The sequence below is a fragment of the Budorcas taxicolor genome, chromosome 10 (assembly GCF_023091745.1).
Source record: "Budorcas taxicolor isolate Tak-1 chromosome 10, Takin1.1, whole genome shotgun sequence".
NCBI classification, from domain to species: domain Eukaryota; kingdom Metazoa; phylum Chordata; class Mammalia; order Artiodactyla; family Bovidae; genus Budorcas; species Budorcas taxicolor.
Genome location: NC_068919.1, coordinates 42,706,843 through 42,778,931, shown reverse-complemented (window position 1 = coordinate 42,778,931; position 72,089 = coordinate 42,706,843).

Here is a 72,089-nt window from a genome sequence, read left to right as displayed (position 1 = left end):
ATACATACTGAGTTTCTGGCATGATTTATGGAAGCAAAGGAAGCAGTTAGTCTCTGCAATTAGAGACTTAAAGTCACGTTGGAGGATTTCACATAAACACACACAAACACAGTCTAACAATCCAAAATATCATGTAATCTCCAAATGAATGGTATTGTAGGAAATAACTGTACAGGAAGTAACACAGGAGCTGCAGGAAGGAGAACTGCAGAGACCAGCATGGAGAGCAGAGAAAGAAAGAATGGACATGGTACCTGGTAAAGGGACAGGATTAACCTGAGCAGGGACAAAGGGAGGAGTTATTCCAGGAAGGAGGGGAGTGATGGCCAGGTATAAGAGGCAGGAAGGTAAAAAGTGGGTCCAGACGACGTGGTAGCACTTACACCTGGAAAAGTAGCGTGGGTCAGACTGAAGACATCAAGCCGTACACAATAACCGTATATCTTATTACTGGTGATATTAATCTTATCAAAGGGTCAGATTAATGTTAAGCTAGTGTCTACCAGATCTCTACATTGAAAGGTTACAAAACTTGATAAGTATTTTGTGGTAGATGCAACATGTTTTTAAGTTTAATCTGCATTAATATTTTCCCATTACTAACTCTATATAATCTACAAAACAAGTCAAATTATGATCTGTAGCATATGCCAGTTTCTATGATGTAAATACTCACCACAGAAACCACCATGGCTCGTATTAAGCTTCCAGTGTGATGCCACTGAAAGGGGAGGTGGGCAGGGATACACAGAGGCACATCATTGTATAGTATGGTTGCCAATAACCTCCAATGCATAGATAGGAGTAAAATGTGTACAGTAAGTAGGAAGTGATGAGTATTTACTACTTTTGTTTAGAATAAAATTTGAGTTTATAAAATTTAATTTTTAATAGTGGCTGTGATAACAACTGCCTCACAGAATTCCCAAAAATGTCATAGTCGGCTTTCATGACCCAGCAGGAGCGACTCCAGACACCGCTGCAGGCGCTGTTGTCTGTAACCAGGTGGCCCTTCCAGGGCGTCTTGTCACATAGTTGAGAGGGAGCAGCAAAAGCTCTCTCAGATCCTTGTGGTCTGGCATTTGTTCCAACCACAGAAAATGTGTGCTTTAATGAGAAGAGGAGTATAAATGGTTGTGTTGGTTCTTCATTCCAGGATAGGCTGCCAGGCACCTCTGCCAGGCAAGATGTTTCAGATGTGTCTCTCAGCAGAGAGGGATCTGTGTGAGATGCTGGGGCTAGGAAACAAAATCCTAATTTTATACTTACCACTTGCTTGGGGAGAAATTTTGTTTCTTTTACCTCATCCATAATGGTGGGATGATTGCTAGTGGGTATATAATACATACACAGATATGAGCAATATTGATAAAATGCCCAGCCTAGTATCTGAACAAAGTAGTGGGCACCCTTTTATATTTATCTATTGACTGATCGATTGATATAGATACAGGATATGTATATGTATGCATATGTACATAGGCATTTGTATTTGCTAAATTAGCAAACACATCTGTAATGCTAACTGAATGGCAGTACTTTACATCCGTTGAAACATATTAACTTATTTAATTGTCTTAACAATCCCAAAGGTATCTAGGTGTTACTGTTCTTATTGTTGTTACTATTATCCTTATTTTTTACAGAGGTGTCAACTAAGGCATAGGCCAGTTGTGTAACTTGCCCAGGGCCGAAAAGCTACTAGGAAGTATAGTAGCCAGGATTAACCCCAAGCTGTCTAGCACCATAATTAGTACATGTTTTCAGACACTATAAAATGTCACTTTTCTTCCTCATTCATTCAGAGAAAAGGCATGAAAAAGAAGCACAAATCACCGTGTTCCTAGGTCTATGGCTATTTTGCCAGCACATTCCACAAAGCAGACTATTGAAAGACTGCTTATGATGGTTTCAGTGGGTTTCTGAGTAGAAGGCCTGGGGGCTGTGGCCCAGGAGGGCCCTCACAGTGAAGCTGGCAGAGGAGGAAGTGGCACCCTTTGCTGGGAAAGCTCTGCTGAGCCCTCATGGCAAGTGGGGACTGGTGGCCGTGGGAGGGTTAACTCGACCAAGCTTCCTGGTCGCTCCTCCACTGACTGACCAGTTTTGCTGGCAGGTCTCTCTGCCCTGACATGACTCAATTCCATTCTGTGTGTGTGCTTACTCAGTCGTGTTCGACTCTTTGTGACCCCTTATGGGCTGTAGCCGGGCAAGCTCCTCTGTCCATGGGATTTCCCAGGCAAGAATTCTGGAGTGGGTTGCCATTCCCTTCTGCAGGGGATCTTCCCAACCCAGGGACTGAACCCCCGTCTCCTGCATTGAAGGTGGATTCTCTACCATCTGATCCATTACTCTGATACAAAGGAATCATAGGATAGCAGAACAATCAAATGACTGACTTCCTTTGTGTTCTCAAAATTAGGAAAAACAGATATCAAAAGCAGTGGTTTTCAAACTTTTTGAGGGGGAGCAACAAGATTTTTTCTGTTCTGGCCTTTGATGGTGCTCTGCCTTTGGGAACCTCTTCAGTGGCTCCTGAAAAAGCTAAAATGCAGGGGTTTCGTGGTACAGATGGAAAATTACAGTTCTGTTTTAAATGCCTCATCATATGCCTGAGGACCTGAAAAACAGAAAGGTAAAGTGATTTTCCCAAAGCCACACAGCAGGCACAAGCAGGTGGAGAATCTGCCATTTTCTAGTGCTCCCAGTTCTCTGTGACTCATATCCTGGTGTTACTGAATTTGATGCTCTCTGGGGACCAGTGTGGAACAGATAACACAGTGTCTGTGAGTCATGGGGTCCCTCACACTTCTCAACTGGTAGCCTGCTGGCCAAAGTGGGAATTCACCTGTCAATCCCAGGGCTCAAGCAGGAGCAACTAGCAATTGCTGACCATTGGCGTCAGCAATTGCTGGCGTTGATGAGAGGTTCCCACTCTGGGGAACAGATGCTGAGACAGAGTGATCATATTTTACTGTAATGGAGCTGTTTTAATGTATGCCTTGCCCATCTGTCTTCTATAAAGGTGCAGCAGGCTTCCCTCTTTATCTGGCTGGAAGGTACAGTTATTTTTATTGTCAGGCGCATAAAATACATGGAGTCACTTGAAAGAGCTTCTTTGGAATGCACAGAGAGTAGCTGCTTGGCACAAAGCAACTGTTAAATATTTTGTAAGGTTTTCATAATTCATGAAACCTGTTATTCGTGAAGCTTTTTCTTGAGACCCAATCAGGAATTCCCAATTACTCCTACGAAGAGCAGAGAAAGAAGACAGTGCTACTTTCCTTCTGGGTCTGCCTATCTGATCTATTTGTCTCATCCACTCAAATATTTACACAGGGCTCTCTCTTGATTACTAACTCGTATAGTGGTAACCAGTTTCTTGCCCCCAAATCTGAATGTTTTGGAACAAGCAGTTTAACTATCTCAGGCCTTGGTTTATCAATTCATGGCAAGGACCAGTCTAGGGGTTTTCATGAGGGTCACATTGAGTTAATGTTTATAAACCATGGTGATGTTCTCAGATGAAAGATGTTCAGTGAATATAAAAATACTCAGCTGTGATGATTCATGCATGGTCTTTGCCAATGAGATTATTTAAATGATGGAACAGTGGCTACTATTTTGATCATATAGTATCTCATTGAAGTTTCAAAGCACTTTTCTGACAATAAATCATGGCAAGTGTTATTTAATCCTCACTTTAGAGACCAACAAGTTGAAATATCATAATGTACATGCTTTACCCACAGGGCAAGAGTTGAGTTTACCTGTGGAAAAGTTATCAGTGTTGCTTCTCTTCCAGGACACTGGCCCCCAAATTCACCTACCTTGTCTCTCTTGTTGGGAATTTTGTAAAGTATTCTGAGCTTTGCATCATTCCTCAAGGAGGATGGCAGAGCCCAGAGGAAATCCACTTAGCAAGCATGTATTAAGTCCTGGAGATACAAAGATGAGAGACATAATGCATGCTCTCAAAGCCCTTACGATTCAGAGAGAGTTGGGGGAACGAGCACACATGATCAGACTTCAGGATACCTGATAAACTTTGCCATACAGCAGAAACGACCAGAACATTAAGCAACTATACTCCAGTAATTTTTTTTTAAGATAGAGCCACACATGCGAGTGGAGAGAGTCAAATGGACAGTAAAGGGAGTGTAGGGACAATATTGAAAGTGATGCTTTGTTTGTTGGTAAATGTGCTTTTTTGTTCATGAGTCTTCATGTAGGTTCCCTCAGAAGCAGATGCTGGGGCAAGGATTTGAGGTTTATAAAGAGATTTATTTGGAAGATAAAGAAAGCATCACGGGTGACAAGAAAGGGAGACAGGGAAGGGAGCAAAGCTATCATTGTGGCCAACCAGGATCATATCTGGGGAAACACACACTTCAGAGCCATTACCGGAAGGGACAAGGTTGAGCTGCTGAAGGAGACTGCTCCTGGGGGCAGTAATTCTTGCCTGTGGAGTGTGTGGCAAGGTGGGCTGCAGACACCAGAAGAAGTCTTTGAATAAAGAGGGCACAGTAACTGCTCCACTTTTCAAGAAAATCACCATTGGAATGCAAAGTACTATATTCTCTAGTGCATCCCCTTGACTCTCTGGTTTATAGACACCATTTAACTGTAGATTTCAGTCAGTAGAGAACAGTTGCTATTAAGAGCAGGGACAGCCCTGGTGGAGGACTGGTTAAGAAGGAAAGATCAAATTATAACCGATTGTTCATACTTTGACAAAAGATCCAGCAATCTCCTCTTGCCCTTCATGGCTCAGAAAAGGAGTCTCCTCCTTGGCCTTCATCCTGACCCTCCTAGGTCTCTTGCAGGACTCAGAGCTCACTACTTTCACGGTGGTTATAATATCTACTTGGACTTTTTATTTACTCATCCTTCTCCTTCAAAAGACTCGACTTCCAAAGGCAGAGTCTGAGCCCAATAGAGAATTTTTCAAGTGATGCATGTGACCTTCTTTTAAAGGAACAAAAATAAGAAATCTTTTCTATTTTATGAATTTTCCTTTAGAGTAAATGTATGGGAGAATGTGAATGTGTGCCCTGCTCCAGAGGAAGTGTAAGAACAGCTGAAAATCATCAGTCAAAGATTATGCAGTGAGCACAAAAAGAGACATCAGGAAGGGAAGGGAGGTCCACCGGATAGATATGTACTGGGGGTTAAAAATCAAGCAGCAAAAAGTATGACATCAGGGCTTCCTCGGTGGTCTGAAGGTTAAGAATCCACCTGCCAATATAGGGGACACAGGTTTGATCCCTGCTCTGGGAAGATCCCACATGTCACATGGCAACTAAGCTGGTGTGCCACAATTACTGAGTCTGTGTGCTCCACAACAAGAAAAACCACCACAATAAGAAGGCCTCGTTCAGCAATTAGAGAGTAGTTCCCACTCGCCACAACTAGACAAAGTCTGCACCCAGCAACGAAGACCCAGAACAGCCTAAACAAATAAATAAGAAATATTTACTTAAAAAAAATATAATATCATATGAAGAAAGATGGGCCCTTAAACTCAAGCCTAAGACTCATTTCTTCTTCCATTTGTACTTTTAGAAATCTGTATTTATATGTCATCTATCTAACTATGTATTTATTGATCTATCCATCCAAGATTGTGTGTTTTTATTTTTTGTTTAGTTTTTTCTTACATTTTATGTCATTGTTTTATTGATAGAAAAGGAGCTAAAACGCTCATCCCCCTCTCCCTGACCTTAGGCTGCTTTGAGCAAGTGTGTATTAACAGCATCCTTGATTGTGTGTTCTTTAATAGAGAGGTATAGAGAAGAAAAAGTAAAATTCTCCCTGTACCAAAACCCCTGCTCTCATTAAAAATAAAAGTAATCCATATAAACAATCAGCAAATCCAATGGTAGAGAATAGTACAGAATGGAAAGGACTTCTCCAGACCCACAGCAGACCCTCTCCCCCAGGAAACACCTAGCAAAGTTCTATATAATTCCTTCCAGAACATAGCATGATATGATGATAAAATGACAATAGATAATATTTATTGGGTGGCTACTATGTGTCTGGCACTATTCTAAAACCTTGATAGATACTAAATTCTTTAATCTACAAGATAAACAGTTATATTTTCATCCGCAGTTTACAGAAGAAAAAACCGAGGCACTGAAAAGTAAACTCACTTGCCCGAAGTGACATACGTGCCCAGGTAGAGGGAGAGACAAGAGGTGAACTCAAGGATTCTGAATCGAGAATCAGCCTTTTAACAGCTAATACACTCTGTTTCCAAACCACATGTGTGAATTTGTATATTTCAGTACACAAATGCTAATGTGTGTGTGCATGTGTATATGGAAATGGACAACTCTAAAACTGGTAAGAAGCATGCTTGATCTAAGCAGCTGGGCCCTTTCCCCAATGCCACATCTTTCTGGAGGCTTTATCCCTGACCTTGTCAGCACAGAATAATTTCCAAAGTACGTTTACATCATTTTTGTAACAGTCACCTGCTTCCCACCATATACATTTTATTGTGCACAATTCTATCAACAGCATTGTCTTTAATACACTTCCAGACTACAAACACTGAATACAGGCAATTTTAGTAAGTCTGCTTTGACAATTATGCAGAGCCTAAATCCCAGGTGTGCACCAATGGTTCACTTGGCAAGAGAGATGTGAGGCTCTAAATGCCTCCTTGATCCTCTCAGGAGTTATCAGGTGTTGGGTGGGGAGGGTCCAAGGCAAACAATTTGTGAAGGACATTGAAATTTTTACCATACTATTCTGTATCACAAAGACCAGATGGCCAATGGAAATAAGCTAACCAGGCAACTCAGTCAGTCACTCAGTTCCGTCACTCAGTCGTGTCCGACTCTTTGTGACCCCATGAATCGCAGCACGCCAGGCCTCCCTGTCCATCACCAACTCCCGGAGTTCACTCAGACTCACGTCCATCGAGTCAGTGATGCCATCCAGCCATCTCATCCTCTGTCGTCCCCTTCTCCTCCTGCCCTCAATCCCTCCCAGCATCAGAGTCTTTTCCAATGAGTCAACTCTTCGCATGAGGTGGCCAAAGTATTGGAGTTTCAGCTTTAGCATCATTCCTTCCAAAGAAATCCCAGGGTTGATCTCCTTCAGAATGGACTGGTTGGATCTCCTTGCAGTCCAAAGGAATCTCAAGAGTCTTCTCCAACACCACAGTTCAAAAGCATCAATTCTTTGGCGCTCAGCCTTCTTCACAGTCCAACTCTCACATCCATACATGACCACAGGAAAAACCATAGCCTTGACTAGACGGACCTTAGTCGTCAAAGTAATGTCTCTGCTTTTGAACATGCTATCTAGGTTGGTCATAACTTTTCTTCCAAGGAGTAAGCATCTTTTAATTTCATGGCTGCAATCAATAGTGAAGACCAATCATATCAAGAGCACTGTGTTAGGTGCCAGAGATATCAGCTATATGGGTTCTGTCCTAAGAGTTAACTGCCTAGTTCACAAGCCATGGCCGTAGCCAGTGGTTTCCCAGGTGCATTCTGAGTGTCCCAGGTTTGGTGCAGTTGCCTTCCAGGGGAATGGGAGGCTGGAAGAAGAGATGGCTCAGCTCGTCCTCGATTTCTACTCTATCCCTCCAGAGCAACTCCTCTCTTCTCTGTTTTGTGTGCTGGGCATCAGCATACCATTTTATATTTACAAAAGCTTTCAGTACTAAAAATAACTTGAAAATCATTTCCCTGAGGTATTTGGTTTAAAGTAAAAGAAAATTTAATTCACTTTTGGTCAATCCTGTTTTTATCTTTAGGTAGTCAAATAGCTTGAATGAACTTATCTTTTTATATCTAAATGCTTTTTTCTGATTATGTATTTATATATCCTTACTGTTTAAAATGTTTAAAAATATGGAGAGGTTGTAGTCCTCATTCCCCAGGGTAATTACTTGTTTACATTGTGCTGTATCTCCATATAGCTTTTATCCTATGCAGATCACATTTTTAGCTTACATTTTTATACAATGAGAAGCACTTACAAGGATATGTAGGTCATCTTATGGGTACCATGCTAATGTCCCCATATTGTTCTAATCTGAGTACACGTGCTGCTAAAATAATGTAGGTTAAATTTTATATTATGTATTGCATTTTCAATTTCTATTATATTTTAATTTTGCTCACAGCAGGATATTTTTTGGTCTGAGTCCTCCAGGCCAAATCTAATTTGTTCTAGTTGCTGGAGAAATTTCTGGCATAGGAAGTATTTTCAGTCTAGGGGGACATGTAGCATTCTCTTTCCAAATCCCCAAAGGGGTGCACTTGTGCAAATTTGTCAAATCCATGGTTTTATGACGATGCTGAGATGCAAATCCATGTGACTGAATTTTAAATTCATGCTCCATTTCCTAGAGCCCTTTCTGAAAATGTAGAGGGGAAAAACAGGCATTCTCATTATGGTGCTACTACCCCTGAAACATAGTGCTGTAGGATTTTATAACAGCAATATGATGGACAGACACCTGAACAGCAAAGCTAACTGAAACACGTCAACCTGTTTGAAAGGCTAATTTGGATTGTTCATCAGCTTGTTATTTGACTCCTGTCCCTCCTTTGTGGATTTATGCGTTCACAGAAATATAGCCACACATAAAATATGCAACTAAGATTATATTGTTTGCGTGTCATTCATAACCTAAAATTTTCTAGGTTAAGACCAGATTATTTTCTGACATTTAGAAAAAAGACGTTTTATGTAAGATTCCAGTTTTGATTTGGTGAGTGGTCTTGGATAAATAGTATGTGGTGTATTTAAGTCACTTTCAAAATTCTGCTAAAGAATAAATCTAAGAAACAGCTAAATTAAGAATGTCATCTTTTCAGTTTATATTTTCACAGATGATTCACTTAAATGACCTTTAATCTTGGCACATTTAAAGCGATTACTACAATTAAAAGTATTCATTCTATACACTACATTTTCAATTGTGCATTGAGTTCTCAATACTGTTCAGAGAAAGGTCTATGTAAATAAGTAGGCTTAAACCAGATGTGGCCAAAAATATGATTTGTCCAAAGATGAACTCTTACACTGTATAAATATCTCTTCTGCTCTTAACAAATTTGTCTTGGTGAATTGAAGAAAAGTAGGGAAACAGAACTTTAGGGGTGAAATAAGACCTGATCATTTTAGAATATGTATTAAACTCACCACATGCCACTTCCAATGCCAAGATTCCACTGAGAAAGGTGAGTAGACTGTGGGTCTCTATCTTAGACTGGCTCATGTCTGAGCAGAATTTCACGGTCTTCCATAGAACAGATATAAGACTTAGAGCCCAAGATGTATTCCAGGGAGAAGATAAGGAATAGATGGGACCAAGACTGAAATCTGTGTCTACAAAGTACACAGAGCAACTCAATGAATTTGGCAGCCCTGGGAGACTAATCTATCATATCACAGCATCTCTTTAGTGGAAATTTATCATTTTCAAAACACTTGGCCACTGCAAGTCTCTTTTGTTTCTTCTTCGTTTGGTTGAGGTTAAGACCTACTTTTGGCTAGGGTTTTTGCACTTAAGTTTCTTAACCTGCCCACCTCTTATCAACAAATCAATGCTTTTCTGCCATGAATTTAAATAAGAATGATGCCAGTCTCTGTTTTTAAGGCTGTATATTCTGTATTGGAAGATAAAAGACATAAATCTGTAAATTTTTCCTGAAGATTCAAGTGCCTTGTGTGTCATATTCTCTGAGACGTATCACACTATGGTTGTTGAAAGAATATGAAGATAACACTTCTTTCAATCATGTACTCTGATTCCCTGGTGACTCAGACAGTAAAGAATCCACCTGCAATGTGGGAGACCTGGATTTGATTCCTGGGTTGGGAAGATCCCCTGCAGGAGGAAATAGCAACCCACTCCAGTATTCTTGCCTGGAGAAACCCCATGGACAGAGGAGTCTGGCAGCTACAGTCCATGAGGTCGCAAAGAAAATTTGGACACAACTGAGCGACTAAACACAGCACAGCACATTCTCTTTGGGAGACAAAAGACATAAATATATAAAAGTTTCCTGAAGACTCAAGTGCCTTGCGTTTCATATTCTCTGAGACATATCACACTATGGTTGTTGAAAGAATGTGGAGGTAACATTTCTTTCAAATTATATACTCTGATCTTATTTTAGCTCTTTATATTTAACTGTACCAAAAATACTTACTTTACTAAAAATTATACATAATGAAAATATTGACTCTTAGTCCTACTTTAATACATTTATGTATGTCCTTCCATAATATCAATTTTAAAAAAACCTTATGGAACCCTAGCTTACATATACAAAATGCCCCTATACTAATGTACAGTTTCACCAATAGTCTGCGTAACCACCTCCACAGTCAAGATACAGAACACTTTCATCACCTCAGAAAGTTCGTCAAATCCCTGTGAGCTAACACGCTCCTCAACACCAACCCCAGGCAGCCATTTACCTGCCATCTGTAATAATGATAATTATTACTACAATTAGATGTATCTTTTTAGGCATCATGAAATGCATATTCTTTTGTGTTTATCTTTTTTGATCAGCATAATTTTTGAGATTTATCCACACTGTTGCACGGATGAATAGTTCATTCCTTCTAAATGCTGAGTTTAAGTCCATTATATGACTCTATCACACTTTGTATATTCCTTTACCAAGATGGACATTGGGTTGTTTCTAGCTCTTGCCTATTAATGAAAAGGCTGCTGTAAACATTCATGTACAAATATTTGTGTACATATATATTTTCACTTACACTGAGTCAAATGCCTAAGAGTGGAATTGTTGGGTTATAGAGTAATATGTGATTGACTTTATTATAAACTGCCGGACTTTTCCAAAATGGTTGCACCATTTTTTCTTTCCATCAGTTGTGTATAACAGCACTAGTTGCTCCATATTTTTTCTAATTTAAGCCATTCCAGTGGGTGTATAGTAGTGTTTCATAATGGCATATAATTTGTATTTCCCTGATGACTAAAGAAAGCTGAGCACCAAGGAATTGATGCTTTTGAACGGTGGTATTGGAGAAGACTCTAGAGAGTCCCTTGGATTGCAAGGAGATCAAACCAGTTAATCCTAAAGTAAATCAGTCCTGAATATTCATTGGAAAAACTATGCTGAAACTGAAGCTCCAAAACTTTGGCTACCTGATGCAAAGAACTGACTCATTGGAAAAGACCCTGATGCTGGGAAAGATTTAAGACAGGAGGAGAAGGGGACGACAGAGGATGAGATGGTTGGATGATATCATTGACTCGATGGACATGAGTTTGAGCAAGCTCCGGGAGTTGCTAATGGACAGGAAGCCTGGTGTGCTGCAGTCCATGGGGTTGCAAAGAGTCGGACACAACTGAGTGACTGAATTGATGACTAATGAGGCTGAATATTTTTGCATGTATTTATTGGCTAGTCATGTATCTCTTCAATAATGTATTTGTTCAAATCTCTTGCCCATTTTAAAAATAGATTGTTTGTCCTTTTGTTATTTAGTTATAGAAATTCTTTATGTATCTGGAGAAAAATTCTTTGACAGATACACATATTGTGGGTTTTTTTTCCCATCTCGTGGTTTACTCATTTATTTTCTTAATGCTTAATTCATTACTTAATTCATTCATACTTAATTCATTTTCTTAAAGAGCAGAAGTGTTTGACAATAACATTCCATAGGACATAATGGGCACCTATGTTTACAAACAAGCTTTGGTAACAAGTGTAGGGAGTATCTCTTATGATACTGTGCTACGGCAAATGATGTTGCCTCTTTCACAATTATTCATAATCTATCTGTGGCAAAGAGTCCCAGTTTATCAAGCCCCAACTCACCAGCAATATATCACCCCAAATTTGTGCTACCAGGAGTTTCTCTCTCAACAACCCCTTCACTCTTTTCTTTCCTTTCTCTCTGATACATCTCAATGGAAAGTCTTCTTCATAAAAAAGGATGAGTAGGCAGTGAGTACAAGCACCTTTTCATTGCAATGCAAGGGTCACCATGACCTCCTTGTTGCATTGGAAAAGTAACTTAAAAGCTTGGCTTTGTTCTAGATTTCAGGAAGAGAAATCTCTGATACACTGACTCAGAAAACACAAACTTCCTGTTGACTCTCAAAACTGGAACTCAGTGACTTCATCCTTTCTTCTAAGAAAACTAGTGGCCTGTGTTTTATTCTTTTCTTTCAGTAAGTATTTGTTAAAATGCACTATATCCCCAGCACTGGTACTAGAAAAGCCTGAAATGTCTAGAGTAGTGTGTATCATGTCTTTTAGTTTATTGTTAATGAAACAGTGAGCATCTTACGAACAGAAATGTTATTCATTCTTCTGTGCTCAGTATTGGCATATGAGTACTTACTAAATGTAGTTAATGTCTGAATGATTGTATGTATGTGTGCATGAGCAAAGTGTCAGAGAGAGTTGCCTTGCTTGAGTTTTCTATGTTTTCTATGATGGAAGTTTTTTAATGATGGGAGAGTAATAACCAAATAGCTGCAGCCACTCCAGGAAAATGATAATCCAGATCTCTACCAACATCCCAGTGAGGAAGTCAACACTAATACTAATAACTAATACTCTGAGTAAGGCTTGTATCATTTTGATTCCTAGTAGTTAAAATCTCCCAAGTGGAAGATAATGTACCAGACCTTGGACATGAAGAGGGTCACAAGAAAATCATTTCTTCTTAGATTAAATCTGAAGTAAATTCAATAATGAAATGAACATTGACGACCACTATAACAAATAGTACTGAGTATACTTTATGAAACAGTTTCATGTAGAGTTTCCCACTGGATCTTTCCAATATCTCTGAGAGATAGCCACGAGTAGTATTGATATACCTACCCCCACCATATACTGCTGGAAATGAGGTTCAGCAGCAAATTGGAGGGGCTGGGCTCCAGTACTCTTCTTTACTGCCCTTCTAGGATAACCCCCTAGAGTGCCATGATGGTAGTCTCTGTTTCCCATGATTTTTAAATATCATTCCTTTGTTGTGTGCCAAGAAACGAGATAAATTATCCTTACTACAGTGTATGTTTATGGCAGGTACACGGTGCATAGTAGTAAAGAACACTCAATTGTTAAGCAAAGTTTTGATACCGAGTTCCATGAGGATGAGACCCACAGAAGTCATGACTCTGTGAACCCTCAAATTCCTTTTTCTCTACAAACTCTATTTCCTAAGGTGTTAACAGGAACTTGCTGAGATGACTGTTTTCTCTTCAGTTCAGTCACTCAGTCATGTGTGACTCTTTGCAACCCCATGGACTGCAGCAGGGCAGGCTTCCCTGTCCCAGAGCTTGCTCAGATTCATGTCCATCGAGGCAGTGATGCCATCCAACCATCTCATCCTCTGTCATTCCCTTCTCTTCCTGCCTTCAATCTTTCCCAGCATCAGGGTCTTTTCCAATGAGTCATCAGGTGGCCAAAGTACTGGAGTTTTAGCTTCAGCATTAGCCCTTCCAATGAATATTCAGGCTTGATTTCCTTTAGGATTGAGTGGTTTGATCTCCTTGCTGTCCTAAAATTGTCTTTATGTTATACCTGTCCAGGAGGAATTCCTTAATTTAGACACATCTATTCAGGAATCTTATTGCCTTGGCGTGTTAGCTGTGGACAGGAGCTTGGGAGGAAGGATCTTTGAGCTACTCACCACGCCAGTTCAGTCCTCCAAGGAGCAACGTGAGGCAGCACTATGAGTGAGCTATCACATCAGAATATACCGAGAACTGCTCACATTTGGAAAACAGTCTTCAATTGCAAGCACAGCCATCAGTGAAACAGCTGTAGCTTGACATTAATCTTGTAGCAGGATTACATTTCAGGCCACTGCTTTGCAGAAGATGAAGTGCGTTTGCCTCTGCTTCAGTGACAATGGTGTGACTGTATGCTTTGTAATTGGGTCCTAAGGAAGGAAAACTCAACTTTGTTCAGGATCAGGACTGGGTGATTGAACAACATTTGAGTTTCTGTTATTCCCACCAATAGCTGAGAGCTGTGACTGAGAAAAATTCAATTAATCCTTCTTTCTCAAACAGCTATATTTCTACATTCTTATTGGCCTCTATAATAGCTCATGAAGGGTAAATAGCTCTCTTTATTAATGCTTCATTAAGAATTTTTATATCTATGTGAAAAGTGGTGCATTCTTTGCACAGAATGAAGTACTTGGAGCCTTGATTCCAGCTGGTCTGGATTGGAAAACTCATTACTGTTCTTAGCCTGACTGCCAGGAAACTCCTCAGGGGAGAAATATAGCCTTGTATATATGGAAACATTCAAACTGGATTGGTCAACTTTTATAAATAAACCATTGGAAAATGTCATTTAGAGGGAGAAGTATATCAATTGCAGATTGTTTTCTTAATTGTCCCTGTTATTTCCCAGTTTCAAATTTTAGGTATTTTTCATAACAAAATAATTAAAAGTAGGAAACAAAGCTCATCATTCAGTCTTTTAAAACAACATCTTTCTGTAATGACTAAGGGAATTATAAATTACTTTACAATTTGGAGGTAAAATTACAAGATCCTTTATAGTCAGGCAATTGATAGTCATCTTGACCAAGTTCTAGACTCAAGTCTCCAACTCTTGACTCAAAAATTGGCAAAACCAGGTTAGAATAGACAAGCAATTGTTTCCAGTGGAGAGGATTAAAACACAATTATGAATACATTCATCTTCCTTGGCCCAGGGACTCTATCCCATAATACCATTTGCATAACGGGTTACTTTGTTCCCTTTTAAATGTTAAATTTGGAACATTTTATTCCAAGAGCCATCAAAAAATAAACAAGCGGAGTTCTAAGCCCACAGATTTTCATATGTATCTGAGGCTAAAAATCAGTCCACTTTGCCTGTATTTAGGGAAGGATAAGCACTTTCTCATTTGTTTACACACCCAAGATGATGTGGCTCTAAAGAGCTGTAAATATAGACAAATGGAAGTTAGCATCTCACTTCATCTACCACACACTCAACAAGACACACCCCCCCCCCCCCCCCCCCAACACACACACACCCTCTGTTCCTTTCTGAAGGAACCTGGAGATGCCGTTTTGTTTGTTCATTGGCTTCTGACTGTCCAGCTCCCTCCCTGTCTCTAATGTCTTCTACTCCTGAGCTGTACACCTCAATCAATGCATGCCTGCACTCTTTCCTCCCCTGGGTCCCCAGTGCAAATGAACCTGACCTATGTCTAATTGCCTGGATGGCAAAGTGGTAACTTAAAAACCAGTCACTGCACACTGAGGATCTATTATTCAACTCAAGTGGAACACATTTAGGTTTTTAAGAGAGTGTCTTGGGATACACAGGCTCCCCAGGTGACAGGTCGCAAAGAGTCGGATATGACTAAGCAACTGAGCATGCATCCTGGGGATATATAATAGCTGAGTTCAGTCTTTAGTGGAGGGAATTCAAGGTACAAGGTTGACCAGCAGATAGATCTTTGGCAGGGGGAGAAAATTCTATGTTCTCCCATACACCATGTAGAGGTACTTTCTCCTGTCCCCAGTTCAGCCCTGCACAGGGCTCAGTTCAGAGAGGAAGTTAAAAAGCACTGCAGCCAACCTGTCCTGACGTTTGGGAGTAGTGATCAGTGCAACAATTGTCCAGAGGATTAGAAAGTGCCCCCTCCCAGCCTGCCATCCCTCTGAGTTACTATAGAAACTACTCTGCAGCATCTCAGCCTCCTAGAGCTTAAAGTTCTGCTTTTCTAAAGCTTCTCACGTTCTATTTGTATTAGTACTGGCTTTTTTGGGGGTGGGAGATTCAAACTTTGTTGGCAAGGCTCTAGGTAAAGAGATTTTATGCTTTTTAATGGTAAAAATTCAGCCTCCCTGATGGGTTTTCCCCAACACAGCTATTCACATAGCCAGTGGATGGGTCTCCTTGGAAACAGCAGCAGCTCAGTTTCTGCATCTCCTGATGACAATCTCTGTGTACCCTTGGCTGCCTATTCCCAGCAGTTGACCCTCTGACTAGAGCAGGACACTGAGGACCACGAGTGATAGGCATCAAATTTGTGATTAAACTGGTGGGAGGTAGGCCTAGGTGACAGTGGAGTTTCTGCCAAACCAAGGTACTGTCCAGGGAGCATGGGTAGCTCCGTACAAGGTTGCAACAAAGGAGGGCACCAGTTGTTCTCAAAGTAAGGGCCCAACAGTAGGCTGAGCCCAACAGTGAGAACTTTGACAATAAATGTTGAAGTTCAGGCGGTTAGGCAGGGCTGTATCACCATACAGAGGACACAGGCCCTGCCACTGGGCAAAGAGACTTGTTAGCAATGGGCAGCCCTGAGTGATAGAAAGGGGACTAAGGGATGTTCCAGAACCAGCACTCAGATACAGGGAGTACAGCTGTATCTGAGTAATCTGTACTGGGATACTCAGTACTCAGCTGTACAGATACAGCTAAGATCTGGGTTTGGGGAATACAGGTGCAGTGGAGTGCCTGGGCATTGGGAGTAAGGGGCAGAGTTTTGTTATCAGAACTGGACCATTGAAGGAAGAGGCTGAATGAGGGAGAATGTGTGGTGTGGGTCTATTTCTATCTTATAGCACAATCGAAGAAAAGAGGCACAACAAGCCTCTAGAATAAGGGTGGAGGCAACACCATGGTTGAACCAGAGGATCAGGAACTCAGAGTATGTGTGAATATTCTGCCATTGGTTGGTTGATGGGAGAGAAAACAGGTTAAAAAAACAGCAATATCCACAGTTGCCTTCTTTATCTGTCTTGTGTCTTCTATTTACCCCTCTTTCTCCTTATTACCAGTCTTAATAACTGCTTTTACTAATATGTTAAAGATCTTTGAGAGGGATTACTTTTAAAGGACATGTTAGGGTAGGGGAAAGCTTGGAGAATTATTCCTTTCTCTCTGTGCAACTACACCGTGTTTCGGAGTCTGCTGCCCAGTATTGGCTGCATCCAGGATTCAACAAGCAGGCAGAGACACGTGCGGGAGGCAATCCAAAAGCCCATAGATGATAAAAGGGACCTTATATCACGTATTGAGCCCTTTCCCTGTTCCAGGTACAACAGATCTGGACACCTTGTGAAAATGCAGAGTCCCAAGCTCCCAGATTCAGAGTGCTCTGCATGCTCTGATTTAATAGGGTCCTGTAGGGACACTTTAGGGAAGTCTAGCATAGACTCCCCTACCCCAACCCACCACTACTATCACTGTGCCTGTCTGGGTGGGATTGATATTGGACATTCCTCATTTTGAGAGGGTGCAGGGAGAAAGCCTCCCCATCAAACTTCAGATAGCCGCTTTTCCTACACACACCAATGTCCAGTGCGGGGAAGGAGAAGGGGCTCCAGGTGCCCAGTGGCCAGTGCTCTGAGGTCAAACCCAGGAGACACTGAGGCAGCAGGAGAGGAACTTTCTCAGGGCAGCTACAGTTGTCTCACCACTGAGCCCTGAGCCTTATTTTTCTTTCATTCTAATCACATGAGCAGAGCTAAGTGGGTTCCAGAAATGAGGAACAAAGGAGGGAACCTACAGCCTGTTCTTTCTCCCCGTTGCTCTCCTCCACAGCTACTAGAACCCACCAATTTGTTCTGCTTCCTGAAGACTAGTTTTTTATATCCATCCTGAAAAAAAAAATGGATTCATGAGACCCATCATCAGAAGGAGGCTGTGACTGCTTAGTATGAGCCAGCTTTAAGTACAAGCAGTTGTTGAGGCAGAAAATTCCCCAGTGGCGGGCTTGATGGATGATATGACATTGTCTCCTGGGGAGATGGTGATTTGCTGCAGCATTGTGGCAACTTAAAATAAATGATCACTCTGCACAAGGGCTGACAAGCTTCATGTCTATGCTTCTCATCACAATTCTAGTAGTGGAGCTTCCCAGCCTCTAGGTTAACCCCTTTCACTTCGGACCAAACATCTGGAGCAGGAACATGGGTGGGATCATAAGATAATTTTTCTTTGGATAAGCAACTTTCATCTAAGGATCTCCAAGTACTTTAAAATAGTAATTAAATTGCCACAACACCTTCACATGGATAATTATTATCCATCTACCATCCCTAGCTCTGTGCCAACACTTAAAGATGAGAAACTTGAAGGACAGCCTGGCTAGACTTCAATGGCTGAGCTTATCATAGAGGTAAACCCCAAATTCAATGTCCCTCATTTCTAGTCTAGCACTGCTGCTGCTGCTGTTGAGTCGCTTCAGTCGTGTCCGACTCTGTGCAACCCCACAGATGGCAGCCCACCAGGCTCCCCCGTCCCTGGGATTCTCCAGGCAAGAACACTGGAGTGGGTTGCCATTTCCTTCTCCAATGCAGGAAAGTGAAAAGTGCAAGCGAAGTCACTCAGTCGTGTCTGACTCTTCGTGACCCCATGGACTGCAGTCCACCAGGCTCCTCTGCCCATGGGACTACAGAGGGCTAAAAAAGATGATCATATGATGCTTATGCATATACACACAGTGAAGTACTATTAGTAGAAAAGAAGAATAAAATATGTATATTGAATTTACAACTTAATTAAACTACTATATCAATCCTACCTTTTAACCAATTTTCCCTCTCAAGAAACTTAGCTCCATTCTGTTTCAGTTTTTCTATCTTTAATGAGATTCCCTAATCACCTACATTGGGCTTTCCTGGTGGCTCAGATGGTAAAGAATCCACCTGCAATGAGGGAGACCTGGGTTCAATCCCTGGGTTGGGAAGATCCCCTGGAAGAGGGCATGGCGACCCACTCCAGTATTCCTGCCTGGAGAATCCCCATGGACAGAGAACCCTGGTGGGCTACAGCTCATGGGGTTGCAAAGAGTTGGACAAGACTGACCAATTGAGCATACACACAATTGTTTATGTTACTTCATCATAAGTGCTGACGACTTGTCAGGTGGAATGTTCTACAGCCTCCAAAAAGGATTCGTGTTTCTCTGTGAGACAGCATCACCTCATAATTTGAAATAGATTATCCTAATATGGGACTTAACTTTAAAGAATTTTTATCATCAAAGCTGTTATTCACTTTATCAGAATGTCCTTCCTCTTCATTTTAGTTCATGGCCACTGGCTTGTATGATACTATCTTATCTGAGCCAGTCGCAATTCTTCTTTTTTTTGGAAAACTGGTACTAAAACCACCACCAAGGTTAGAAACAAGAAACTATCGTTAAGACCCCAAATTGTTGGTGGTCCCAAAATTGATCTCAGCCTCTACTCTGACGAACATCAGTTTCTCATTTAATATGTGGAATTAGAAGTAGCTACCTGGGGATAGGTTAGAAAGTAGTAGGGCTTCTTAGAGGAACTTGGGACAGAGTTGCAGACGAATAAAGCAGCTAACAGCTAAATTAGCAGTCTTTGCCAAGCAGTCCTCTAGGTTCACTCTGAGCTGTGGGCCACGGAGACCAAGATAAAGAGAAGGGCCTTACACGACTTCAAGATGAGCCCAACAGAGAAGCGCACACACGGAAAGGTCAGAGAGAATGTTGCCACCACAAAGGCTATGGGAAAATGAGGAACGTAGCCAAGCTGGATCCTTCAGGTGTTAGTCATGGAGTTTACTTCCTAAGAGAAAGGCAGATTTGCAAGTTCCGAATGAGGTACCAAATGCCAAGCATATGTGATGGAACTGTGAATACATGATATAATATGTTTATGTATTGAGCTTTCTTTTAAGATTTACAAAGAAAATAATGTATACTGTTTGTAGTATGTCAATGGTAAAACATTTCTACAGAGATCTCCTTTATGAGGCAAGTGAGAAACGTCTACAAATGGCTAGAGTGAAAATCTAGAAATGAAAAATTCTTGGGATTTTTTAAAAAAAATCATGAATAATATTCTAGGACAAAATAGAGAAATAAGTTCCTGAGGTGGGCGAGGAGGGAGAATGTAAGTAATGAGACCACTGAGAATTAAGGAGAGGCAGCCATATAAGAAAGGCATGAACACTCGCGTAACGCTGAGCAGTTTAGGATGTGGTATGTTATTTAAGGCTCTAAACAGCTGGATGTGTTAGGAGCACAGAGAAAACAAATGACCTGACTCATGTTGGCAAGTGGGTGATTTGGGCCCTGGAATCAGCAAAATAAGTCCAAGTCCTGGGTCTGCTTCTCTCTCGCTGTGTGACCAGCTCAATTCCCTGCTTCTCAAAGCCTCAGCTTTCTCCCAGGACTGCTGGGAGAATTAAATAGGATGCTGCACAAAACATGCTCAGTGTGGAGCCTGGTACATCACAGAATGCACACAATAAAATGTTGGTGCGCATCACAGGTCACAGCAGCCTTCCCTATATGGCAGCAAGACTGATAAAAACGAAACAACATGCAGTGTCTCTGAACTGATACATGAAAGTGAATCACTCTTTTCCATCGAGGCCTCTCTGGGCGCTATGCCTGACTCCAGCGTTGCTCTATTTTCACAAAATAATTTTAGACTATCTCCATTGTGAAGGCCCTTAAGGATTACTTAAACTATACATATGTGTGTGTTTTTATTGGTAGCCAATCTTGGCCACCAAAAACAATTTCCTTTAAAATTACTTTTTGCCTTCAGAAATCTGTCATTTAGAGCTAAACCTAATGAAGAAGAAACATAATCAAGAGGGGATAAGAGGAGATGGCTTTGTGTGTGTGCCTTGTAAGCCCAAATTGCCCAAAGGCAATTCTAAATAAGGATTTGAATAAACATCTTGAATAATGTGGACAATGATGTTAAATACATGACTTCCAGAACTCATTACCTGCAGGATGTTCCTCATCTAAGCTTGACTTTTAAAATATTTTTTTAAACATCAAAGTCTCTCTCATAGTCATACTTGCGCTGTTGGCCTCTATTCACTTTTCGGAATAGTGAGTATTGGGAAGGAAAGGAAGAGGGAAAGGCCAAAGGCAGAAAGGAAAGGATGGGAAGAGAGAGAAACACCAAAAGTGAAAGGGCAAGTTGAGGCAGAGAAAATCAAACCAGCTTAGAAACATCATAGAGAAATCTACCTTGTAGACAACAGACCTTAATTATAGTTTGCTTTTAAAGACATAACTCATACTGCTATTTGTTTTGTGGAAGGGGGGAGAGGGCTTATAATGGGCTGCAATAAACTTTCTAGGCCAGCCTCAATCATTCTTTTCTTCTACTCTGGGAAAATATGCTTTAGTACAATACCTCAACCTTTCAAAAAACTTAACCTTTTAGGAGAACATTTAATTTGCTTTTGCCCTCGTATTTTGGATGCTCATTTACCACCTGCTCCTTTCTTTGCTCTTGTCTCCTCAAGGCCCCCGGAGAAGCATGGGCTTGAAGAGGAGGAGTTGTGGGAAAGGAAGGAAGCACGCAGAGTCCTCTTATGTGAATAAAGTGATTAACAGAAAGTATAAAAGAGGCTTCTTCCCCTGTTCACAAAGCAGATTTTCTTCAGAAACTGGCAGAGCTCCCAGACAATTTGCTCTGGGGACAGCCTCTGGCTAAACTGCTGGCAGTGTGGGCCCTGGGGCCTCCAGATGGGTTTGGGGGGCCCTGGGGAGGGAGCACTACCGAGAGGGGAGGAGGGAAGGACTCAGTGCAGCACCGGCAGGGCCAGCGTGGTCATGCACAGAGCAGGCTAGGTGCTCTCCCAACCACCTTGTTGCCCAGGCCTCTGGGCCACTGACACAGCTGTGGACGGGCTGAGGGGCTGGCGAGGGGAGAAGCGGGCTCCAAGGTCCAGGATGGAGGAACCTGAGTGGTCACAGTGCAGGGAAGGAGTAATGAAGGTTGGGGCAGTTCCCACGAGCTGGCCGGGGGCTCAGGCTATTTCGAGCTGCACAGAATAGCTTGAAGGGCAAGGCAACCCTGTCCTCTAGCACCAAGCTAATTGTGTGCTCCTGACGCCCTGCCTGGTCCAGGGATCTGAGCAAGCCACGGGGTAGGTTTGGGGAATGATCCAGAGGCAAAGATTGCTGCCACATTCCCTGGGCCCTGCGTTCAGCACTGTCACCACAGCAATGCCCAGGCTGCCCCTTGCAGCTTCTGCTGGATAGTGTTTTCAACGAACACTCACTCTGGAGTACTTCTAATGAACTGGAAATGAGCAGGCACTCCATGAACTGTGATGCGGGTTGGTGGGGAAAGGAGGGGGGAAGGGGACCAAGGCCCTTGGGTTCTGAGGCTACTGCCAACTTCCTGGCTAACTTTTAGCTCAGATTAGGGTTCCTGATAGTGAGACTTTAAAAAGCGGCTTTCCCCTGTGGTAGAACTTGGGAAAGGTCTATGGCCATGAATTATTCAGGGCCAGGCACTGATTTAGTCCCCAGTGTCTTCCAGATACTCTCATGGGGATTCTTGGCTGGCTTGGAAATCAACAGAAAGCGTATGGGACACAGTTGCCTCTCTGCTGCCTTAAATGCCCACCAGCCAGGATGCCTTGAGGCTGTTAATAAAGCTGGGAACCGGTGGGCAAGTTGAGCAGGCTAGACTGCTGCTTTTGTCTTTCTCTGCTCCTTCCCCTAATGGAATAGCCTCTGTGTCTGTGTGTACACAACTCATCCCTGATCATTCAAAAAATTCAGAAAATACAGAAAAATGTAAAGAACACCATCAACTGGAAACAAGCATGGCTGGCCTGATAGCACACATTCCTCATGATTCTTTATACTATATTTTGATGGGAGATGATAGGATGCATATATTTTTATAACCAAATTTTTTTACCCTACAATTTAACACAAATATTATCCTTCCACATTCATAAGTATAGAACTATATTATTATTTTTAACAGCTGTTTAATAACCCAGGGTAAAAATGTGCTGTCATCTATTTAATCAATTGCCTGTAGTTAGATGATTTCAGTTATCACCAGATTATTGCTGATGGAAACAAGGGTCTTTATATAAACATTACTGAATCCTTATCAGGTCATTCTCTTAAGATGAATTCTGCAGTGTAGAACTGTTGGGTCAAATCTGCTTATCTTTTTAAAGGCACTGATGCATCCTTTCAAAATTTTCCTATCACAAGCAAAGCTCTACTAATATTCCATCCTTCCAAAAATCAGTGAAGCCACCCATTTTCCTCCCCTTCCTCTGCCCTGGACATTATGAATCTTTGTCATCTTTTTTTAGTCTGATGGTTTTAAATGATAGGTCTTATTTGCTGTTTGAACTCAGTGTTCAGTGTTTCCTCTTCTCCTCTGTCATCTCTTGGAGTTCTTTCTCTATTAGCATCCCCTTCATCATTGATGAGCATCAGCGGAGCACTTCCAGTGTGTGGGCACTGACTGTGCTGAACATCAGTGCTTCGGGAGCAGCATCATCTCAAGTGCTCTGGGGGTGGAGGGACGGCTTGGAGGAATGACAGCTTCGGGGAGGAGGAGATAGTTACGTTAGATTTGATGAAATGGTGACAGCAGGATGGGTGGGAAAAGGTCGTCTGATGCAGAGGAAAGAGTATAAGCAAAGTCACTGAGGCCTGTGTTCCAGGGTGACCGGGAAGCGGGATGGCCAGGCTGATGTGAGCTCTCTGTGCTGCACAGTGGAGTTTAGATTAGTCTATAGCAATGACAGAGCTTAAGGAAAGGTTTTAGAGGAGAGCAGTGATCAAATGCATGTTTACAAAGTTCATTTTGGCAGTGGTGTGAAGGAGGAAAGGAAGTGGGAGAGAGCAACTGAAGCAGGAAGACCAATAAAAAGACTGCTGAAATGGTCTGTGTGAAGACGCTGCGAGCTGGAAAGAGGTCAGGCCAGCCAGGCAGGAAGCAGAGGAATGGTGACATACAATTTCCAAGAGTGGTAACTGAGTTGGAGAAGCAGGGGAGAAGTTCAGGAAGAACTGGAACAGAAGAGAAGGTATGAGCTTTTGCAAAAAATAAAAGGAAGAAAAGATGGATTCCATTTTGAATATGCTATGCTTAAGTGACCATTTGACTTTGGATAGATACAGCCAAAGGGAAAGTGTAAATATAGATTTGGGACCCTGGAGAGCTGTTGTGGCCATGGATACAGGCAAGGGGATTAGGGGCACACAGAATCCACACACTGATTGCCAGGAGCCCTTCCCTAAGGGGTCCCTACACCCCCACACAGGCTAGACACACAGATGAGTGCTTTCTCCTTGTCCTTAGCTTGTGAGCCCCTTTTCTTTCTCTCAGAGGTGTCCAGCTCATTACTAGGAAAGAGTAGATCAAATGTAGCCAATTCATATAAAAACTGGAAAAAAAAATAAGCTTTTTCTCTTACATTACAAACAGTAAGCCTTTGTTTAAAAGGTATTTGTTAACACAAAGAAATGACTTCTTAGTGGTGTGGCAACTGGGTGGGAGAGTTCTGGGGGACCAAAGCCTTTCTGAGCTCTGCCAGGTCATGTCGACAAACCACCATCCAAGCCTGCCCTGTGTTGGGGGCTCTGCTCTGCTGTTAGAGATCCAAAATTCAAAGCACTGCCAGCCTCTGAAGAAAGCATTTACAACTTTAGTTTGCCTTAAGACAGAGCTTTGCAGCCAGAGACCTACTTCCAGGAGCCAGGTTTAAGCCCCAGGACCTGAAGAGGAACAGGGGGTGCATCCTGGTGCCATCAGCTGGGTGTCTTCTCAGTTATGGTTTGAACAGCTCAATTAAAAGGACAGGGAGTGGCTGTCTAAATTTAAGTAGAAACACAGTAAAACAGTAAAATCTGGGTCATTTTAGCCTACTTTGTTCTCTTCAGCATCCTTTGTGTTTTTTTTTTTTAATCGGAGATAGTTGCTTTACAATGTTGTGTTAGTTTCTGTTGTACAGCAAAGTGAATCAGCTATATGTATACACATATCCCCTCTTTGTCACCACAGAGCAGTTAGTAGATTTCCCTGTGCTATACAGTAGGTTCTCACCGTCAGCATTTTAATATATATTTATCTAGAAAAACTAAAATTGCCTCAGAGAGTCTTCAGGGATGGAGATGTATATCAGCTCTCAGCTTCATTTTTCAGCAGCTGACATTCTAGCTTGTCTTCAGACCCAGAAAACCTTACTCTGACTTGACTAGAAATCACTCTTTTTCACCTTTAATCCTGTCTGTTTTTCTCCCTGGCTCCCTTCAAGCCCTCTTTGTTGCATCAAATCAGGGACGCCTACTGCATCTGGAAAAGCAGCTCTGGCTGTGCCCAGGGAATCAGGCAGGGACTGCCAACCAGTGGACATCATTCCATGCACGTCAGGAAATGAGTCTGCAGTGGACGCACCCCACTCACCAAAACTGATGAATGAGCAAACAGTGCCTCTATTATTTTCAGTAGTAAGGACTTAACTAGAAAGGATGTATCTAAAAAACAATATTTTGCTCCATGATTTGTATTACTTCATGGCTTTCCCTGTTATAAATATATGGATGTCATTAACTGCAAGTCAAAAAATGAAAGGTTTCTTAAATAAATTAGGCATCTGAGGTGTAGGGGAATGACACAGAGAACATATCCCATGCACTTATGCAGGGAAGCAACAATGCAGAACATAGGAATAAATGGCTCCCATCCAGTGCTGAACCTACACAAGATAAACCGTAAAGAATCTGCCTGAAATGTGGGAGACCCAGGCTAAATCCCTGGGTCGGGAAGATCCCCTGGAGAAGGAAATGACAATCTGCTCCAGTATTCTTGCCTGGAGAACTCCATGGACAGGGGAGCCTGGCAGGCTACAGTCCATGGGATCGCAGAGTTGGACACGACTGAACGCTAACGCTTTCTTTCACTAAACACCTCAAAGGAGGGGGCAAGGCAAGAGGGAACAGGACATGGAGAGATTCCAATCTGTTTTTCAGTCCATAACACAATTCTAAGTCCAAATGGTTAGAGTTCCCAGGCAGAGGAAATGATTTCTAACTACGAAGGAGGAAGAGGGAAACTCCCTGGGGCACCAGTTTCTTTATGACAGGCCACCCTGAGAAGCGGGCAAGGCTCCTTTAAGTGTTCATGGCAAAAATCCCTGCAGTGTCAAAGATCAAAAGAGCTTTGTAATGTAAGGCAACACTTTTGAGACTGTTGACACTTGCAATAGAAATTAACTTCAAAACAGCTTGCTTCTCTGCTCACTGTATGGGCTTCCAAGTTCAAGGCATTGAAGGTGAGTGACTCACACCTATCTGGGTAAACACAGCATCTTCCATGGCTTCCATGCTGCTTTACCTTCATAAACCTTCTTTCTCTGTTAACTGAATACACAATTACCCAGGCCCTTCAGTGTTCACATAAACAAAAACCACTCCAGAAGTAGCTGAGTAGCACAGATCTCGCTTCCTTCAAAGCTTTTCTCTATACAGACACACTCCATTATAGTACTTTCACCCGTGCGTGCTAAGTCGCTTCAGTCATGTCTGACTCTTTGCGACCTTGTGGACTGTAGCCTACCAGGTTCTTCTGTCCATGGGATTCTCCAGGCAAGAATTCTGGAGTAGGTTGCCAATCCCTACTCCAGGATGTCTTCCCAACCCAAGGTCTAACCCTTGTCTCTTATATCTCCTGCACTGGTAGGCAGGTTCTTTACCACTAGTGCCACCTGGGAAGACTGTTTATTTCTTTAACATTTCCACATTATTTCCCCAAATGTGTAACTGCCGTAACCCTTTAAAGGGCAACCCCAGCAACATTTGGGCAGATTTTAAAAGACACAGTTGTGAATGTGAGCTGCTTGCTTCTTTCTCACCGTTGCACACTTGGTGCTTTCACATGTCATTAATCTTGAAACAGCAGCAGCAGAACCAGAGTGGCTGTTTTCTGCTGGGATCTGTGTGTTCTCCACTGGGGTGACAGTGAGCCCTGCCAAGTTCTTCTGAGACACAGCACACTCTGGTCAACATTCAGGACTACCAAGCCATTATTATAATAATATATCAGAAGATTTTCAATTTAACAAGCTCAGTTCAGATACAAGAATCAAGTAAAATCAACTAGGAAAAATAAATAAATAAATCCCTCCCTATCTATTTGTCCTAAATGGGAAAGCTGATGGCCAAAGAAAAGTCGGGGTTCTAGAAGAAGAGTTTCTACAGAAAACCCAAAGGGCCAAATACCGGGGAAAAATATACAGACTCTGGGATGCTGCCCTGATTCCTTCTGCACCCCAGGCCTTGTTTTCCCGGATTTTTGTTGTTTCTTCTGCTGTCCCTGTGTGTACACAGCTGTGCAACAGTGATCACAAGTGATGACAAGCACAGCCCCCAGAGCCAAGCTGCCCAGGCCCAGGACCAGGCTTCTTTTCTGTGTGACCTTGGGCCATTAACTAGTTTCTCTGTGCCTTATTTCTTCATCTGTAAAATGGGCTGCTTTGAGGATTAAATGAGAGAACACAGTGGCTGTCTTTTGCACAATGTCTGATATTAGACATAATCTGTTCCCTCTGCTCCACCGTTAGTCTTTGTTAGGCTATGACAAGAACATGGATGGATCTTTCTAAATATGAAATAAGAGCAACTTTGGAACCAAATTCCAGTGTCTGCCTGTGGGGACTGGGGCAGATTTAGAGCAGTAGCACTATGCTAAAAAATGCTTTATGCATAAATCCTCTCATGTAATCCATAAGATACCTATAGAAGATTTACATTAGCTATTCTTCAACTAAACATTCCTCCCAAGACCCTTGCTCTTGTGTAACTCCTCCCATATTGACTCTGGACTTGGTCACATGCTTACTCTGGCCAATGGGACCAAGAAATGTAGATTAGTAGAAATTTGGTAAATGCTTATACACTAAATCTTGTACCTTTAGAACGCTGCCACCTCCATGTCACAAAGTCTAGCCTCCTTAAGGATCCAAGAGCACAGGGAGAAAGAGGCCGTGTTGATCCCCATGGCTTGCTGGTTTTCCAGCTGAAGGTAGTTAACCTGAACAAGCCCAGGAAACACCAACAATTACAAGAGCCAGTCAATTTCTCACAAATTCACGAGAAGCAATAAATTATTGTTGTCACCAAGTTTTAGGGTTATCTGTTACTCTGCAAAGAATAACTAAAACAGAAATTAGTGAGTACAGTGATTCCATAACAGAAACTTAAAAACATGAGGCACTGGCTTTGGGACTAGATAGTTGGCAGAGGCTGAAAGGGCAGTTAGGAATTTCTTTTTGGAGGCTGAAAATGGGCCACCTGAGTTGCTGAAACAATCTTCAAAACTATAATCTATAGTCATTTGTAAGGCAAAAAACACATATCTAATAAATTTGTGGGTCTGAGCTAAAGAAATTTTCAGGCATAATGCTAGAAGTGCCAATAGATTTTTTTTTTTAACTTTTGCTTAAAAAGGTATGCAAAGAGAGAAGGAGGAGTTAAAGAAGGAACCAGTGAGTTTAAAACCAGAATTTAGAGGAAATTGGGAGGACCTGGAACTTGCTGGGTTTAGAAATAAAACTGTTCCTTATTTCCATCCTCTCCAGATGGCAAAGGATTCTCAACATAAGAAATGGTCTCAGAGTAGAGATTACTCGAGATTGTGGCTGTAAGACCCTTTATCATGACCTTTAAAAGATCTTCTCAACTAGACAAAAGTACTTCTAAGAGAAATAGATGCCCAATCTCAAAATAGCTCTGAGTAATCTGGAGCCAGGCTGCCCAGTGCAGTAGCCACTAACCACACATGACCATTGCGTGCACACTTGAAGCGCAGCTAATCCAAACTGAGAGGTACTTTAAGTGTAAAATATACACTAGATTTCAAAAAATAGTAGGAAAAAAGCAAAATACCTTATTAATAATTTATTATATTGATTACCACATTGAAGTGGTAATATTTTGGATATATTCAGTTAAACAAAATGTATTACTAAAATTACTTCCATTTGTTTCATTATTAAAGTGTGGCTCTAAGAACTTTAAAAAATACGTATTTGGTTCATATTGGTAGCTTACATTATATTTCTATTAGACAGCACTAGTGTATGCAAAGGCCTGTCTCAAGAAGAATCTTAGGTATAGATTTTATTTAATGAAATGAACAATAATGAGGTACATAGAAAATCCATAGTGTTTTTAAAGGAACCCTGTCAGATGCAAGTAAATATCTAAAATGGTAGGAGACTTCTAGACCACCCAACTTCCTACAGTCAGTATGCGGGCTGAGAAAGCTACTTAGCTGCAATTATAGGCCATTTGTATTTAAAAAGAAACGACATCTCAGAAGATGGAGCCAAGAACCAGAGGATTTAATCCAGAGAAAGCTTGCCTGCTTGAGTTGGAAAACCTGATAATATGTACCCAGACAGATTTCAGAATTGCTATTCTATGGAACAGTTACTGCTATCATCTCCTATTGTGTTATTTTTGAATGGGAATATCTATTGGGGTTACCATGCCCCCGTTTCAACACTTTATGTCTGGTGTATGGTTCAGTTTACAGGCAGAATTTAGAGGAGATACATAGGACTTGTTAGGCCGGAATACTAACCTTAATCTCTGATTGCAGAGGAGCTATCCACGAGAAACCCTACTTATATCTGTACCAAATTCAGATGACAAGATCATGGCCTTTGAGTCTAATGGGGTCACTGGATGAGATCTCAGGGGTCTTAGGAGGGCAGTGTATTTTTCCTATGGGAGGAATTTAAATAATTGTGACCATTGACCATACACTATTTAAAAATTTCTAATTAAGAGGTAGAGTTTATTCCTCCCAGCCTTTGAATCTGGGCTGGTGTTTTCACTTGTTTTGTCCAGTTGAATGCGGTGAAGTGGTGTTGTGCAATATCCCCAAACCTAGACCTTAAGAGGCCTTACAGCTTCTGTTCTTGTCTTCTTGGTACTTTGAGAATACCACACACTTATAAAGCTCAAAAGGGAAGGCCACCTCAGCCGTTCCATCCCTTGCTATTTTAGGCCCCAGATGTGAGGGTGTCACCATCTTAAGTCTGCATCTGACTGCAATCAAATGAATAGATCCAGGAAAAACCATAGTAAGAACAACTCAGCTGGACAAAGAATTAATAAATAATAGTAAAAAAAACCCTGATAAACCATGAATCATTGTTCTTTTCAGCCATTACTGTGAGGTGATTTGTTCTACAGCAACAGATAACTAATATCTATCCACAGTCTAACAAGGAATAGAGTGGAGCAGGTGGCACAGGCTTTCTGGCAGAGGTGTCCCTTGGATTCTACTGTGGTTGTGATGCTGTTACTACCATGTTCTTCAACACATGGGCCTCTCCAAAGTGCTGCTCACAACATGACAGCTGATTTCCCCCAGAGTTCGCGGACCAGGAGAGGAAGAAAGTAGTCAAAATGAAAACCACGATATATTTTATCATCACTTCTGTACGCTATTGGTAACACAGACCAACCCTGATGGAATGTGGGCAGGGGCCACTAGTGCCGGGAGCCAGTGTGAGGAATCCCGCCCGTAACAAGGTCATGAGGAAGGAAGCTGACATATGCAAGGCGTGCTCAGACTTCAGGGGCCCCTCTGGAAATTCCTAAGCATGTATCCCAACAAAAATCTGCCGGGTTTTGTGCTCTGCTTTTCCACTCTTCTGACATTCTCTGGAAAAAGTCAATTCAGGGCTTTAGTCTTCTGCATTTGAAAGAGTGTTTCAATCCAAAACCCCTCTGATGGCTTTCTAGCCTGCCTGCAGGACTCATAAAGCTGCGCATGTGATTGTTTGAGGCCTCCTGACTGCAGGAAGCACAGGAAGCTTGAAACATCCTGGGAATGTAGGGGCTTCCGAGGAGTCAAAATCTTTAGAATAGGACTGATTAAACGTTTCATTTGTTGAGTCAATGCTTGCTGCCAAATTTTCATATCCTTTATTTTTAGATTAGTTGGTATATAGAAAAACAAGCAGTAGACCTGGTATTAGCAACATTAGATCTTTGAGTTAAGTACCTTCTTTGTTATAACCCACTGCGCCTTTGTTCTATAGAGATGTAACTTTAGCGCTTTAAGGAGACGCAGATTAAAGAAAAACACTTCAGGGGAAACAAAATTAACATTCATTAAGAAAGAGAGCCAAAAAGTGTTAACAAGCCTCTTGGCCAGAAGATAATGTAAATCACCTGAGACCTTTTATATACAAAATGATATACAGAAAGAGTCTGGGTTGCGAACGCTACATAATTTTGTGTTACCCATTGATCTCCGTGTTTTATCAAAAGTATAAAAGGCCTTCTGAACAATAAAAGATGGGACCAGTTTCTCGGACTAGTCTCTCGGCCTGGTTTCTTGGGAATCTGGCTCCCCTCGTGTCTCTCTCTCTTTTCTCCCTTTTCCTCCCTCTGCTCTTTACTTTAATTTCAGGCTGAATTTCCACCTGGGGCGCGGAGGCCCACCAAGTCTACTCATTTGCCCTGGCTATTAAGGCCCGCGCGAAAGGGAGCCTAAGGCGAGGCACCCTTAGATATTCAAGCGAGCGCCGGTGGCCCAACGTAGATGGTGCAAATTCCTTGTCTGGAATTTTATTGGTCTTCCGCGTAACCCAAGTTATTCAGCCCTCTTCCTCCACTTAATCTTCCTACTACACTATAGTTTCTTAATCTAATCTTATATCAATCAATAAACAAGTCTTTCCATGCCAACGCCTTCCACCCTTTGAATTCCCTGGATCCACCGGGGCTGGACCCTGGCACACTAGGGTGCTAATATCAGGGGACAGGGATCATCAGGGGCCACCCAGGAGGCTGACTACAACATAAACTAGGAAACAGGTAAATGTACTTCATATCCTAATCTTCATTTCAAGAGTCTCCAAGAGGCTAGTTTTCCCATATCCTCTATTTCTCCTCTGACCTATTTATCATGAGTTTTACCCATTTCACTTTACTATTCAACTTGTCCCTTACCTGTTATCCCCCTCTCCAATCTCATCAAGCCACAGAACATGGCATTTCAGGTCTTCAAGATTCAGTTCAGTCAGTTCAGTTTAGTGGCTCAGTCGTGTCTGACTCTTTGCGACCCCATGAATCGCAGCATGCCAGGCCTCCCTGTCCATCATCGAAATTCATGTCCATCAAGTCGGTGATGCCATGCAGCCACCTCATCCTCTGTCGTCCCCTTCTCCTTCTGCCCCCAATCCCTCCCAGCATCAGGGTCTTTTCCAATGAGTCAACTCTTCTCATGAGGTGGCCAAAGAATTGGAGTTTCAGCTTTAGCATCAGTTCTTCCAATGAACACCCAGGACTGATCTCCTTTAGAATGAACTGGTTGGATCTCCTTGCAGTCCAAGGGACTCTCGAGAGTCTTCTCCAACACCGCAGTTCAAAAGCATCAATTCTTTGGCACTCAGCTTTCTTCACAGTCCAACTCTCACATCCATACATGACCACTGGAAAAACCATAGCCTTGACCAGACGGACCTTTGTTGGCAAAGTAATGTCTCTGCTTTTTAATGTGCTATCTAGGTTGGTCATAACTTTCCTTCCAAGATTGGCTGAAGGCAATTGAGGCAGTTAGCTGACTCAGCGGGGTCCTCAGGTAGAGGCCTCAGTGATGGGAAGAGAGACCTCCAACATTAAGACTCCCAAAATTTTTGCAGATGAGAACTATAAATGATTTCAGCTCAGTGAAAAGCAGGCCAGCATGGAACTGTGAGGAAACAAGTCCCTGTGTTTGCTGCTGATGACAATGTAAGGCTTCTGAGGAAAGCAATCTTTTCAGCGATTTGTTATAAATACTTGTCATATTATTTCATTCACTACTGTCCTCTTTGGAAAACATAACCTCCAAATACAACAATAACAATGACAAATAGAAAAAGTGATTTTGAACCATCTCAAATCCTCAATAACAAGAAATTGCCCTGTGAAACAGGACAGAAAACTATATTAGCATAGGTGTTAAACCTGTCATTTCACTGACACTGACCTGTGTCTATGGAATAAAACTATGCTAGAAACACAAAGTAGGGCATATGTAAGTAAAGACACATTGCTAAGATCAAGGTCTGGAAAATCAAAGGTGATACAAATAGATTACAGTTGATTAGGATCTTGGCCGTTAAACCTTTTCATGTGAAGACTATTTCCTCAGGAAGTCATTCATCTTTGAGATGAGTAGGAAACTATTAAATCTTAATAAAAGCTGGTTTCCATTAACCCAAGCAACACCCTCTGAGTCTTGGTTTCCTTGTTCATCCAATAGGTGTCACATACTTAAGTCTCAGAAGACTAGATGAGATCAACAATCTGAGTCCATCCTGTCCACTGGGAAGGGGTTTTGAATCCAGGTGGAGGCAGTGCGGAATAAATGAAGCAACCTGGGCTTTGCATTCTGCCTTATGTTTGTGTTACACCCCCACCATACTTACTAACTTAACTCTTTTTGACCCTCAGTTTCTTCAACTGAAAATGGGCCTTTTTACCTTGCCTGGTTCTGTTGTCTTTCCCTTCTTCAAGGGATCTTCTGGACACAGGAATTGAAACTGGGTCTCCTGAATTGCAAGCAGATTCTTTACCACCAGAGAAGCTCAGCATATGTCAGAGGTTAGTAGACTACTCAGCACATAGTAGGTGCTCAATTAATATTAGCTGCCTTCCTTTTTGTTACCTCAAATCCGCAACCCTTTCAATCTCTCCTAATAAAATGAAATACAAAGGAAACCCTTTGAAACTGGAAACAAGCAAGTTAAGGCCAAATCTCAAAAAACGTGATCTTTTACTAGTTCATTACCAAGTCACACAATAAAAATAGTTTGTAAGTCTAAGGGGATGAGGTCTCGCTGTCCTGCTCTAGTTAACCAAAGGGCCATCAAACAGTTTCTGTGCAGAGGCCTGAAACTACACAGCTTTCTGATTTGAGCCCTTCCCTGGCATCCTTAGTCTTGGGAGACAGAACAGTTTGCCTACAGGTTGAAAACAAACAGAAAGCGTTCAAGATGTGAGAGTATTCTCCAGAAATGAGCCTGTGGCATGACTTGTGAATTGTGGAGCCCGCGGGTAAACAGACTAGAGACTGCAATCTCTTCCTCAGAGGAATTTCCAACGGTACTAACAGTGGTAGCTGGTGAAACAGAAACCATCCCTATCGGACAACTCTTCCAGCTTCCAGGTAGGTTCTGGGGAATATATTAGTTGAAAGTCAAGGAAAGGGAAAGAAGAGGTTATAGACTCTCTCAGACTCCTCTTAAGGCTGGAGTCTGTCTCCAAAAACACCAGCACAGTGGAAGTAAAATGCTTCCTTTGGAATTAAAGTCAGCCCCAAATAGCAAAGAAAGAACAGGATGCATGACCCTTGTTTGTAAACAAAGACCAAGATAAATGTCGGCTGCCAGACCTCAAAGGAAGGGATGAGAGGCCACTTGCAGAAGCCACAGGCAGCAGAACGAGCCCTTTGGTCTCCCTGGTGGTCTCTGGCAGACCTTTCCAGAGGCATCACGGAAGAGCAGGGAAGCCAAGGGAGCCAGAAGGCCAGCTGCCCAGCACCCTCTTCACAGGTCTGTTTTTCTATCTTCTCTTAGTTAATGTTTAAGTGTTTATAAACTTGATCATCACTCACATCACAGCTGTGGTTGAATGTTTTAGAGTCTGGCACTCAGATGTAAATCTCCCAACAACAGGTAAATGGCTAAGCCTCAGTTTCCTTGTCTATATCATGGGGATCCCAGCATTCCCCACTTTGTAGGTGGTTGTAAAGAATAAATGAGATCATGTATGTAAAATGTTTAGCAGAGTGGCTGGCACACAGCCAGTGCTCACACATGGCAGGTGCTATTATTACTTTTGTTCTGTTGTTGCTGATTCTGCCCTTGACTTTGTCATGACCGACTCAGACATTTTCCAGGGTGAGGAATCAGGCATTATTGATGTCAGCCACAAAAAGTGGCAGCTGCAGGGGAGAAGTGAAGAGGAAGGGAGTGTGCCAGTGACAATGCAGCCTCCACATCTATCAGCCCAGTTCCCCAGTCTGTCTCGGCCAGCTTAGAAGTTAGCTTCTCAGGACAGAAGAGGCAGCAGGGCTGGTCTTCAAGGAGATTCAGTCATGCTTGCTGAGGGCTCAGGGGCCATTCATGGACTTCCCTAGTGGCTCAGATGGTAAAGAGTCTGCCCACAATGCGGGAGGCCTGGGTTCAATCCCTGGAGAAGGGAATGGCAACCCACTCCAGTATTCTTGCCTGGAGAATTCCATGGACAAGTGACCCTGGTGGGCTACATACAGTCCATGGGGTCACAAAGAGTCGGACGCAACTGAATGACTAACACACACACACACATGGGCCATTCACACATGATATACAATGAAGAAGGTCCCCTGGGAGACATCTGGAAAAGATTCCCCCACTGGGGCAGCAGTTCTGTCCATCCCCCTCCCCACCTCTCTCATTCCCACAGGGTTTGGGGGAGAAAACAGTACAGAGATGGCATCGCCCCCACTTTGGGGCCAAACATCCTGTCAAGAACCAGCACCTCACTCTCAGCCAAGGAACTCGAGACCCACAACAGGACCCAAATCAGACAGCAGAGCTCTGCTAGTCCTCGGCCTCGGAGCCCCGGATTTTACAGAAGCTGGGAGGTACTGTTTGGTTTCAACAAGTTGTCGTGTCCAACTGGAAGACAAGATATGCTTTTCTAGCAGATCAGTACACAAGTAGTTTTGATAACCAGGCCACCTTAGAAGCTGTGTTCCAGTAATTGTACTAAATCTTTGGAGTTCTCCTTTTTTTGATAACACAAATAAGAGGAAAGTAAAATAAAGGTTTCTGACTTTTGTCTTAGGTGTTACCAACAAAAAGACAACTCCATGAAGATTACTGAGGACTTCCTGTCTCATGGTAGACTCTGCCTGCAATGCAGGAGACATGGGTTCAATGCTTGGATCAGGAAGATCCTCTGGAGCAGGAAATGGCAACTCAACTCACTCCAATGATCCTGCCAGGATAATCCCATGGACAGAGGAGCCTGGTGGGCTACAGTCCATGGGGTCTCAAAGAATCAGACATGACTGAATGACTGAGTACACACACACACACACACACACACACACACACACACACACACAAGATTACTGAAGAGGAAATGCAGCATGATATATATATATGTGTATGTGTGTGGGTATAGTCCAGGGCCTAGGACAATGCCCAGAATACAGAGGTGCTGAATAATGTTTACATAATAAGTATTTACTGAAGTTCATTTAAAAATAGCCCTGCATCTGAACTTTCCTTGTGATCTACTGCTGAATACTCCACACTCCCAAGGCAGCAGGCCAGGTTCAATTCCTGGTCAGAGAACTAGATCCCATGTGCTGTAACTAAGAATTTACATGCTGCAACAAAGCTGGACAATCCTAAGTGCTGTAACTTAAGATCCAGCACAGACAAATAAAATAAATAAATACTTAAAAAAAAAGCCCAGCACTGATCTGTAACTCCATGTATCAGAAGAGTGCCTTCTCTCTCTCACACACACACATACAAACATACACATAAAATGGCAAACAACAGGCAACCTCAATATGGTCATTTAAAAAAATAACATAATAACACAATTCACAAATATTTTCTCTGAGAATCGATTCTCTGGTTGCTGACTCTCACTTTGTTTCTTTAAAAAAGATAGACCTGAAAATTCTCATAGAACTCCATTTTGTTCTTTTCCATATTCCCTTTATTCCTTCATTCTATCATGCACACCTCATATTTCATCTTTATAACATTTGGGATCTGGTTATGACAAACTCTGTAACAGCTCATTATATTCCCTCTATGGTCTCTTGTCTAGTTTTACCAAGTTATATCCCTTATACAGAAGTACGTGACCCCAAAATATATAAAAGTCTTTTTTTGCAACCCAAAGAGTGAGGGTGTAACTGATATGAATGTAACTGACACTTATTTAACATTGATGTCTCCAAATAACTTCCTTTTTAAAAAATGTATGGCAGTGTTTTACAAGAAGTCCATTGATGGGCTCTTGAAAAATTTAGAACAAAACAGTGCATCAGAGGGGGCCTGTCTTCTGGTCAGATCATCATCTGTGCTTTTGTGAGTGTTCTTAACAAAATCAACTGTTTGGAGTATGGGACACTTATGTATGCAAACACACACACTACAAGGGAAAATCCAGAGAACGCAGAGACTCTAATTCATCAAGGCATGAATTTCTTCCTGGTACAGCTTCCTTCCTGCAACGGCTATTGTATCGGACAACCCAAGCCAACCCCTCCCCAAAAAAGAAATCAATTCTCTCATTAGTCTGGGATGATTGATGGACAGAAATCATATTATTTAAATCCTTTGTTGATTCTATGCCCAATATATTGATAGTTAACATGAAATTTGCCTTCAAATTATGCTTTACAAAAAAACAAAAAGTAAGAACAACCATTTGTTTCCTACCTGCTGCTGTGGCCACCAGAAACCAGGCTGCTGCTCTCCAAATGGGGCAGGCTTCAGGATTTAATCTTCAGCTCACTCCCCTGGAACCAGAATCGTCGGAAGAAAACTTTCAATTGCTATGAGCAAGCAGATCATTTACTTCCAGCCAATTCTTCCTAATTCCCATGGCTTGCTGAGTGCCAGAGTAGGGTGCTTAAGAAAGGATGTCTGGGGATAAAGGGGTAGAGTTTGGGGGAAAAGAGAAGAGAGAGTTCCCAGGGCAAGAATTCACTCACCCAATACCCTTCCTTCAAGCAGAGGGAAGCCTTCTTTTTCCGTTTTAATTTCTCATGGAAGAGCTGCTACTGCATTACTCATAAGTAATTACTACATTGCTCCTTTACAAACAGCAGACATACTCTTTGGGCAAACCTCCAGATTTCTGAAGCATGCCTGTACCTGTCCATAAGGATAATGCTGTGCCTGGGAAAATTGAGAGGACAGCAAGCCCGCCCAAAGGGAGGACCAAGTCTAGACTATTAATCAAGTTCCTGAGATAAAATATGCCACAAAAGAAGATCAGAGATTTCTGTGAGCCCCTCCATCCACAGGGCATCCACCTCACTCATGGAATCACCTGGTTAGGACTCCAAGTTTTCCAAGTAGACCAGCAGCTATACCTAGTCAAGCTTCAGCTTGTTTGCCCAAGGAGGAAAGGAAGAGCAAGAATTACTATTACAGAAGGAATGTGGTTTTCTTACTTACTATGAGCCGTCAGTGTAGGAAAGTCAAAGATGATCAATGTGCAATTACAGCTCCTCTAAGTTTTATATCTGAAATACAGTGTTTAAGAAGACATTTCAGTGGTAAGCATGTGTTATAGAGGCTTCATATTCAATTCATTTCTAGTTCCCAAGAAGAAGAGGTAACACGGTAGAGAGGTTTCTACAGCAAAGGGGTAGAAATAGGGAAATCTTGGGTCTACTGTTTACTATTGTGACTTCCTCTGGTTTCCAAATAAGTAATAGAATACTGCACTGCAAGATCTGCACAGTAATATAACATCATCTCTCACTTGTACATCTGTCTGCCTTGTTCTTACATCAACATTTTAGTTCTCCTCTGGGGAATCATCCCTTCCTCTCACTTTTTTTGGGTGGGGTTATACCACACTTAGGCTTCTTCAGAAATGTGACTGTGGGAAAGCTGAGCTAGTTAGAGTCAGATTGATGGGGAGATTGATCCAGAGAGGAGTTCACGCCAGCAGAAGTCACTGACGGGACTTGCTGTGAAGAGGAGTTCTCGTCTTGCTGTGGCTGCTAATCTGGTGAAATAGAACCTCTGGCTTCTGGTGGCCATCCTAGGGAGAGAGGAACTACATGGAGGCAAAGCCATTGCAGAGGAAAGGAGAGCTTAGAGAGAGCAAGAGACCAACGCTTAAGCGTGTCATTTGATGAAGCCTTAGATTCAGCCGTGACTGAAACTATTAATATCATTTCCTTTGGATTTCTTGAAAATTTCCTTTGGTTCCTTAAGCCTGTTTTGCCTAGGTTTCTGATGCTTTCCACTGAAAGAAATTCCAACTAATATGAGTCCTTTTCAGGTGTCCTCTACCACCTAACACCACTTTTAAAAAACATTTCTCTTCAATGTTTATATCCACAATAAGCTGGGTGGCATGGGGATGCATATGATCAAGGAATCTGTTTCCTGCTGATGTACTCTTGGAAATATTTGCTATTTTAAAGGCTAAGCATACAGAGCAGAGAGAGAGAGAAGTAAGACAAATTCTGATGAAAGATTTTTAAATTCTTTACTCTTCTCTCCCAATATAGCTCTTTACAAGAAATTAAATTCAAACAATGCACAAAGGTGAAATGCACAAAGTGAAAATCTCCCATAATTTTACCTTCCAGAAATAACCATGGCTGGTGTGCCATTCAAAATGTGATCCGTAGACCAATGCTTTGGCCTGGAGCTGGTTACAAATGCAAAACCTCAGGCCTCAATCAGCTCTCACATTTTTAATGAGGCCCCTCAGAAATCTGTATGGATATCAAAGGCTGAAAAGCCTTGGCTTAATATATAGTTCTCTAGATATTTTTTTTCTTCTAGTTGCCAGCATTTTTCAGCACATTTAATTTTTTTTTTTAATTTTTACTGATTTTGTAAAGAAAAGACATATATGAATACAGTGAATCAGGGAGAATGAAATCAAAATCCTCTACAAATGCAAGTAATTCATTTACTGGGATCATATGCAAATTTTAAAGGTGTTAAAAACCCATACATACCCTGCGTGTGTGCTAAGTTGCTTTAGTCATGATTCCACTCTGCAATCCCATTGACTGTAGAGCCCGCTAGGCTCCTCTGTCCATGGGATTATCCAGGCAGATACTGGAGTGGGTTGCCATTTCCTCCTCCAAGGGATCTTCCCAATCCAGGCATCAGACTTCTGTCTCCTGCCTCCACAGGTGGGTTCCTTACCACTAGCACCACCTGGGAGCGGGGATGCACACCCTAGGACACAACATATAGTAGCAAACAGTCCCACGACAGGACACCCAAGAGCTGTGGTTCTCCACCATCTGGAGGTCACACTGCCAGCCCCACATCCAGAGTTCCCAATTCAGTAGTATGGCTGGGTGCTGGGCGGTGGGAAGGGCAGGGGTGAGGCCTAAGACTCAGCATTCTAACAAGTTCCTGGGCAATGCTGATGCTACATTTCACCAGTGCTTCAGAAATAAAAATGGTTTTATACTATACATATATACATACTATATATACTACTCTGAACCTTGCTTTTTTTTCACTTAATACTGTATCTTACAACCTTTCCATGTCATCCACATAGCATTACAACATTCCTCTTAAGGGCTGCAAGTTCAGAGATTTTTGCCTAATATAATAATATATGTCAAATGAAAAAGAAGGGAATCACCCGTGTCTTCAAAAGAAGGACAAGCAACCCCAACACCGGAGTTATCACTTTCAACATTAAATATGCAGCCTGTGTTTGAGTCTATAGATAAGCAAAGGTCTGAATGGACCAGGAAAGTGATCAGCATTGTGCAAGTGCCACTAAAGACACATGAAAATCTATTAACAAACTTCTATATTTAAAGCCAAGAGTCAAGTCAAAGCCTTTCTGTGAGGACTTGGGGAAAGAGTTGTATCCTCAACTGACATGGAATGCTCTCAAATTTCTCAGCTCAAACTTCTGAGGAGTAAGGTATGGTATGACTTACTAGACTGGCTTTGTCCAATCTTCATCTCATGCCAAGTCCACTCTGAAAATAAACTTCTCATATAAGGGAGCTGTGATGCAAAGGAAAGATATCCTCCACCTTCTCAAAGCTGGTGGTTGGTGAGAGGCCGTCTAAGACCCACAGTCTCAGGCTTCTTAAAATCCAACCATCCACAGATGCTATGAACTTGGTTAAACACTTGGCAAGATTAGGCGAGACATCATGTGAGCTGTAATCACACTGTGTTCTTCTGGGGACCTTCCAGGGCGTAATCTAAATCCTCTGTTCATTTCTCTTTGAGGACAAAAGTATCACGGGACAAACACAGACCCAAGAAGCTTCTCACACAGGAAGCTGCTAATGCAGCCTTTCATTGCTCTGACTGGTGTCAACCCAAACCCTACCATGTTGGCTACATTCCTAAAGAGTTTCACAACTGCTTTGCCAAGTGGCAGATACTGCATTTGGGCAGAAAGGGGAAGACTATGTCACTGTGAGATCTTGGTATCCACCGTCCATCCCACTTGCCTTCTTTGACACAGAGGTTGGAAAGCTGAAAGCTATGTTCTACAGGCTCCCTGTGGCCAGGGTATGGTTGGCAAATCAGTCCTGCCAATAGATACACGTGTGGGAGATTTGGAAGATGGACATAAGGGTGGGACTGTTTTTCCTGCTGCTTCTACTCTGCTGTTGGCAGACAGGAGCTATTCTTCAGCAGTGTCCCAGGGTCCAGGGTCCAGGCTCCAGCTGTGTGACTGCTGAGGGGCTATTCTGGTGGTGGTGGTGGAGCTTTCTGGGTTGTTTCATTGCAGCTAAGGTGATGTGTTCAGTCTAGTCCATGAACTTCTAGTCACATCCTGCTCCTGAGTAGCAATAGGAGGTAGAGGGTGCTTCCCCTGGCAGGTCAGATAGTCATTTGCTCTGGGGGTCAGCCGGGAGTCCTGGCCTGGCAGCCCCTTTTCCAACCTTCCCAACAATTTTGAGATCTTCACACAGGCATCTTGTCTGTTGAGTATATGCTGGTTGCTGTTTCTCTGACGAGGGCCAAAAATCTAGTTTGTCTTCTTTCTGAGGTCACTCTCCATAAATTTCTCAGGCAACTCAGGTGTCAGGACTTCTCAGATTTCAGTCACAGTCCTGAAGAGGTCAGGTATCCCTCTCCAACAATTCTGAAGGTACTGAAATCCTGGATTAAATTTCTTTCTGCTTCAGAAAGTGGATTGCGTTTCCCATGACTGAACCCTGACTCAGATCCTAATTTAAACACGAGTCCTGAGTTTTTCTAGAGAGTTTCTAAAACTTCTCAGACCCTCAATGAAGTAGGGCTAATGCTATTATTTTCATTTCCTTCTTTTGCTAAACTATCATTTTGGCATTTGATATTGAAGATAAAATTTTTAAATGAAAATGTTTGCTCTTTTCGTATTTTAACAAAGATTTATTAGATGTCCTCTATGTTCAAGGCACGATACTAGACACTCAAGCACTAAGACAACACGGCACTCTTCATCAGGAATTGATTTTTGGCTTGCTCTATCCATGTGGTCTGGGGTAAATTACTTAATCTTTCCAAGTCTCAGTTTTATCATCAGGATGAACAGAGATACTAAGAATTACCTCTAGAATTGTTCTAAAAGTTACATGAAACACAGACATATCCAAAACAATATGGAGTACATTAAAGGTGTTCAATGAATCTCAATTCCCTTCATTTTTCCTAAAACCTATAAAAATGAAATATTTATTAAAAAATAAATTTTGAGTAATCTTCAAACAGTATTTGCCTATCATTTTCAAATCAAATTTTGTCTTCTCCCTGATTCAAATCCTCTAAAAGTTTCTCATGGTACTTAAAGAAAAATTCAAATTCCTTGCAAGCCTAGAAGGTCTTAACTCTTCCAGATGTACAAGCTGGATTTAGAAAAGGCAAAGAAATCAGAGATCAAATTGCCAACATCACTGAATCATAGAAAAAGCAAGGGAATTCCAGAAAAACATCTACTTCTGCTTCGCTAACTGCACTAAAGCCTTTGACTGTGTGGATCACAACAAACTGGAAAATTTTTAATGAAATAGGAATACCAGACCACCTTACCTGTTTCCTGAGAAACCTGTATGCAGGTCAAGAATGAACAGTTAGAACTGGATATGGAACAAAAGGCTGGTTCAAAATTGGGAAACGAGTACATCAAGGCTGTATTTTGTCACCCTGCTTATTTAATTTCTATGCAGAGTACATTGTGTAAAATACCAGGCTGGATGAATCACAAGCTGGAATCAAGATTGCCAGGAGAAATATCAACAGCTTCAGATATGCAGATGATACCAGTCAAATGGCAGAAAGTGAAGAGGAACTAAAGAGCCTCTTGATGAGGGTAAAAGAGGAGAGTGAAAAAGCTGGCTTAAAACTCAACATTCAAGAAAAACTAAGATCATGGCATCTGGTCCCATCACTTCATGGCAAATATATGGGGGAAAAGTGGAAACAGTGGCAGATTTATTTTCTTGGACACCAAAACCACTGTAGAAGATGACTACAGCCATGAAATTAAAAGATGCATGCTCCTAGGAAGAAAAGCTATGATAAACTTAGCATATTAAAAAGCAGAGACATCACTTTGCCCACAAAGGTCCATATAGTCAAAGTTATGGTTTTTCTAGTAGTCATGTACACATGTGAGAGTTGGACCATAAGGAAGGCTGAGTGCCCAAGAATTGATGCTTTCTAACTGTGGTGCTGGAGAAGACTCTTGAGAGTCCCTTGGACAGCAAGGAGAACAAACCAGTAGATCCTAAAGGAAATCAACCCTGACTATTCACTGGAAAGACTGATGCTGAAACTGAAGCTCCAATACTTTGGCCACCTGATGCGAAGAGCCTACTTATGGAAAAGACCCTGATGCTAAGAAAGACTGAGGGAAGGAGGAGAAGGGGACGACAGAGGACAAGATGGTTGGATGCACCACAGACTCAATGGACATAAGTTTGAACAAATTCTAGGAGATGGTGAAGGACAGGAAAGCCTGGCGTGCTGCAGTCCATGGGGTCACAAAGAGATGGACACAGCTGAGAGACTGAGCAACACATTCCTGTTATAGTTGTATTGAGCCCATTTCTGTTCTTTAGACAGATTCTCCCACTTAGTAAGAATTTTTGTGGCATTTCTGAATTTTACTATTCCCAGGGATTCTCAATGAGCAGAGATGGAATAAAAACTACAATTCTGACTCCCTGAGGAAAAAAAAACAGGGTATGGAAAAACTGGCAGAGTCCTTCCAATCTGCTCTGTGGCAGTTCAAACTTTGTTCTAGAGACATGAACTGAGGAGCCCCTCCATGGGCCCTAGAGGGAGTATGTGGCCTAAAAGGCCAAATGTGGGTGTGAGTTTCTTCAGTCCCCATTACACCATGTGCTCAGGCTGGCTCCAGAAAAAGGGCCTGCGTCCTGTCGTCATGCCATGACAAAAGCCCCAATCAACACTTCAGGTGGATAGTAAACAGCTCTAAGGAACACGTGGATCTGAGCCCAAAGTAGGCAAAATCATATAATTCTATTGGAGGCAGCATCTCTTTTATGTCAAAGAAAGCACTAATTAAATTCAGATGGCCATCCCTGGCTAGATATGTTTTTCCTTTCTATACTGAAATGATCCCCATTCTACAGTCTCTGAAACTTCCAACTTCTTTGACAAATGGCAAGAGTTGACATTCCCATCACCATACTGCTTGCCTTCTGGTATACCCAGGGAAAAGCACAATTATAAGCTTGATTTGAACAAACAAATTAAAACATAATACAAATTGGAGCCAGTTCCTGGGAAAATAAAAGAGCCTGTTCTCCGTATGCCCTAATCTCTGTTACTGATTTACTGGCTCAATGGCCCACTCCAGAAAGCATCTGGAGAAGCCCCCATGCCAGAAAGCACTCTAACGCTTTTCAGTTTTCAATCAAGTGACTTGGAATCTTCCTTTGACAAAACACACTTACTGTAAGCTGGCCACTTATCCCAACCTAGGATACAACTTATCTGCAGCATAAGGGCTATAATAAAATCCAGCTTGAGTGACAGAGAAAACATGATCTAAGGGAGCTCAACCTGGAATTTAGATGTTATTAACTCATGTAAAGTATCTGAGTCTTTTATATTTTATACTTTTGCAAACAGTAGGTACCTAGTGTTTTCCCTCTTACCTTTTAAGTGCTGTGCCTATAGGAATGCAATCTGCAGAGTACTGCTTTTATTAAATGGTCTTTGCATGAACCCAGGTGACACTTCCTGAAACGTGAGATTTGGGCTTTAATGGATAACCCCCAATCCCAAATATTCACTCTGTACTTCTAGTCTTAAACATGTAGTTTCACAGGAATTACCTTGGAAAACTATGCTTTCAGTATATTGGTTGGAGATCCATTTCCTGAAGGTTATGATGTTCACATTCAGTGGGATAAAGTGAACTACTTCTGCTCACCTGCACTGTGACTCATCACTTAGACTACTCTTACAACTCCTCCTACATAATATCTGGCACCCTCTAGGCACTGTTTTGAGCACTTAGCATGTATCATCTCAGTTAAGTCTCACAATATCACTATGCAGTAGATATTATTATTCCAATTTAACCATAAGGCATAGAAAGTTCCAGTAGCTCATTCAGGAGGGTACAGTTACATGTGGTGGAATCCAGGTTTGAACACAGGTAGGACACCAGGTTATCCCCAACTGACGTAATCACTATTTTTAAACATGATGCCATTTTACCCTCAAGCACCAATAGACCCATGAAAGTTATACACATGGAAGTAGATCATTACAGTCCTGGATTTTTAAACCAATGTTTGCTTCCTAGCAAACATTTCCTACACAGCAGGAATGCAGATACACAATAGATAGAAGCTAAAAGAATACTGGATTGGATACCTCCCTCTTCATATCCTTTCCCAATTTTATTAGTCTTTGTTCTTTGCCTGGCCATGTATTTTGTTCCCCATAAGTCTCATTTTCAGGGGCATCTTCAGTTCAGTTCAGTCAGTTTAGTCACTCAGTCGTGTCCGACTCTTTGCGACCCCATGAATCGCAGCACGCCAGGCCTCCCTGTCCATCACCATCTCCCGGAGTTCACTCAGACTCACGTCCATCGAGCCAGTGATGCCATCCAGCCATGTCATCCTCGGTCATCTCCTTCTTCTCCTGCCCCCAATTCCTCCCAGCATCAGAGTCTTTTCCAATGAGTCAACTCTTCGCATGAGGTGGCCAAAGTACTGGAGTTTCAGCTTTAGCATCATTCCTTCCAAAGAAATCCCAGGGCTGATCTCCTTCAGAATGGACTGGTTGGATCTCCTTGCAGTCCAAGGGACTCTCAAGAGTCTTCTCCAACACTACAGTTCAAAAGCATCAATTCTTCGGTGCTCAGCCTTCTTCACAGTCCAACTCTCACATCCATACATGACCACTCAATTGTTTCATGAATACACACATATTTGTCAACCTTGTATCCAGGTGCTGGGCTTAGAAAATATGGCTAGATTTCAAAACATTACTATTATTTCATTTTCCTGTTATTTTCCCCCTACTTGTCACTTCTTCCTTTATAGTTTCTTGGCTCTATGTTTTATGTCCATTACGCTAACTGAGCCCTGATCATATGGGCAGTGTTAACAGCCTACTCCCTGCACTCCACTCCCTCCAAACATCCTGCCTCCCGCTACTGGACTCCTCTCTGTTATATCACTCCTCCCACTCAAGTAGAGACAATTCATTGTTGATCCTATCAAAATCTGAACTCCTTTGCCTGACTTGCAAAGCCTCCATAATCTCACCCCACCCTATCCATTCAATTTTGTTTCCCACAACGTTCTATACATACCCACTGAACCAATCAGGCTATTATCTTAACTGTAGAGGCAGCAACCTACATGCCTCTACAATGACTATTTTTCCCACCTCATATGACCTCCCCAATGCTTTAAGTCACCAGCTAGCTAAATTTTACATATCATTCAAAGGTCCAGCTCAAATCACAATCAGGAATTAAACATTCTCCACTGCTGCAGCACATCCTGATCACTTCTCTTCTTTTTTTCTTACCTCCTATTACATTTACAAATTAACAGTAATTTAAATAACAATGATTATGGGCTCTAACCTAGATAGTATATTCAAAAGCAGAGACATTACTTTGCCCACTAAGGTCCGTCTAGTCAAGGCTATTGTTTTTCCTGTGGTCATATATGGATGTGAGAGTTGGACTGTGAAGAAGGCTGAGCGCCGAAGGATTGATGCTTTTGAAGTGTGGTGTTGGAGAAGACTCTTGAGAGTCCCTTGGACTGCAAGGAGATCCAACCAGTCCGTTCTGAAGGAGATCAGCCCTGGGATTTCTTTGGAAGGAATGATGCTAAAGCTGAAGCTCCAGTACTTTGGCCACCTCATGCAAAGAGTTGACTCACTGGAAAAGACTCTGATGCTGGGAGAGATTGGGGGCAGGAGGAGAAGGGGATGACCCAGGATGAGATGGCTGGATGGCATCACTGACTCGATGGACGTGAGTCTGAGTGAACTCCGGGAGATGGTGATGGACAGGGAGGCCTGGCGTGCTGCGATTCATGGGGTTGCAAAGAGTCGGACACGACTGAGCGACTGAACTGAACTGAACTGAACTGGGCTAACCTCTGTTGAGCACTATGTACCAGGTACTATTGGGATAAGTAGTTTTATTATAAGTAGCTTTTCTAATTTTATAGATGAAGAAACACAAGCACAGGGAAGGTAGTACAATCCAGCTTCACACCTGATGGTTTGTTAATCACTTCGTTTGTGTCATACTGCTCTGCCTAAACTAGCTTTCCACTTCACTGAGAGCAGAGACTAAGTTTCATATTTATTCCGTGTCTTCCACACAATTAGTGGAGTCTGCATACATTGTGAGTCATCAGGACTCTTGGTTGGTTGGTTGGTTGTACATACTGATGTCACACATCTTTTGTATGGCAAAACCAATACAGTATTGTAAAGTAAAATAAAATAAAAATAAAAGTAAATTAAAAAAAAAAATTCCTTCCCTGTAAGAGTGGCACCACTGTTTGTAAGGTACAAATAAATACTAAACAAACCCTTCAGAGAACAGCAATGAGTGGTTTGGGACAATTCATAGTCTACATAAGGCCTTAGAGTGATTCTGTCAAACTTACCCTTAGTGCCTCTATCCTTTATATACTTAGAAACACGTTAATGATGGGAAACCATAGGTGAGTTGTCAGCAATCAATGACAAAATGAATTAGAATGTTTTGAGGGTTGCAGGGAAGGTTATTAATTATATCCTGGTCAAGAACTGGACCTTCTGTTTTTATTAAAAATCAGGAGGCAGCAAGATTTCCCCAAGTAACCAAATACTTGCACCACAATATGATGGATTTTCCCCAAATTCTTCTAGCACTTTTTTTTTCCTTTAACAGCTATAACTGGTATAGACATAACTTCAGCAAAGATAAACAGCACAACAAAGACAGGAAAAGATTATGACTTAGACTGAAGCTTTAATACTTTAAAATCATAATTAGTTCTGATATTCAGCATAGGCGTAATTTCCAGTTTCTCATTTCTACACCCACTCCATGAAGAGCACCACATGGAAGAATTCCTGAGATTCCTCTCCCTCTTACTTCAAATCAAAGCTTCAACAGAAGCCAAAACAAAAGAAAAAAAATTTATTTCAAAGTTCTTATATTGACTCAAGTGCAATTCATGAATTCCTGAGCAAACTCTCATAATCAAGAAACAGATTTTTAAAAACAACTTATCAAATAAGAAAACTTATCTTACCAAAGTCATCCTAGTTAAGTTTACATTGACTACTGCTTACTCTCCCTGATGCCAGCACTTTTAACTTAAAAAAAAGAAAAAAAAATAGATAAGAAGAAAGAAAATCATTCATGTATCTTGTCTCTCTATGTAATTTCTTAACACCTCAGCTTATCAGGATTTCCTTCATCTTCTTCCATTTTCCTATCAGGATTTCTTTCAGATTCCTTTATCAGGATCTGAAGCCAGATATATGGCCATATAATAATTCCAGTTTTAGAGATAAGCTGCCGAAAAGCATTCTCTTGGAGGAGTCAGTTTTCAAACTAAAATTACTCACAGAAAACAGGATTTCTCATTAAACGACAACATTTTATATATTTCTCCCTAATTACAAAAAAAAAAAAACACCAGCTCACAGCGGATAACTTGGAACATATTCCTCCTCCCTCTTTTATCAGTCTTTATCTAATTTCAGTTTTTAGACCCAAGTAAATCATTTTTCAACAGTAGGTATTAGGTTTTGCATACAGCTTTTGAATCACATTTTTTTTAATTAATTAATTTATTTATTTTTAATTTTAACTTTATTTTACTTTACAATACTGCATTGGTTTCGACAAACATTGACCTGAATCCACCACGGGTGTACATGCGATCCCAACATGAACCCCCCTCCCACCTCCCTCCCCACAACATCCCTCTGGGTCATCCCCATGCACCAGCCCCAAGCATGCTGTATCCTGCATCAGACATAGACTGGTGATTCGATTCTTACATGATAGCATACATGTTTCAATGCCATTCTCCCAAATCATCCCACCCTCTCCCTCTCCCTCTGAGTCCCAAAGTCCGCTATACACATCTGTGTCTTTTTTGCTGTCTTGCATACAGGGTCATCATTGCCATCTTTCTAAATTCCATATATATGTGTTAGTATACTGTACTGATGTTTTTCTTTCTGGCTTACTTCACTCTGTATAATCGGCTCCAGTTTCATCCATCTCAACAGAACTGATTCAAATGTATTCTTTTTAACTGAATCACATTTAAAACTATTATTTTTTATATTTTGAATAGTCTCCAGTGCTCTCTGCAAGTCATTTTGTGTGTGTGTTTCCTTATACAAATTCATCTGTTGATCAATTGGAAAGGAAATTCAGATACTTTTTTTTTTTTCAAGAAAAGGCCATGCAAGATATATTTACAGCCTCCTTGTAAATCTGAAAATCAATTTCTACAGCCTTTGAACATAAACGTCATGTTGGGTGAATATGGAATTCTTGAGACACAACCTTGCCTTCTGGAACAGTCCCCAGGGTTGAGAAAGTCTAAGCCCAGCTTGATGTTTATTTCATTGGTAACCTGTTCACATCTATCTAAATGCCTGAAAGATTCTTTCTTTAACTTGGAAACTCAAGTATTGATATTTTAAAAGATATGCCTCTATATGGGTCTGGTCATTTTAATTTTGTCTCAAATCTTCTCCAGCTCAGAATAGTTTTCTTCTGACATGTGCTTGACTGCTGTTTCCAGTATTTTGTTCCATTTCTTCATTGGGAATAAATGTAATTCTCAGATTAGATCCGTGTTTGCTCTCTTCTCTCTCAACATTTTCATCTTGGTCCTTTCCCTTATTTTGTCTTCTACTTTACTGATGTGATTTCTGCTATGTCTTCTCTGCATTGATACTCTTTCATAGAGGTGTTCAATTCTATTATACTTTTAGCATATTTGCCCTCATTTCTCATTTCAGCCTTTGAAAATCTTACTTCATCCCAATCTGTTTTCTCCAGATGGCCCCTGACTCTGATCTGATTGTGGCTAGGCCTTCCCACATCTTTTTGAGACAACCAAAAATATGTCTGCTAAAATGTGTCTCTCCTTCCTGGAGAAGTTTATTTTCAGTGATATAATCTCACGTCAAGTTTTAACAGAAAGGCTTCCTTTCCTTTATCTTGCAGTATTCTTTGCTTAGGCCCCTTTGGGCACTTTTCTGTCTCTCTGCAAAAGAGAACAGTGTGTTCCAGCCTGGCACTTGCTAGTGGATAGTCCTGATGAAGTCTTTTTCGTCCCTCAGTTTCCTCTTGGGCACAAGTAAAGCGGATCTGAAGGGCACACTGACACACAGAAGTGCCTACCTCCTTTTTCAGGATCTGACAGATATTTAGCTCTTGTGGACTGGAGAAGGAAATGGCGACCCACTCCAGTGGGTTGCCTGGAGAATCCTATGGACATCTCTGGGCATTAGACTGGGGCTCTTGCTCTAAGTAGTAGACACTAGTAGGAGACACTAGTGGGAGACGACAGAGTCTGCTGTCCTCTTTTAAAGGGTAGCACATAAGATCACATGACCTCCAAGCCTGCACTGCCCTCCCCCTTCTTCTCATCTCTCTCCAATTTAAAAAAATTGTTACTTTAAAAAAAATTATTTATTTGGAGGCAGCTTGCAAAATCTGTGTTGCAATGTGCAGATTTGGTTGCCCCACCACATGTGGAATCTTAGTTCTCTGACCAGGAATTAAATTTGCGTCCCCTGTGTCAGAAGGTAGATTCTTAACTACTGAGCCACCATGAAAGTTCTTATAGTACTTTTTATTATATTTTAATTTAAATTCATTTATTTTTAATTGGAGGATAATTGCTTTAAAATATCCTACAGTACTTTTTATTACACAACTAGCCCTTCCAGGACACAACCCACCTCTATTTGTCTCTGTCTACATCCTGCCTGGCTGTGGACTGGGAGCCATAGTCTTTTAAATGATGGGAGGAGAAATTGATGGGTTGGGTGGGAGGTTTGACTCTGGACGTACCTCTGGCTGGCTCAGAAGGCAGCTTCTTCCCAGCTGGAATGTTTGCTTTTCTGGCCGGTGTATCTCCACGTTCCTGAAGTAGTTGGGAGCAAATGATGGGGGCTAGGGGTACTTGCTTCCCATTCTCCTTCAGCACCAGCTGGGCTTCTCTGGTTCCGTTTGTGAGCCATGCATCTTGTAATCTTGAGAATATGCTTCTCAACCCATCCCATTGACAATTACAGTAGTAGACATTCCCTATGGATTTAAGCACATGGTCTTTCTCCATCTTAAATTTACATTTATTTTCCTTCTTTTTTTCACTCTTTCTGTGCAGTTTCATGGGTATTTTAGGATGAAACATCTCAAATATTACCTGTCTCCTCCTATGATGACCAAACAAGTTTGTAAATAAAAGAATTGTAATATTGCTAGCTAAAATGTACAGGTAATCCATAATAGCATATCCTCATTAGGTTTTGAATGCAACACAAGGGAAACATAGAGAGATTTTCCCATCACTTATAGATTCAAAGGACAGAAATAGGGATGTACTGTATTGCACAGCAAACTCTACTCAATACTCTGTAACGATCTCTATGGGAAAAGAATCTAAAAAGGAGTGGATAAATGTATATGTATAATGATTTACTTTGCTATACAGCAGAAACTAACACAACATTGTAAATCAACTGTATTTCAATAAAAATTTTTAAATTAAGTTAAAATAAATTTAAAAAGACAAAGGAGAGATAAATCAGTAATGACTTCACTTTCACTTTTCACTTTCATGCATTGGAGAAGGAAATGGAAACCCACTCCAGTGTTCTTGCCTAGAGAATCCCAGGGACGGGGGAGCCTGGTGGGCTGCAGTCTATGGGGTCGCACAGAGTCAGACACGACTGACGCGACTTAGCAGTAGCAGCAGCAGCAGCACCATAATGGCTCATACTTTAGGTAGAGAGACAGTGAAAGCTACAAGATGCAAAGTGATCACAACTTTTCCAGACCTGGGGGTAAGAACATTCTCTGAAGTTGAGAGTATTAACAATTTAAAATGGGTGAAATCAGTCCCCTGCAAAAGTTACTCCTGAGATTACAGTGTTTCCCAAATCTACAAAAAGGAGAACAGCTTGTTCATTCAATTGAAACAAGAAAATTGAAGTGTTTCTCAGTACCCAAAAAAGAGCCAGTTTGATCCATATACATTCTTAGGATTTGAATGTTGTTAATGCCACTCAATGTATAACCAAGGAAAGTGCATATTCTCTTGATGGAGGAAATAATGAAAAATAGTTTGTTTAGACTCTAGGAAAGGGGGAAGCAGAAAACAGGAATACGTCGGTGAGTTTTTAGCCCTGCATAAAAGACAGAGCATGTTCTGGATTGAACCAGGCAGAATTGTTCTGGCTAGCTTAACAAGCATTGCCATTCTTTAGGCAAGTACATCCTCATACTGGAAAAGGAGATGATCAGAACTGATGACTCTATTACTAAAATCATCTAGATCCTTTATTCTGAGCCGGTCAGCAAGTTCGCACTTTCCATATGAGGCTTTCTCTCAGTTGAGGGAAAAAATCTGGGCAGGAAGAATGTGGCTTTAATGCTGAATAGAAAACAGACCTAAATTCTGGAGTTCAGTGTTAACATCTTGACTCCAGCCACAGTTATTTGATATGGAGAAATGACCTAAGCTGTGAGAAAAATATTCCACGTGAATTTTTTTTGGCCTGTTTTTCCTACATTCAAATGCCTTCTGTGATCCCCCATTGCCTTCAAACTCAATTCCAAATTTTGAGTATTACTCAAAAGATGCTTCTCAAACTTATCCTCCATACTTTATAGTCTGGCCCATCCTGATGCCTTCCCAAACATCTGCATTCATTCCTTCTTTCCTACCTTTGGTCACACTTTCTCTTCCTTGGAATACCCTCTCTTCTTCTCCACTAACCAAAATCTCATTGGTTCCAGGGTAAGTTTAAGTCCACCTTTCTCCATAAAAACTTCTCCAGCTACACTAGACCCACTAGTTTCTGTATTTCAGATAAACTGCCTAGAATTCTGAGGCTTAACTCTTCCTTTCTAGTCTTAAGTTGTCATTGTAGATTCCTACTGACTTCATTATTACTGCATTCTCTTCTCTGTTATCTGCTGAATAAAACTGTATTACATAGTGTTTAACTATTTGTGTATGTAAAGAATCTGCCTGCAATGCAGGAGACCCAGGTTTGACCCCTGGGAAGACCCTCTAGAGAAGGGAATGGCAACCTACTTCAGTATTCTTGCCTGGAGAACCCCATGAACAGAGCAGCCTGACAGGTTACAGTCCATGGAGTTGCAAAGAGTTGGACATGACTGAGCAACTAACACCACCACACTACTAGTCTCTCGAATTTCTAAGGGCAGGGATGTTTCTGAACTCCCTTCTGAACTATCCTTACTGTGCTAATCTTAGTGCTGCCAACTAACAAGCACCCAAGAGTTTTCTTTAATTAAATGAAATTTAAATCAGTCCACATTGTTAAAATCCAGACCTGGGTGTGATCTCTGTGTGTCTCTTTGCAGTGAAGTGGGTGGTATTCTCCATCTTTCCTGAGGCAGAGCACATGGCGCAGTGATTCAGAGTATGGGTTCTGGGTTCAGGGAATCCCTGGATTCAAATCTCTGCTTTTTCCCCTCCACATTCTTATGACAAGCTTATTTGATTCTCTAAGCCAGGATATTCTCATCTCTAAAATGGGTAGTTCACAGGGCTTTGATTAAGATTAAATGAGATCATGTCAATGACATGTTTAGCACAGCACCCCACACATGGCAGAACAGTTCCAAGGGATGCTTTCATCTGTGTCACTCCTTGAGAACTCTGGCATAGTTCTAGGATAAGAGAAATTTTATTGTCTAAAATCTGAAGGCTTACTGAGATAAAAGAAAAAAGTAATGAAAGCATCAAAATTAGCCATCAGACTAGGCCTATCAGTCCTTGGTAATAAGTGGGAGACAAAGATGCTATCACTTCACAGGTATGTGGCTAGAAGAGACAGAATAAGGGGAGAGACTAGTGCTCTAGGAAGGCAGAAAATTCCCTGAGATGTAGCCCAAAGCCCATGGGGACATCAGTCTAGAACCAGCCAAGGAAGTGGTTGAAGAGACTCCAGACAGTGTCTTCAAATGGAATGGATACTGGTTCCAACCTGTTCAAGTTTCCTCAACCAAAGGGTGTGTCAAACAGGAAAAACAAGACTCCTTCTGGAAATGGGAAGCGCCGTGCTCACTTACTGGCCCGACCACTCTAGATGGTCAGAAGCTGTAATCACTGGAGTTGACCTGTCAGGTTCAGAGTCAGCTGGGGAAGCAGAGGAGCAGCAGTGGCAGTAGCTGCTTAGGGCTGGAGTTGGAAACTGCAGCAGACACTGACCACTGGCTGGGTAAAGATCACCTTCACTGGAAATGAAAGGGGGTGTGAAGACAAACCAAAGTAAAACTGGGAGGTAGGTGGCTGAGAGCCACATACAAGCATGATTTAAGGCCCAGTCCTGATTGTCCTTAATGGTATGGCCCCAGAAAGCTGTGGTTGTGGATAATTATCCCAGAGTTGGGGAGCATAAGCACAGGACTGGCAGGGTGTGATCCCAGGCCCTAGCTTTTTCCCAGTGCCTCCACTGTTGGTCTTGGTGCCCTTATTTGGATGGCCTCCAAAATGACTTAACTCATTATACTTAATTTGAAAATTATTTCCCAAATTGCTCAAGGGTATCAACTCATAAGTGTTCTAGGGGTAGCCGTTAGGTCTTATCACATGTAGGGGCAAATATTCTCCCTACAGAAGCATACAGTACGTTTTTCTTAATGAATTTGGTAACAGACTTAAAACACAATCTGGGGATTAACTTGCTAAAGTGGTTAAACAAAGATTCTTGGCACCTGAGTGCTTGAGTACTAAGGACATTTCAAAGATTCACACGACTCCAGTCAAACCAAAAACCTGGGTGAGGGGAACTGGGCTGCTCTGAATTCTCGGCGGGGCTGTTTCAGCTGTGAGTCTATCTTCAAGTGAGCTGAGGACAAGACTCAGGAACTGAAAAGGAAGATCCCTGATTTTCATCCTAGAACAAGTATTTCTCTCAGAGCTAAAACCATTCCTTCAGCAGTCAAGCAAAGGAAAGGGGTCCACAGAACACCCAGATATTCTGAAATTTCACAAGCACCTTGGTGTAGTTCTTCAACCTACATTACTCTGGACCCTGGGAGGCCCTTTGGATCTCGTAAACTGTGTCCTTCTCTTATAGGAAATGTTCTTATATTAGTTCCTGGGTAATTTCCACTTCTGCTACTGCTACTGCTAAGTCGCTTCAGTTCTGTCCGACTCTGTGTGACCCCATAGACAGCAGCCCACCAGGCTTCCCCATCCCTGGGATTCTCCAGGCAAGGACACTGGAGTGGGTTGCCATTTCCTTCTCCAAATCTACTTAAAAAAAAAAACAAAACTCTTACTATTCGAATGTGGATCTCCCAGAGCAACTTTCTCAGGTTCTTATCATTTATCCACCATTTTCCATCACTGTTATTCTCTTTGCTGCTGTTGTTTCACTTACTGTGAGGTTTCTACAACTTTATCTTTTGAATCTTCTTTTTAACACAAATATTTTAAAATTTCAGTTTATCATACCTTCATTTTCCAAGAGTTCTGAATGCTTTTTTAAAAATTAATGAGCATTTTATACTGATAATATAATTTTGTTAGGAATACATAACAATAATAAAATGTGTATGCCTTTAATAACAGAGCTTCAAGATATATCAAAAAAAAAATGGACAGAATTAAGGAGAACATGGCTGTACAATTATATCAAGAGATTTTAGCATCCATCAGTATGCAATTCAGAGAAAAATGAGATAAAACATCTGCATAGACACAAAAGATATGAACAACACTATCAATCACCACCTAATTGACATTTATGAAACACAGCATCAACCAACTGCAGACTATGTATTCTCTTTAAGTGTACAGAGTACCTTCACAAAGATAGGCCATATGCTGGACAATAAAACAGGTTAATATGCTTTTATTTCATGTATTTTGTGGCCACAGTAGAATTAAATAAAAAATCAATAACAATATAATATCTAGGAAAACCCCAGATACCTAGAAGTTAAACACCCTCCTAAATAATTCATGTGTCAAAGACAAAATCATAAAGGCAATTAGGAAATATTTTGAGTGGGATGAAAATGAATTCAGCTAAAAGAGCTTTAAAACGTGTATATTATAAAAGGAGAAAAAGTGTATAAATCAGAGAATGTAACAGATAAGGACAGAAATTCGTGGAAGAGAAAACAGATAAAACAGGAAATTATCAAAGCTAAAATTTGGTTTTTAAAAAGAGCAACAAAACTGACAAAGCCCAAGCCAGATTGACTGAGAGAAAGAGGATGCAAGTCACTAAAATGATGGTAAAGAGGGGGCTTATCACCACAGATCCTACAGGCATTTATGGATAAAGAATAATATGAAAAACTTAATGCCAACAAATTCAACTATTTAGATTAAGTGAAAATTCTTGAAAAATATAATTTACCAAAATTGATACAATTAGAAACAGAATATCTGAATAGTCCTTTATCTATACAAAAATTGTATTTCTTACAAAAATCTTTCATAAAAAAAAACTCCAGGTGCAGATTATCTTAGTGGTGAATTCAACAAACATTCATAGAAGAAATAATACCAATCTTACACAAACATCTTCAGAATATAGAGAAGACAACATTGCCCAGATTATTTTATGAAGCCAGAATAACCCTAACACAAAAAACAGACCCAAAAGTCACAGCAAAAAAATTAAAGACAACTATCTCTCATGTACATAGATAAAATTTCTTAATATTAGCAAATTAAATCCATAAATATTTTAAAAGAATACTACATCATGATCAAGCAGTTTTTATTCCAAAAATCAAGATTGGTTTAACATTTAAAAAATGAATGTAATTTACCATGATTATGATATTAACAAAATAAAGGAGAAAAACCATTTCAATGTATGAAAAAGTGTGCAAAATTCAACACCTATTGATGATTATAGAAATAAAAAAGGAAACTGACTACAACCTGGGAGGCAGGGAATATCCTCAAACTAATAAAAATCATCTTAAAAAAATAAATAACTCTACAGTAACATCATGGTGGTAAAAAACTGAATTATTCCCCCCTAAGGCTTCCTGATGTTCAAGCTGGTTTTAGAAAAGGCAGAGGAACCAGGGATCAAATTGCCAACATCCACTGGATCATGGAAAAAGCAAGAGAGTTCCAAAAGAACATCTATTTCTGCTTTATTGACTATGCCAAGGCCTTTGACTGTGTGGATCACAATAAACTGTGGGAAATTCTGAGAGAGATGGGAATACCAGACCACCTGACCTGCCTCTTGAGAAATCTGTATGCAGGTCAGGAAGCAACAGTTAGAACTGGCCTTGGAACAACAGACTAGTTCCAAATTGGGAAAGGAGTGCATCAAGGCTGTATATTGTCACCCTGTTTATTTAACTTCTATGCAGAGTACATCATGAGAAACGCTGGACTGGAAGAAACACAAGCTGGAATCAAGATTGCCAGGAGAAATATCAATAACCTCAGATATGCAGATGACACCACCCTTATGGCAGAAAGCGAAGAGGAACTAAAAAGCCTCTTGATGAAAGTGAAAGAGGAGAGTGAAAAAGTTGGCTTAAAGCTCAACATTCAGAAAATGAAGATCATGGCATCCGGTCCCATCACTTCATAGGAAATTGATGGAGAAACAGTGGAAACAGTGTCAGACTTTATTTTTTTGGGCTCCAAAATCACTGTAGATGGTGACTGCAGCCATGAAATTAAAAGACGCTTACTCCTTGGAAGAAAAGTTATGACCAACCTAGACAGTATATTCAAAAGCAGAGACATTACTTTGCCGACTAAGGTCCGTCTAGTCAAGGCTATGGTTTTTCCTGTGGTCATGTATGGACGTGAGAGCTGGACTGTGAAGAAGGCTGAGCGCCAAAGAATTGATGCTTTTGAAGTGTGGTGTTGGAGAAGACTCTTTGAGAGTCCCTTGGACTGCAAGGAGATCCAACCAGTCCATTCTGAAGGAGATCAGCCCTGGGATTTCCTTGGAAGAAATGATGCTAAAGCTGAAGCTCCAGTACTTTGGCTACCTCATGCGAAGAGCTGACTCACTGGGAGAGACTCTGATGCTGGGAGGGATTGGGGGCAGGAGGAGAAGGGGACAACCCAGCATGAGATGGCTGGATGGCATCACTGACTCGATGGACGTGAGTCTGAGTGAACTCCGGGAGATGGTGATGGACAGGGAGGCCTGGCGTGCTGCGATTCATGGGGTCGCAAAGAGTCGGACACGACTGAGTGACTGAACTGAACTGAAGATTTGGGAACAAAGCAAGAATACACCACTTTTATTCAACATTGTACTGGAGGTTCTAGAAATAAGGCCAAAACCAAAAAAGGGGAAAAAAAGAAAAAAACTACAAAAAAAACAAGTAGCACTGTCCTAATTTTCAGATGATATGATGGTTTACATAGGATATCTATAAAATGCCTATTAGAAATTGTAACTGAATGTAGCAAAATCACAGGATACAATGTTGACACACAAACTTTTTTATCTACTGATAGCTAATTTTTATATATTATATACTTATAGCTAACGATTTAAATATAAACTTTCAAAAAGTTGAATTTTTAATAGTGCCAAAAAAATAAAATAGGAGTAAATCTAAGAAAATATTTCTAAGACCTTTGCACTAATAACTATAAATCACTGCTGACAATACTTAAAGATAACTCTAATAGAAAGATAAATAATATTCATGGACTGGAGGATTGAACATGTTTATTATGATAGCAATTATCCCCATATTAATTCAAGGAAATCCCTACCAAAATCCCAGCAAATTATTTTGCAGAAATTGACAAATCCGTTATAAAATGTACATGGAATTACAAAGAACTTGGAATAATCAAAGTACTTTTTTAAAAAGGAAGAATAAAGTTGGAATATTTAGATTGCTTAATTTTAAGAATTACTACAAAATTACAATAAGAGTTTTATACTGATGAAAAGATAGACACATAAATCAATAAATGGAATAGAAAATTCAGAAATAAACCTGTACATATATGATCAAATAATTCTTGACACAAGTGCCAAAATGATTCACAGGGAAAGAAAAATCTTTTCAACAAATACTGCCAGATCAACTGGGTATAGACATAAAAAAAAAAAGAAAAAAGAATATCCATCCTCGTCTCACACCACACACAAATGCTAACACAAAATACTGGATCACAGACCTAAATGTAAGACCTTAAAGTATAAACATTATCAAAAACATATAGGAGAAAACCTTTGTGATCTTGTAATAGGCAAAGGCTTCTTAATACTCATAAAGCATAAATTACAAAAGAAAGAAATCGATAGACTGAACTCTTTCAAATTTAAAAGTTTCTGCTCTTCAAAAGAAGCAGTTAGATTTGCAAATACAAGAAAATATTTACAACCGATATAAAAGGTCTGTATCCAAAGTATATAAAAAATTCTTATAACTTAATATCAAGACAGCCTACTTTTAAAAGTGGATGAAAGATGTGAACAGGCATTTCACTAAATATGACATTCAAATAGCCAGTAAGCACATGGAAAGGTATTCAACATCATTATTCATCAGGAAAATGAAAATTAAAACTGCAGTGAAGTTTTGCATACCCATTAGAATGACTAAAATTTAAAAGCCTGACCATATCTAGTGGTGGAGGGGATATAGAGCAACTGGAACTCTCACACACTGTTGACAGAATATACAAGAACAACCACTTTGGAAAACAGTTTGAAAACACTTTCCAAACAACCAGCCATTCCACTTTTAGATATTTACCAAAGTGAAATGAAAACAAGTGTCTATGCAAAGGCTTAAACACGTTCACTGCAACATTTTTGGTAACTGCCCAGAATTAGAATCAACCCAAAGTCCATCAACGTGTGAATGGGTAAACAAGTTATAGATATCCATATTATTGAAAATTACCCAGCAATCAAAAGGAACAAACTGTTGATAAATGCAGTATCATCGATCTAAAATGATCATGCTGGAAGAAAACAGACAAAGAAAGAGCATCTGTGTGACTCCATTTACTTAGAATTCTAGAAAGTGCAACTTACAGTTTCAGTAAAAAAAAAAAAATCATGGTTACCTGGAGATATGGGTAAAGAGAAGAACAGAATTACAAGGGTCTGAGGAAACTTTTAGGACTGACAGAAATATACATTTTCTTGACTGTCACAATAATTTCATGGGTGCTACAAATTTCAAAGTCAAACTGTACGTTTTAAATATGGAGTTTATTTTCCATAATAATGAAATAAATTTATAATGTGGCAAAAATAAAACCAGAAACAACCATTCTAGTGGGTCAAAAAATTAAAATAGTATTTTTTTCTTTTTCACCAAATGATGTGTTAATTTTCTAAGAATGTTAATTACACTTTTCTTCCTATTTTCCAACTGTTCCTTACATTGTTTCCCATCTTTCAGTTTCTTTTTCTTTTTCTTTTGGTTTCTTTTTAAAAATTGTCATTCTTTTAATTGTTTTAATTTCTGGTGGAATGGTAATTTTGGTTGATTGGAAGCTTTGTGTGTGTAGCAAAAGATGACCTTAATTGCAAGTAGATTTCCTCATTTAATGATCTAGCAGGGATCCAGTGTTTTGTTGGTGGAATCCTAAATTTCAGTTTTTGCAGGCCAGTTCTGGGCTTACCTATCTCCCTAGAGAGGAATCCTCTGGCCTCCTGCTCCATGTTTTGACCCTGGCTGCCAGCATTCTGATATCAAGTTGGATGAGGTGGTAAGATCCTCCTGCAGCTCTTCCTTCTTGTTTACAGACTGCCCCGCCCACCCCCCCGCTTCCATCTCACTACCACCCCAGGTTCTGTCTGAAGCTCCCAAGTTCTGAGCCACTCAGACCACACCCCTTGAGGTAGCGTAGGATCCCTGCCTTTGGCTATGATGGGGAAGGTCAGCTGCGTTGGCTAAGGGATGGGGTAGTTTTTGCTAACCTCCTCACAGCTCTATCCCCATCCCTGTCTTCAGAAAAACCTGTCTAATTCTCCAGCCTTTCTCTAGCACAAATAAGCTGGCTTTAAACACACATTCTGCTTTCTCTGTTCCAAGCTAGATACCACTTCCTCTTTTTTCTATCTTCCAAAAATGTATCTTCTCTGCTGTTGTTCTTCTTCTGTTCTCATTGTGCTGGGTTTTCACATACTTTATTCCTTCACTGTCATTAAAGTTGAGGTTTGGTTGGAGCAGAGATAAATATTAATAGTAAAACTGCTCTCTGATGAAACCTCAAGGAAAAAATGATTTTAATATTGAAGTACAAGAGGTTATTGTGGACAGTGAATTAATATACCCTCTCCAAAGGCCATCCATGTGTCTGGTGGAGAGCGAGGAGTTAGAAGCCCAGAAGCCTGTCTGTGTGCAGCAAGCTCACTGGGACTTCTCACTGATACCAATTTAAGACCATTGTTAAGAATTTCTGGCACTGTCAACACCACTTTCTGTTTCAATGTTTCCCTAGAGCCTCCAAGAATTTTTCCTGTGGATTCATTTGGGGCATTTATTTTTATTACTTGGGGAAGGGGTCATATATTTTTCATGTGGAAACAGCAAGGCTTTTAGAGGCAGAAGAAATACTTTCAGTCAGTTGCTGTTAGTCTCTCCGTCATGTCCAGCTCTTTGCGACTCCTGGACTGTAGCCCACCAGGCGCTTCTATCCATGGGATTCAGGCAAGAATGCTGAAGTGGGTTGCCATTTCCTTCTTCAGGGTATCTTTCCAACTGAGGGATCAAACCCCAGGTCTCCTGCATTCTTTACCATCTAAGCCACCAAGGAAGCCCAGGGTAGTATTCTTTACTAACCAGCTAACAGAATGGAACTGAGAAAATTTCTATCAGTTCAGTTCAGTCACTTAGTCGTGTCTGACCCCTTGCAACCCTCTGGACTGCAACACATCAGGCTTTCCTGTCCATCACCAACTCCCAGAGCCTGCTCAAATTCATGTCCATTGAGTCAGTAATGCCATCCAACCATCTCATCCTCTGTCATCTCCTTCTCTTCCTGCCTTCAATCTTTCCCAGCATCAGGGTCTTTTCCAATGAGTCAGCTCTTCCCATCAGGTGGCCAAAGTATTGGAGTTTCAGCTTCAGCATTAGTCCTTCCAATGAATATTCAGGACTGATTTCCTTTAGGATTGACTGATTTAATTTCCTTGCAGTCCAAGGGACTCTCAAGAGTCTTCTCCAACACCAGTTAGAAAGCATCAATTCTTCAGGACTCAGCTTTCTTTATAGTCCGACTTTCAGATCTATGACTACTGGAAAAACCATAGATTTGACTAGATGGATCTTTGTTGGCAAAGGAATGTCTCTGCTTCTTAATATGCTGTCTAGGTTGGTGATAGCTTTTCTTCCAAGGAGCAAGTGTCTTTTAATTTCATGGCTGCATTCACCATCTACAGTGATTTTAGAGCCCCCCAAAATAAAGTCTGTCACTGTTTACATTGTTTCCCCATCTATTTACCATGAAGTGATGGGACTGGATGCCATGATCTTAATTTTCTGAATGCTGAGTTTTAAGTCAACTTTTTCACTCTCTTCTTTCACTTTCATCAAGAGGTTCTTTAGTTCCTCTTCACTTTCTGCCATAAGGGTGGTATCATCTTCATATCTGAGGTTATTGATATTTCTCCTGGCAATCTTGATTCCAGCTTGTGCTTCATCTAGCCTGGCATTTTGCTTGATGTACTCTGCATGTAAGTTAAACAAGCAGGGTGACAATATGTAGCCTTGACGTACTCCTTTCCCTCTTTGGAACCAGCCTGTTGTTCCATGTCCAGTTCTAACTGTTGCTTCCTGATCTGCATATAGATTTCTCAAGAGGCAGGTCAGGTGGTGTGGTATTCCCATCTCTTTCAGAATTTTCCACAGTTTGTTGTGATCCACACAGTCAAAAGCTTTGGCATAGTCAATAAAGCAGAAATAGATGTTGTTCTGGAACTCTCTTGCTTTTTTGATGATCCAATGGGTGTTGACAACTTGATCTCTGGTTTTCTGACTTTTCTAAATCCAGCTTGAACATCTGGAAGTTCGCAGTTCACATACTGTTGAAGCCTGGCTCGGAGAATTTTGAGCATTACTTTGCTAGTGTGTGAGATGAGTGCAATTGTGCTGTAGTTTGAACATTCTCTGGCATTGCCTTTCTTTGGGATTGGAATGAAAACTGACCATTTACAGTCCTGTGGCCACAGCTGAGTTTTTCGAAAGTAGGGAAATCAGACCACTCAGGTATGACCTAAATAAAATTCCTTGCGATTATACAGTGAAAGTGACAAATAGATTCAAAGGATTAGATCTGATAGAGTGCCTGAAGAACTGTGGATGGAGGTTTGTGACATTGTACAGTGGGCAGTGATCAAGACCATCCCCAAGAAAAAGAAATGCAGAAAGACAAAATGGTTTTCTGAGGAGGCCTTACAAATCACTAAGAAAAGAAGAGAAGTGAAAGGCAAAAGAGAAAAGGAAAGATATACCCATTTGAATGCAGAGTTCCAAAGAATAGCAAGGAGAGATAAGATAGCCTTCCTCAGTGATCAATCCAAAGAAATAAAGGAAAACAACAGAATGGGAAAGACTAGAGATCTCTTCAAGAAAATTAGAGATACCAAGGGAACATTTCATGCAAAGATGGGCACAATAAAGCACAGAAATGGTATGAAACTAACAGAAGCAGAAGATATTAAGAAGAGGTGGCAGGAATACACAGAAGAACTATACAAAAAAGATCTTCATGACCCAGATAACCATGATAGTGTGATCACTCAACTAGAGCCAGATATTCTGGAACACGAAGTCTAGTGGTCCTTAGGAAGCATCACTAGGAACAAAGCTGGTGGAGGTGATGGAATTCCAGTTGACCTATTTCAAATCCTAAAAGATGATGCTGTGAATGTGCTGCACTCAATATGCCAGCAAATTTGGAAAACTCAGCAGTGGCCACAGGACTGGAAAAGGGAAGTTTTCATTCCAATCCTAAAGAAAGGCAATGCCAAAGAATGTTCAAACAACTGCACAATTGCACTCATTACTATGGACAGGGCTAGTAGAGGTGATGGAATTCCAGCTGAGCTATTTCACATCCTAAAAGATGATGCTGGGAAAGTTCTGCACTCAATATGCCAGCAAATTTGGAAAATTCATATAGAAAAGAGTAAAATATTCTTGTGAATACAGTTGATGTGCAGTAGGAAAAGTTGTCCTTTTTTTATTTCCAACTTATCCCAAACCAGGTAGTCTTGGAAGCAGTGTGTGCTGAAAGAGACATGGCAAATATTAAATTGTATTTTTATAGCAAACTAGCATGGCAGGTTAGTACTGTCATGCCACATATTATGAACAAGGAAATCAAGCTACAAAGTGATTAAGTTACTTGCCCAATGTCACTCAGCAAGTCATGGCACAAATGAGACTGGAAATCTTGGCCTCTGGGTTTTCAACTTGTTTCTTCATCAGTCAGCCTTTCTTTTTTTCTCTCTTTTGTTTTTTTTTGGGAAAGAAACTTAACTTATAGGTCAATCTCCAATTCCATTTCCTAAGAAGGATACACTGATAAATCAAATGCAGAATGGCCCAAGATGAAGCTTTTCTTCATTTATAGGCACATTGTTCTGATGAAGCAATTCAGAAAACACACACACACTGATATCCAGCAGTGACCCTCCCCTCTCCATTACCAGGAACCAGGTAGGTGTGGTCTACACATTTGATCTCAATGAACAATTGCTGCACATAGGTCCAGAATAAGGGGAAAGCCCCAGCCAAAAGCCCCAAACTCAAGAAGGATCCAGCTCCTCCAGAAGCCAGTTCAAGCAAGCACATGCCTAAGAAAATCCTTGCCAAAGGAAGCGTCACTGAGAAACACAACCACACCCTCATCATCCTTATCACTCACAAGGGTCCTAATCATATATCAGCTCATCTCCACTCAAGACAACTCCATGAGGCAGATATTATTGATATCATTCCATTTACAGAAGAGAAGAGGGCCCGGAGGTTCAGTGATGTCACATGACTGCTTGGATCACACACTTAAGGGAATAGAGGGGCCAGACCCAAAGCCCATGGATCCACATCCCATGTTCTTCAATTGCCTTGTGACCTTTCTTTCCTTCTTTCTTTTCCTACCTCCTCATCTTCTTCACTGCCTTCCTTCCTCCTCATCCTTTTAACAGAATTTCTTCTTATGAGTTTTATCATGAAAACGGGAACAGCTAACATTTGTTGAGTGCTGTGTTCAGAACAGTGTGTGTTAGTTACCTCACACGGATTTGTTCTTTACTGTTATTATTTCCAATATGTTGTTGGAAAAAGGCACTGGGAGGGAAGTAACTTAAACTAGGTCATCAGGTAGTAAGATGTAGAGTCTAGGATTTAAACCCAGGCAGTCTGACATCAGAGTTGACACTCATTACTACCTTGCTTTATTTTAAATCAAATGGAGCAAAAGCAAAACAAAAACCTTTATTTTTATACTGACCAGCAAACTAATTGTAGGCAGATTTTTAACAAAACACAGCTCTCATCTATTGGATACCTCCTCAATATTATGGATAAGCCCTTTCTCTGAGCTAAGTCTAGTTTTCATTTTTTTAAGACAAAATTGCAAAAAAAAAAATCATTTGGTAGTTCCTTTTATTTTCCATCCAGTACGGCGCTAAATGCCGTGCAGGTATTATACACAATGGCTTCAGGGCTTAACTGTGAGATTTCTTTACTATCAAATGTCTAAACAGTTCTGGTCTCTGTTACTGGGGATGTGGACACAAAGGTAGCAGCCTCTGATCAACAGCTGAACTCTATGGACACAACTGGAAAAAGGTTTCAGAGGTGGAAAGTTTTTTGACATCTTTCATTACTTCTTCTGGGAAGAAATAAACGGGAGTAGTACATCTAATCATAATTCATGTAACCATAACTCCGCTGTCTCGATGCACACAAGTTCAGTGGTTAAGTAACATGCTATAGTCTAAGGGCAAAAATAAAACAGCAAGCCACGCAATTCCTAGACTGAGAAATTTCTCACAGAAATTCGTTAAACAATACACGCCCCAGTTGTTGCAATTGGTGTGCTTTATCTTTCTGGGAAAGGAATTCACAGATCTTGTGTGGCTTAAATACATATGTATGTTCTTAAAATTTGCTAATTCCATTGGTTTCCCATGAGAAAGGGGGAAAAAATCATTATATAGCATTAGGGAACTTTGGATCCATTAAAGAAAATTTGAGCAAGGTGGTTCTACTAGCTTTCATGCAAACTGTGTTTGGGAGAGGATGTTTTTCCCTCCCAGTGTATCATGAACAAACACTTTTGCTGTTTAAATTTTAAAAAATAATTAGTAGAGGAAAATGAAAAAGTAACAGACAGCATACATATTCCAGTGTTTTAACATAAAATCACTTAGTAATATTGCCATTGTTGTTGTTCAGCCACTCAGTTATGTCTGACTCTGTGACTCCATGGATTGCAGCAGGCCAGGCCTTCCTGTCCCTCACCATCTCCCAGAGTTTGCTCAAACTCACGTTCATTGAGGTTTTAAAATATTTAATCTCAATTTCTGTACTTACCGCAGACCACTAATCAACATCTCCAGAATCTACATCAGTTGAAAGCCTGAACCTTGAATGTCGTTGTTTAGTCTCTAAGTTGTGTCCAACTCTGTGACACCATGGACTGCAGCAGGCCAGGCTCTTCTGCCCTCCACTATCTCTAGGAGTTTGTTCAAATTTATGTCCATTGGCTTGGTGATGCTATCTAAGCATCTCATCCTCTGCTGTCCCCTTCTCCTTCTGTCTTCATTCTTACCCAGCATCAGGGTCTTTTCCAGTGAGCTTCTTCTACATGCCAGACTAGGTCAGTTTCCCCCATCCAGTCTCTCTCATGAGCCACATGTATTTATTTTCTTTGTGGCACTATTATGATTAAGCATCTATGTAATTAGTAACTCCTAACACTAAGCTCTGTCTCTATTGTTTTCTTCAGTGCATCCCAACATTTGCAAGTTTCTGGCACATAGTAACTGCTCAATAAGTATTAATGGAATGAGTGAACACATATATATAAATTAATTCCAATGACTTGGAGAGAGTCTCATGATATAACACTGACTGAAACAGTTAGGGTGTCAAATTCTACTAAGAGAAAGACAAGAGTATTTAAGCTACCTATAGTATTCCTAGGTACCATTTTTGTTGTTTAGCATGAACTTGTTCAAATAATGTCACAAAAGCTAAAGATGAGCATTATCTGTCTAAGACTTTTTTTTTTTTTAAGGAGTCATTAATTGCTTTTTCAAGATACATTTGAAGCAAGGACAAAAGCAAAGAACTTCATTTGGGAATTTGGTGTAGTGATAAAGGAGGGAAGAGAGAAAGCAGAAGTGCCCAGTGACTTTTTCCTTCTGTGCTATTCAACAAGGCAGCCCAGTGTTCATCCCTGAAGAAGGTAAAACAAACAACGCAAAGAGGGAATTTCAGTTCCAGACAGGCTTTTGCCTATTGAGCTAGTGAGAGACAGCCTAGTCACTTCAAGTGGCCTCAAGAATCCAGACCAGTACGAATTGAATTACAGGGCCTCAAGGAACTTCAGAATCACTGACTGTCATCTTTGAGAGATTATGAGAAGCAGAAAAATAATAATGGAAGACTTAGGAGGGTAAGGGATTGTCAGAGAAAGTAATATTTGCTCTTTGCTGCTACAGAAAACCAAAGCAAAACCAATGAATTCAGTTATAAACAGATACGAGTGTCAGTGTTAGGAGGAAAGTTATATGTGGAATCTTAAAAAGGTTGCTGGGGGGCGGGGGAGGGGTACAAATGAACTTATTTGCAAAACAGAAATAGAGTTACAGATGTAGTAAACAAACTTATGGTTACGGGGTGGGGGTGGAGAGGAGAAGGATAAATTGGGAGACTGGGATTGGGACATACACACTACTATATATTAAAGAGATAACCGATAAGGATCTACTGTGTAGCTCAGGGAACTCTACTCGATACTATGTAATGGCCTATATGGGAAAAGAATCTACAAAACAGTGGATATATGTATAGCTGATTCACTCTGTTGTAGATCAAAAAGTAATACAACATTGTAATCAACTATATGCCAATTAAAAAAATTAATTAGAAAAGAAAAAAAGTAAGGGGGGGCAATATTTAGCCAGTTACAAGCCCCAGTCAGTGCTTCCCTACATTGCTTTGTGCACCTCAGATGCTGTGTGACCTGCAGAGATGAGGGAGGAGGACTGGGGATGATATGTTCATTCAGAAGACCTCTGCTATCCCTGCTAAAGGGAGCTCTTTCATTCTCTCTGGCAGCCAAAGCTGCACAGTCACAGCCATGGTTTCAGAATCAGGGAGCTTGAGGGTTTCAGAATCAGGGAGCTTGAGTGTTTCAGTAACACACCTCTTCATTTCCATCACCAACTCTCTATGCAACTAAAACAGTTGCAGCCATCTCAAGAAAAAGACCAAGACTACATCACGGCTTGTGAATCAAAGTCCATAGGGGATGGCTACTCTGGGTACAATTGAACTCTATGTGACTTATCTTTTGCTCACCCAACCCCAGGCCAAGCCAAAAAAAAAAAAAATCAGTATGCAGACTAGAACACAGTTCAGATTCCCTTTCAATTCTGTTTTCATATTGCTTATCTTCTAGTTTTCCTAATTATAAATAATCAATCATCCAAATGGTTTTGGAATTGCATCACTAATGGTTTGGAAAATGGTTTGGAAAAATACCACAAGATATTGTGGTGTTGACTGGGTTTATAAAGACCAGGGAAGCACCATGCCCCTAACTTCAAAGGACTGTCCATTTAAAAGACACTAAAAAAATTTTTTTTAATCTTAGAGATACCAGGCAGTTTAGACTAAAGATACCAAAAGTATGAAGATAAGATACATAATCTCAGAACCTTCCATGGAAGCTGTGAAAATGCTATCAGGATCATCTCCAGAAAATGCAGTTTACTGTGGAAGTCTAATCAGTCTTTTGGCGAACATTTCCCTAGACAGATAAGAGATTAGAGTGGGGGAGAGGGGATGGGAAAAGGGACGTGTAAGAAAGGAAGGGCAATGAGTTATTGGTATGGATCTCTCATATCATACCAACAGAACTCTCTTTCACTCTTCAAAAATTATTAAGAATTACAACATACGAAGCAGTATAGGTCAAAGATTGAACAGCTGAATTTTGGAAACAAAGGAATCAAGTTATTCATATAGACCGCAAGTCTCCTTTTTACCCACTTTATCTGGCCCACATTCCAAGGCACCTTAGAAAGGTTAGTAAACAAACAATCATGTCAGAACCCAAGCAGATGTCAGAACATGCCCAGACCACACATTCAAGGTCGTCTTTGGCTACATGAGTCCATGATTTACAAAATATTCATGACTCCATCCATTTGTTCCACATTAATAAACATCTGTTCTATGTTAAAGCATTCAAGCTTTTTATAAATCAGCCATTTTGCCCTATCGAACACTCCCATAAAGGATACTGTTTTACCCATTGACTAGGGCCTTCATCTGATTATAGTGAGAAGCTACAGTACAACCTGCCCAATTCCTAATAACTGGGCCCTACTGTATGACCAGGGCATTTTATAAAGCACAATCCAGTTGTGATATTTAATAATGATGGATGTTCAAGAAGCCCATTTGTAAGGTGGAGAATGGAGAACTTTTTTTTTTTTAATTCTTTGCCATATCATTAGCTTCAAATGGAAAATAGGAGGTTCCCAAAGTGCTTTAATAAATGTAGTACAAAGAAAGGAACTGAAGTAACAGGGACTTGTAGTTTGTCAAATTAGTATGGTTTGGCAACCATAGCACCCACTCTTTCATCATGTTTCTTCCTAATCATCACACACTTGAAGATTTATAGCCTTTTTAAAAATTGCTTCTGTAGGTTTTCAATTATTACTGCAGTAAAAACTCTTAAGTATGGCACCATCACTTGTCTATTTCTGAAGGTTCCAAAGGGGTTTAGCTGGTTCATTTTTGTAGTTTTGGCAAGCAACTGTTATTATAAAATGGAGGAACATTATATATAGTCGGAATGCTTCTTATCACTGCAGGGAGAGGAGACTGCAGAACTGTAGTCCAGAGAAGTGAGGTGGCTTGCCTCAGATCACACAGCTAGAGGCAGAGTGGGGCCCAGAAAGCCAGCTCTCCAGACCCCACGTCCACAATGTTTCCATGTCTACTGTATTTCTAGTGTTGTGTACAGCTTCATTTATTATGTGTCTGTATATATATGTACATATATATGTATGTGAAAGTGAAAGTCACTCAATTGTATCCGACTCTTTGCAACTCCATGGACTATACAGTCTATGGAATTCTCCAGGTCAGAACACTGGAGTGGGTAGCCATTCCCTTCTCCAGGGAATCTTTCCAACCCAGGGATTGAACAAGAGTCTCCTGCATTGCAGGCAGATTCTTTACCAACTGAGCCATCAGGGAAGCCCAAGAATACTGGGGTGGGTAGCCTATCCCTTCTCCAGTGGATCTTCCCAACCCAGGAATTGAACCAGGGTCTCCTGCATTGCAGGCAGATTCTTTACCAGCTGAGCTATATAGTTTATTTCAAACACCTTATAATTGAGGCATGTTAATGCTTTAGTTCAGACATACTTTACCTAACAAATGGGAATTTGTGAAGCTTTCTGTACATTTGTATCTGAATTAATAAGCCCTCTGGAAATGGACTTCCTGTGATAAAGGCAGTCAGCCGCTGGTTGTGCAGCTCCCTAGAGTGGAACAGAAGGCATAATGGAATCCCCTTTGGCAGACAGAGCCCCTCCTGTCCAGGAAATGAGGTCCTGCCACAAGTCCTCAGCAGCAAGACAGGTGAGATTAGCAGAGGCCCAGCAGAGCCAGGGAGAGCAGGATGAGCTGGAATTCCCGAATTCAATGAGAACTGTGAACAGACTACAATTAGTGCAGAGGGGAAGCAGAGGGAAGAGAAAGGAGGTGGAAGACAAAGGAAGGACCTGATGGGGAGGGAATGAAGGAGCAGGTGCCCTAGGGCAGAGTCAGAAGTGAAATAAAGAAGGAAGACAGGACAGACTGGCTGGATCAAGGCAGGCCAGAGGTCAGGGGGTCAGGCAGCCTGGAATACATCCCATGACTCCAAGAGCCTGGGGAAGCAGGAGGCGGAAGGTATATGACCGAAGTCAGGGGCTATGTCTGCCTTGCTCATCTCATGCCCCACGTCCAACTCACACAGCTGGTCTTTGAAGTTGGTGGGAGGATGAAAGGGATGCAGGGAGTTCAGGAACCAAAGTCAGAGAATCTGGTTGTTTCGGGGCTATGATCAATCAAAGAGGCTTCCCAGGTGCTGCTAGTGGTAAAGAACCCGTCTGCCAGTGCAGGAGACATAAGAGACGTGGGTTCGATCCCCTGGAGAAGGGCATGGCAACCCACTCCAGTTTTCTTGCCTGGAGAATCCCATGGATAGCGGAGACTGACAGATTACAGTCTGTGAGGTTGCAAAGAATTGGACACAACTGATGCAGCTTAGCACAGCACACAGCATATGATCAACCTAAAGGTCTGGATAACAGCAAAAATGGCATGAAAGTGAGTCAAGACCCTTGGGAAACAGCACACACTTCTCCCCAGACTTAGAGAAGTGGGAGGCGAGTTCACAGCCAAAGGCAGGGAGGAAATAACAGAATAGGAAGAGAGGATGGAGGAGTTGGAGGGAGAGTCAAGAACAATTTTTATTTTTACTAATTATCTGTGGAAGCCTTTTTTTCCTACTATGTCCCAAAACACTGATAGACACTTTTGATTAAAAAAATATATATATATATATACACATGTTGTTGCTAAATACTTCA